The 70,732-nt window shown below is 39.2% G+C and overlaps 6 protein-coding genes across 7 annotated transcripts in view; 1 reads left to right on the top strand and 5 right to left on the bottom strand.

Moving 5' to 3' along the window:
• Positions 1–1,662: 1,662 nt before the first annotated feature.
• On the bottom strand, positions 1,663–4,649 carry LOC104416937 (ABC transporter G family member STR2). The gene is made up of 3 exons (XM_010028272.2): positions 4,170–4,649; positions 2,821–3,563; positions 1,663–2,638 (listed from the first exon to the last, which is right to left on the bottom strand). The coding sequence occupies exons 1-3, from the start codon at positions 4,647–4,649 to the stop codon at positions 1,663–1,665; spliced, it is 2,199 nt and encodes a 732-aa protein (XP_010026574.2).
• Positions 4,650–12,724: 8,075 nt separating this feature from the next.
• LOC104414092 lies at positions 12,725–13,657 on the bottom strand. The gene is made up of 3 exons (XM_010025113.3): positions 13,361–13,657; positions 13,039–13,126; positions 12,725–12,934 (listed from the first exon to the last, which is right to left on the bottom strand). The coding sequence occupies exons 1-3, from the start codon at positions 13,619–13,621 to the stop codon at positions 12,906–12,908; spliced, it is 378 nt and encodes a 125-aa protein (XP_010023415.2). The 5' UTR covers positions 13,622–13,657; the 3' UTR covers positions 12,725–12,905.
• An 8,094-nt stretch (positions 13,658–21,751) lies between these two features.
• On the bottom strand, positions 21,752–26,547 carry LOC104414091 (probable beta-D-xylosidase 6). The gene is made up of 7 exons (XM_010025112.3): positions 25,863–26,547; positions 25,616–25,738; positions 24,678–24,844; positions 24,500–24,597; positions 23,533–23,883; positions 22,968–23,384; positions 21,752–22,603 (listed from the first exon to the last, which is right to left on the bottom strand). Exons 1-7 carry the CDS (start codon positions 26,442–26,444, stop codon positions 22,002–22,004), a joined length of 2,340 nt encoding a protein of 779 aa, XP_010023414.2. The 5' UTR covers positions 26,445–26,547; the 3' UTR covers positions 21,752–22,001.
• A 20,924-nt stretch (positions 26,548–47,471) lies between these two features.
• LOC104414090 (auxin-responsive protein IAA9) lies at positions 47,472–53,929 on the top strand. Its single transcript, XM_010025109.3, has 6 exons — positions 47,472–47,666; positions 48,894–49,592; positions 49,710–49,936; positions 50,055–50,196; positions 52,659–52,720; positions 53,567–53,929. Exons 2-6 carry the CDS (start codon positions 48,928–48,930, stop codon positions 53,602–53,604), a joined length of 1,134 nt encoding a protein of 377 aa, XP_010023411.2. The 5' UTR covers positions 47,472–47,666; positions 48,894–48,927; the 3' UTR covers positions 53,605–53,929.
• Positions 53,930–56,001: 2,072 nt separating this feature from the next.
• Positions 56,002–61,035, bottom strand: LOC104414089 (protein RMD5 homolog). Of its 2 annotated transcripts, XM_010025107.3 has the most exons (3): positions 60,829–61,035; positions 60,412–60,452; positions 56,002–57,449 (listed from the first exon to the last, which is right to left on the bottom strand). In XM_010025107.3, the coding sequence occupies exon 3, from the start codon at positions 57,391–57,393 to the stop codon at positions 56,233–56,235; it is 1,161 nt and encodes a 386-aa protein (XP_010023409.2). In that variant the 5' UTR covers positions 57,394–57,449; positions 60,412–60,452; positions 60,829–61,035; the 3' UTR covers positions 56,002–56,232. The 2 variants fall into 2 exon arrangements, with proteins under 2 accessions (XP_010023409.2, XP_010023410.2); XM_010025108.3 differs by lacking the exons at positions 60,412–60,452; positions 60,829–61,035 and adding an exon at positions 58,607–60,325.
• A 9,188-nt stretch (positions 61,036–70,223) lies between these two features.
• Positions 70,224–70,732, bottom strand: part of LOC104414087 (tRNA-dihydrouridine(20) synthase [NAD(P)+]-like) — a 13,376-nt gene continuing 12,867 nt past the window's right edge. The window contains exon 9 of the mRNA XM_010025104.3: positions 70,224–70,634. Coding sequence (XP_010023406.2) covers positions 70,565–70,634 — 70 coding nt within the window. The 3' untranslated portion in view covers positions 70,224–70,564. The remainder of the gene's footprint in view (positions 70,635–70,732) is intronic.

Below are 70,732 nucleotides of genomic sequence, written 5' to 3'. Positions count from 1 at the left end.
ACAAAGGCAAAAACAGAGAGAATGTTAGCATGATGCAATGGTCTTGATATTGAATAGAAAAAGCTATAAATTCCTTTGTCTTCTTTTGGATTGATCTCATTGGCAACCCTATACTCCAATCCTAAGAGGCATTTGAACATTTTCCTCTAAAAAAAATTAAAAAATAAAAAGAAATTATCCTTCAAATCAGCTACCATCAATCTATACTCCAATCCCATTGATTGGTCGGGAACACCATGCCGAGCTGCGGGACTTAACGTTAATACTTTTGCTCTATACCAAGACGATAGACACCAAATGATCAGGAGGTGAAAGTTATGTTCTCTGTCGTTTGTCAAAGGCTATTAGCTTTGGTTATGGAGGATACAAAACAAGCAATGCCGTAATGGACTGCAATCCCTAATTTGGCACATTCAGGATGTTAATTTTCTCACTTATGATTCAACGACGTCAGTCGTCCGCTTTGTCTATTGTCTTCGAAAGCAAAGCATTGCAGCATAGTCTTGCTTGGGAATGAGAGATACCAACAAAGCAATCAAAAAGGCCTCCAGTTCCTATAACCGAAGGATATTAGTCATCAAATATTATCAGGAATAAGAAGTTTCCAAACTTCAATCGGCAGAGGACAGCACTTGTATGTGAAGGCGAGGAACGACGATAAAACCAGTAAACGAGCAAATGTCGGGTGACGCTTTATAGACCCTCTCCCGTGCCATGTGAAGTTGAAGAACGAAGTAAATAATATAAACAGAACTTAGCAAAAAATTGAAATACTGCATGTTAGATAAATTTCTCACGCAAAAGTTTTCAACATCATCCACCAATTTTTTAGGGTAAGTCTATTAAAAGTGTCAAATGTTGTGTACAACAATCACTTTAGTGCCAAAAGTTTTCACCGGCTCATTTAAACTAAATCAAAGAAAAAACGATCACTTAAAGGTCAACAGCAAAAAATTCCAACCAAATTGATTACTTTATTTATAATTAAAATCATGCAATTTTTTTTAAAAACTCCAGTCCACGTGGCATGCTTGACACTTAAATTATTGCTTTTTAACAACAATCGACACTGAAGTGATCACTTTGTATTCAAATAATCACTTCAAATAAAATTTGACACTTAAATTATCACTATTTACAACTTATGGACAACATCATTTAGGGATTATATGCTGGCTAAGCACGCTAGCAAGCCACGTAGAACTGAGAAATTAATAAAATGTCACGACGTCGGATTTCCGATGACCCAAATAGGAATTAGTACTTAAATGATCTTATTTTTAAAAGTGACACTTAAGTGATCCAAAAAAACTTTTTGACACTAAAGTGAGTGCCGTATATAACTTTTGGCACTTCTAGTGTCCTTGTTCCACCATTTTTTCATCTACAACTTATGAAATTTGTAATCAAATGGTGCTGAACCTTTCAGAACTGAAAAAAGGCACTACATGTCAGAAAATTCCCTTTGATTCTGCAGTCAGTCACTGGTGTATAAATAGCTAAACTTTGATTCACCGTTTTTTTCACGGGCATATCGAACCGTTGATATCATGAAAAATAATGAAGGCGTTGACTCAAAACGTAAGACCGAAGCAGGTGCATAGATTGAAAAATGATTCAAGTTCCAGTTCGTCCACTCCTGAGAATCGCTTATCGCCTTCATCATTTCCTCTGGTTTTTGGAAGCGAAGCGAAGTACTAGGTAAAACAAGACCCTATATAGAACCGCCCAACCCAACATTATCAGCACATTCTTCCACTTGTGAGATTCATGTGTCGAAATATGGAGTCCCGATAAAATATCATTCCCGGTGATGTTATATCCAAAGGTCGCGTCCGTCTGGTATTGGTTCATCAGTAGCCCCTCATACGGATAGGTCATTGTCGAGATCTTGTTCATCCACTTCCAGTACGCCGGAATGTCATGGCTATTCACGAAGTACCCGCAAAACAGGAAGAACAGCGCGGTAAAAGCGATGACAGCTGCGTAACCAAGTATGTAGTTGGGCACAACCGAGCTGACAAACACCACAAACGAATTCGTCGAGAGGAGCGACACATAGAGGACCAACAAGAAGTACAAGAATGGCCCGCGGAGCTTCAGGGCTTTCCAAACGATGGCAGCATAGACCCCAGCCTGAACCGCGAGGAAAGGCAGGTAAGTTACGAGGCCGGCAATTGTGTAGGAAGAGGCACGGTAGGCATTGTGGGAGGTCTCACGGACGAAGATGAAGCGCTCTTGAATGAAGGCCGGGACAGCATCATTGGAAGAGAAGAAGAAGAGGCAGACCGTGAAGATGAAGAAACTGAGCCGGTTCGTGATCCCTTGGTTGTCCGCCTTCGGCCTCATGAACATTGTCGCCATCATGATCCCCATGACAGTGAGCACCATCAGCCTCGAGAGGAAGAGTTCGGGGGTCCGCTGGATGTTCTTGAAATTGCGGCGCATGAGCATCCACGTCTCAGGGAAAAATGAGTTCGCGAACTTAGGGCCGAGATTTTGGTGAGATCGGAGGGCATTCAGGCCAATGTTCGGGGTCAAGTAGTCGTTCTCGTTCACTGTATAGTCGCTGCTGTGAGGCGTCGGCGTCTCATGGAGAATTTCACTCGAGTACGCGTAGTAACTTCCCGGTGATGCACTGCATAATCGATAAACGATGGCAAGATGAATGAGTGTTGCCAAACACTAGAAGCAGAAATTTAGTGAAGAATAATTTTCGTTTGTAGACTATAGCGAATTCAAGTACCCGAAATCATCGCCAAAGAATGTCTTTGAATTGCAAAAATAGCCACATCTTCATCTAATTATATGGTTTAATACCTCATTGCAGCTTGCATCTTTGGTTCAGCGTTCTGTCTTGAAGGAGTGAACCCAAGTGCCTGCATAACTCCACTGCGGCTTGGAGTCCATGTTGAAGATAAATTATTGTAAGGACTTCTCAAGCTGTGGTCAAACTCATCGTTCGCAGAGTGCACGCTCGCTTGCAAGTGCAATCGCCGGCCATTTCCGTGGTCGCGGCTCTGATCGTGCCCTTGATTCCTGTGATCGCGGGGACGAGAAGGTGGGGTGGGTGTGACCGTTGAGATCGACATCTCTTCATCAGACAGCGGTGGGGGTTTCATGCCCGTCCGGACGAACTCGGCCAGAGCTTCGACCCCAAACTCGGATTGATCGTACTCTTGGATGACGTCGATGAGGTGCTCTATTGAGTTCTCGCCCTTCGGGACTTTCCGGCCCATGCGGCCAAGGTGGAGGGTCACGTCTTTCGGCGATCCTTGGAACATAAGCTGGCCGCGGGCCAGGATGATGAGATGGTCGAGGAGGAGTTGGATTCTCGATGAAGGCTGGTGGATGGTGAGGATCACGGTGCTGCCGGACCGAGCTATGTCGTGCACCTTCTCAATCACGCTGTGGGCGCTGGTCGAATCGAGGCCCGAGGTTGGCTCATCGAGAAAGAGTAGGGATGGCCCGTGGATGATGTCGACGCCGATTGATACCCTCCGGCGCTCTCCTCCGGACACCCCACGTGTCCCCTCATCCCCGATGCGGGTGTTCCGGGATGACTGTGATCAAAGCAGTGATCGCACAAATTACTCGAGGAAAACAATGAACTTCTCCTTAGAAAATGCATGCTTCGATGCCATTCCAATCTTCATATGCAATTCTTTGCTTAAACATATTGCATAGACTGGTCCTTGAAAGGATCGCATAGGTGTTAATGTCTGTCAATAGAAGCTAACCCAAATTCAACTATCCTAACGCGTGATGATTTTGTAAAATGAATTTAGGTAGTATTTTCTCAATATCAAAGATTGTGTATCTTACATATTTATTCCTTGGCTTTTGTATTAATCAATAACTTTTTTGGTGAAAGCATTTTTGCATATAAACCTGGGAGATGGAAATAGTCAATGAGGATGTGCAAGAAACCTTCAACTGAAGACTCCGTGACCATTAACTTTGTCCCGACTCAATAAGGGAAATAAGACACGCAAATTGTGAAATTGATTATATAAGTTCTATGACATATTATAACTCAATGTTTAAAATAGTAGCCGTATTTAAGCTTTTAATAGAAATCCGGTGCATTGATTTATAGATAGAATTTACAATCAATCTCACCCTCTAATGCTAGTAGAAAAAGTCAAGTTTAAGTGCTCAAAACTCACCGAGAGTCCGAGCTGCTCGATCAACTTCTCCACTCTCTGGATCTTGTCCGCCATCGAGATCTGCCCCAGCCGGAAGTCAGCGGCGAACATGAGCGTCTCATAGACAGTGAGCATCGGGAACAACCTATCATCTTGCATTATGTAAGCAGAGGTCCTCTTGATCAAGCTAGGACTCATCTCCATGCCGTCCAAGGAGACCCGGCCCTTGAGGCTCCCGCTTGCAATCCTCCCCGCCAGGCCATCCAAGAATGTGGACTTCCCCGCCCCACTCGGGCCCATCACCGCCGTGATGCACCCTTTTGGGGCATAGCCAGTGATCCGGTGGAGCAGGTCCACGTCCTGCTTGAACCGGTGCCCGTCAATCTTCTTCTCCTTGGTCACGGTGTAGGTGAGGGCAGAGAACTCAAGCCCGCCGGTGAAGTTCATCGGCTTCGGGATCTCGATCACAGTTTCGTGATGATGGCCATTCTTATGAGCCATTGCTTGGTGCTCCAACCTATCGCTCCGGTGGTGGTTTGAACCCTTCTTCTTTGGTGAACTTACAGCATTGAGAGGGAGAGAGATTTAGAACTGGCTTCTGGTGTTTCTCCTTTTGGTCTCCCAAATTGTAGTTGTTGTGTACATGGTATATTAATAAATATTGGAGCGAGAGAGAGAGAGAGTTTCCACAGCTGGAGGGGCACTTCAAGGAGATAATTTCGAAGCACGGTGATCAGGATGTCTTCATTGAAGAATCCGGTTTCGGTCGTATTCTTCGAAAAATCACGGTATGCCTTCTTGTAAACTCCCAAGGCCTTTGGTTGGAGTCTAGTTCTAGAATTGGCCACCCCTTGGCCTAGCTCCATTGGATGTTTCTACGTGCCTGATTTGCTTAACTCTTCATGCCAGAAACCTGTGCATTGTGTTCTTGAGATTGATCATCAATTTGTCTGGTCCGCCCACAGCAGAAATGCTTACATAGATAATGTCCTCGTAAGCTCGCGCCACACGGGTCATGAGATCGACGTTGACAGATTTCTTTACCGTCAATATACCTAATTTAAATCTGTAGTGATACCATGAGATTTATGTGCGGACTTCTCAATGAACTTGTGAACCCACTAATTACATTTATATTAGGGGTGAGTATAGTTTCAAGGTAAAATTGAGAACCTGAGAACCAAACCCATAGAAACCAATCCAATTCCAAGTTCTAAGATATGCAAAGTATGTCCCAAATTTAAAAAATTGGGAAACCTATTCTGACAAGTGAGTTCATGGAAACTTGAAATAAGTCCTTGTATTTTTATTGTTATATATCTCTATGCAATTCTACGATATTCCATGACATCCAATAATAAGTGTGTAATCTGAAATCATCAATCTAAGCTTCTATTTCCAATGATATCTATGATTGAGACTTTTACTTTATTAATATTTCATAACCTTCATGTGTCCAAATATGAGTTATGAACAATAGATTGTAGCAAATGGTAATCATTAACTACAATCATTCAATTAAAAGTATAGGTGATACTTAAATAGACTTTGAAACAGATTCCACCCATGACAGAATAGGTTTCAAATTCTAGTATGTAAGATAGGTTTTAGGTTCCAAAAAACTAAAAACCTATTTCGCTGGCTAGGTGGCACTTGGACAAAACCCGAAACCAATCACCCCTAACTCATATAGCCATTGATTCAAAAGAGTAAACTATCGAGAATACTTGGCAAGACTACAAAATGAGCCTCGCTTGAGCGAGTATTGGAAGTTCATTAGCAGAGAAAAGGTAATGTAGCTGCATTTTATCAGTCATAACTCATAAGATGCTAATCGATGTTCATTGGTAGAGGAATAGAGTTTCAAATGATACTGCTGTCATCAGTTGTCACATGGAAAACTTGTGAATGCTAAAATAAGATGTCATCATCAGTATAGCTTTCAAGGAGCAACATTCAGATGTTACGTACCAACTGGATTATTGAAACATTGCGAGGATTCCAAGGTGAATTATACGATTACAGAAGAAAATACATGCATAACTGCCACATTTAGGTTGTCAACAATCCATTTGTTCGAAAGAAATAAGGATGAATTTGTTGGTTGCTTCTCCCAAGATGTGGATTGGCCTTGGCTGTCTCATATGGCGGAAAAGTTTTATCAGTTAAGTAGAAGACACAGCTAATGCAAACATAAGAGAAATATCAGAGAGCTAATGAAAATGTCTGACAAGATGCATAACATTATCATCATGCAAATACAGACAGATGCCCCAGAATTTTGTGAGTCACATCATGCTCCCTTTTTCTTTTTTTTTTTTTTTCTTTTTTGGGGGGGCGGGGAATAGTGCAAAAATTAAGCTCTCAGAGAATTTACATGGTTCGTCAACGGGTCTAAATCCACTTGAAGAGATCGATGAGATACTTCACTAATAATCAATAGTGTATGAATTACAATAGCTCAATCACACTTTCAATTGTTTGCCTAACCCAGCTGTAGCCGCATAGCCTCCCAAGAACAAAATTAAAGAGAAAAAACGAAAGTAACCAGTGCAAGTTCTCTTTGATAGCTCTTCCGAACTTCCTCTGAAGTTAGACTTAATGTAACGTACGAAATATGTCAAATCCCAAATTAATTGGCGAGACGTGTAAATAATCTCAACAAGTCAGGGAGCAGGTCGAACTTCTTCGGTTAGAATTAAAGTAATGTACGAAATAGGTCGACCGCAAAACTTAAAACATTGTTCCACACATGTTTCAGCGCTGCCCACTGTCAGCAAGACGTATGAATAAATCTCAAGCTAAAAAGTTAGGAAGCTGTCGAACGACGGAACTTATTGTTTGTCCGATGTCCAATCCTGCCGCAATTCGATCCCCCAAGCGTCAGGCTTGGTGTGGCCAGACATCCCGTCTTTCATTGCAGGACGCCCAATTCTAATTGGAACCCATGATCGGCCAATGTTGTAGGGTACATCAATATCATATTACGCATAAAATCATACTTAACATCAATATGCTTCCTTCGCTCGGGATACATAGGTAAAAACTAGACCTGATTATGGGTTTCACGAGGCCTGCCCAGGCCTGATGTTGGCAAGAGGGCCTGAAGACTAGAGGCTCAAGCAAGGGTGTTCTATCTTAGCTTGAAATTTTGTCGATAAGACTTTTCATTTGTCAAAAAACAAGACTTTAATGATTGGCGGCTTTGGCAGAAATTTATACCCGACCTTAAAGCCAAGTACGCATGGATCGACCCAATGGTCACCTCTAGTAATATGGCTAAGGGGTAAGCCTTCAAGACACGTGGGTTTCCAATATAACACTTTACACATCCATCCACTCTACTTTCTCTCCAAACTGAACAACTTATATAATAATAAAAAGGCTAAAACAACAAGAGGGGGTGAATTGATTTTCACAATAAATAAATAAAATCGTGAAATACAAGAGAAAATTCTCTTTTAGAAGGAAAATCAATTATGCTGATGCAGATGCTTCTATCTAGTAGATGATGAGACCCTTCAAAAGATGGAAGATATTGTAAAACAGATTTATAGTAGTTTGGTCTTCTACTTGACCTATGTCCACTTTTTCGAATTAACAACAATCAACAAGGTTAGAACCCTTTTTACCAAAAAAAAACAAGGTTAGAACCCACTAGTAGTTTTAGAGATGTTATAGTCCAAAAACATTAATGTTTTTACACGAAACTCAATAAATAACTCTACAAATACAAACACCTTTAAGAACATTGTAATCTCTCTCTCTCAAGACAACCCTCACAAAAAATAATAACCAGAAAACAAGCAGCTTTTACAAGTGTGACCACAAGAGTAAGAATGACAGAGAAAATAGAAGTTGTGAATTTCCACAAACTCCTCAGCCACCCTTGATCATCTTAGATAGCCTTCTAATCTCCAAACTCACCGTTGGAGGCCAATTCTTAGTCAAAGGAGTTGTTGGACCAACTTCTCTGCCAGCAGAGCTATTTTTGGCTAATCGAGTTTATTGTCTGCCGTCAAAGCAAACGTTTTTCGAAATTAGAGATTTATGCTTCTGCAGGCTATCTGATCCTCTAAACTACTTGAACAGAAGAAGAAAAAATGTTATGATATTCTCTAAGCTACTTTCTGTCGCGACCTCTTTTTTCTTGCGCCCGCTATCGGGTACGAGCGCCTAAGGAGGCTAATGGCTCGGCTGAATTTATTAAGCCCGGACTCTCCCAAGTCCACCAATTCACGACTTTAATAGCTTGAGTTTTTAACCTATAAATCAATTTTTAAAATGGAGTCGCCACTAATTGGTTTGGGGTGGGTCGATTAGAAACCCAAGCGAAGTATCGGGAGAAATACTTGCTCCCGCACAACCAGAGAAATTAAGATCGGGGACTTGATTACACTAATTAATCACTAATGCCCTTTCGGTATCTAATCTTGTTTAAACCCTAAGGCTTTTGGATTTTTGAGGGATTTTCCATGCATTTTTGGGAGGAAAAACATTTTTGAGTCATTTTCTAATTTTTGGACACAAAAGGGATTTTTTGGGGTTTTTTGGTATTTTTGGAAAAATACAAGTCTTTTTGGCTTTTTCTGAATTTTTGGCCTTTTTTGGAAAATATGAAATATTTTTATTTTTTTTTATTTTTCGAAAAATAAAATATTTTTTAATATTTCTTGATATTTTGGAAAATAAATTATTTTTTGATTTTTCTCGATTTTTTTAGAAAATAAAACATTTTTCAACAATTTTTAATATTTTTCGATTTTCTGAAATTAAAACATTTTTTTAATATTTTTTGAAAATAAAATACTTTTTGATTTTTTTTTTTTTGAAAATAAAATATTTATTATTTTATATTAAAATAATAAAATAAAACCGACCCGGTCGGATCCGCGGTTGGGTCCGACCCGGCCGGCGACCCAACGCGGGACGAGGCCGCGTTGCGGGCCCGACTCGGATTTTTCGGCTTTTTTTCTTTTTTTTTTTAATATTTTATTTAATAAAACGGCGTCGTGGTGGGCGTTTGGGGACACCGGCCCGACCCGACAACCCGGCCCGACAGCCCGCTCCGCGACCCGACTCCCGTAAACCCTTCCGGATCCGACCCAACACCCGACTCCCGCCGCCCACGGACCGCGAACCCTACCCGATTTTTTCGGGTCCGGATCGCCGCGACGGGAAAATCGCAAACCCTAGGGTTTGCGGACTGCATGGCGCCGAGGAGCTCCGGTGACGACGACGGCGGAGACGGCAGCGACGGCGGAGATGACTGGGCTATGCAGAGGGGGATGGCGGCAATGGCTGGGGGGGTGTGCCGCGATGCACCGCTTGGTAACGGCGCGACACGGGCGAAGATGGCGGCGACGGCGAGACCTTACGCGAACCCCTCTCTCGGCGTCCCCTCTCTCTCTACTCCGGCGAAGCCCGGATCCCCGCTGAGCCCTCGGCCCCCGAAGTCTCTCGGTGGGGTGTCCAAGGGTCGCGACCTCGATCACTCTCCCTTTCTCCTTCCTCCGCGCGTCTCTGCGCTCGCTTCTCCGGCCGACCTTGGATCTCGGCGTGCTCGTCCTCGGCCCCCCGTTCTGAAGTCTCTCAGTGGGAGGTTTAGAGGATCTGCGGCCTTCGATCCTTCTCGGCGTGCCCTTCGCTGTCGGAAACGGGGCCTATTTATAGGCGAGGGGGCAACCGGTCGACGAAGCTTCGACCACCGGTCCCCGCGCGCCAAGCGGTCCCCGCCGCCGAACCGGCGTCCCATCCGACGCTTGTTGCCCCTCCCACGTTCTTATCCGATGCCAACCGCCCTCTACTCCATGTGCGTCATTGCTGCTCCTCCCCTCCGCTCCGGTGTCGCGCCCTCGTGCGTGCGCTGCAACCTGCGCGAGGAAGAAGAAGACCCGGCTCGGGCCGGGTGACACGGAAATGGGCTTCGCGGGCCCATGCGAGGGCTTTCCTGCTTTCTTTTTGCTTTTGTTTTGTTTTTTATTTTTGTTTTGCTTTTATTTGTTTATTATTCCGAAAAAAGACAAGATAAATAAAAACTTAATTAATAAGATAGACTTAATTAAAATTGAGGTGTCAACACTTTCTGCGGATTTCAGACCTTAAAAGTGGTGGCTAGACACCAATTTAAATTCAAATCAATTTGGAAAGAGGCATAGGTCCTCCTATCCAGTATACTCCATCTCTAAGTTTGTTATTATATGCTAATCAAAGTTATCTTTTTCTATAATTTATGGACACAAATGCAAAGCCTGACCACTTGGAGGTTCATGAAATACCCCGCAATGTCTATGAACCCGAAAGTGCATCCCTTTAGCCTGTACGGCCTTACTATAAAGTAGCTTGCATGTAATATGTGAAATTTGAACCGGTGGCCTTCCTCTTATTCCCAACCATCTACGCTAGTAGTGGGGGATTAAATGCCGATGCCAACCTAACTTAATCTTTTTTTAATACGAACTGAATTTTAACTTTTACTTTTTATTTGATTTAGATCTTCCGGCCCATATACTTTGACTTGTTTAACTAGAAATATTAAAAACTGTCATAACATATAAATACCGATGCGTAAATGCATGTACTTTGAAATTTGCATATAATTACGGGAAAACAAAAGGTGCTTGTGTTCACTTATGATCGTGGGCCTAATGTTCAGTCATTTTAGAATTTCGGCAATGAATATTTGCTCTCTCGATTTGAACTTCTTTCTGGAAAATGAGAAGATATTTTCTAGTTAATAATATATGCCTACAAATAGCCCAAATATTAATATGCCTTTAAAGGTGTGTTTGTTTCACAAAAAATGAATAATCTAAAGAACATATAAAAAATAATAATCTCTTATATCGCTTACAAAAAGTAATAAATGAAAACTATTTTGATTATCAATAAAAATATTTAGATATAAATTGTTGTCGATAATGAAAATATTTTTCCTTGATCAATTATTTTAAGCTATACAAATGATTACTATTAAAAAAATATTTTTCCAATTATTTATTTTTCATCAACCGAACGGAGTCTAATTGTCTATTTATACACCATGAAATGTGTTCACTTGTTCAATGCGTCACATGGGCCCATCTAAACATTCTTTACTTGAATAGTAGGAATTCCAAAAGGATAAAGATGAAAGATCCACCTCTTGATGTTAAAATATACTTTGCGTTAAGCTAAGCCACATTCTTTCCTTCTTTTGGCTTAAAGATTGGATTCTTTGAGCACCAATACGACTGTCTACACACAGCACAAAAGTCGACTTTCGTGCCTCTAAACTTATAAGAATGAAAGTAATGAAAGGGAAAAGAGGGCCTTGTCTTTTTCTTTTTTTCTTTTTGGGTATTCTAAGCCAACTTGGGGCTGAGTAAGGCTCCGCCTTACTTCTGCAAATTAGAGATTTCAGATTCCGGGACTTGGTTACGTTTTTTCTTACTTATAGTAACATTAGAATATTTTTTTATCGTGAATCGAACCTCAGGAATTCCAATAACGATATTCGAATGATGGGGCGAGATATCTATATGTGAAAATTTAGATGTCATTAATTTTTGGACGCCTCAAATGCCAGTTTGAATTATAATGTCTCCCACCCAAAAAAACCTTGAAAGTTACACCTGCCATCATGAGCGAAGCACCACCCAATGCATATAGATGGCACATATTATTAATGTAGGCGTCCGTGGGATCGAGTCGGACCAAAATATTCGAAGCCTCGTGTTATCTCTTAAAGAAGTAGCCGAGTATAAGCGGAATTCCTTGGGCTTTTCATGCTCAAGAGTAGAGGCGAATTGAGTCAAGCTACTCCCGAGTAGTTCGGAGTCCAAATCAATGATTACTTGAGATTTACTCATCTAATTTCCAATCAAGCTCGAGCTACTCAAGAATCTTGTCAAATCGAACTCTAGTTAATACTCAACTCAACGATGTTGCAAGTCTAATTGAGCTTATTTTATTTTTCCAAAACTATTAAATGGTTGTGAAAACATATATGAATATCCTTAAGTTGAGACTTAATTTGAGCTTTCTAAACTCAAGCTATTCACATGATAACTGTAATTGAGTTGAGTTCAAGCACTGCGACTAAAGCCAGGCTCAAGCAATAAAGTTTATACTTGATCAAGATCAAAATCAAATTTCAAGCACTAGATATGCGAGTAGAGTGGAGCTCAAGTTTGATGGTGTATCGACATTCGATACATTCCTCCTAAAGAGTTGCTCTCGTCAGAAAACTTGACTTATGAATAATGCCTAAACCAAAGCTTCCAAGACTAATTTTGATATCGGCCCCATTTATTTTGTATGTGCTGTCACAGCCAAAAGATTATGCATTTACAGCGCAGTTATTAGATGAAAATTTGTAATTTAATTTCCATACCATGTGATCTCATACATACGCACATCATTCTAGCCTTTTTAATTACGAGTGACGATCATACATTCTGAAAATAAGTTTCCTTTCTCATGTAATTACTAATTATGAGTGCGGAAGGCAATTTTGCATATTCCCCACGCAATATTTGTTCTTGATTCGAAACGTTATATACTTCAGATATCTTTACCAAGATATTGCAAACAAATCACAAAGACGAGGCAATTAAAATAGATATAATCAGAAGCAAAAGACGGTTAATATATTCACTCCCAGAAAAACACGACACTTCCAAACTTATTCAAGTCGAACTGTGCAAGCAAATGCTCAACAATATCCATCAGCTTAGCTAACGAATATGACCGAAGGGTCGCAGCAACACTCGTCGATCAGGCAACAGCAACAGAGAGCCGCAAGACTGCAAATTAAATCAAGGAAAGAATATTCTTGATTAGAGAGAACAATGAGATCGCATGATAACCTTAATTAACAAAGAAGTGAATAGACGAAAACAAGGACTACCATCCTTCGAGAAACCCTGTCTCTCGCCGGGGCGGTGGAGCAGGTGCATACTGCGGAGGAGCCATGACCGGAGGACCTTGGTAGTATCCTTGAACCACACCCCCAACAAACCAATGATCAGAATAACCAAATCCTCGAGGCTTAAGTTGATGATATACATGTCAATGCAGGCTCATCGACCAATCGTGTGAAAATAGGTCCCGATCGCACAGAATACCGAGAAGGGCACCTCGTCGATGGCCTCAAAGACGAAACTTCTCAGGAAATTAATCAGGAGCATGCATGAAAAAGTACATAACAGAGAGAGAGAGAGAGAGAGTACCTTGAGCAGGGTAAGGGTAACCGTACTTGGGGTCCATCTCTCTTGAAAGAGAAAGTACCTTGAGGAGGAGGAAGAGTTGCTTGGAGCTCGAGATTTGCGGAGAACAGCAACGGAAGATGCGATGATTTTGCTTCTTCTTTGAGAGAGAGAGGAGAGATCGTATATATAAGTGAGCGTGGACAGAGCGGTCGTGTCGGAGGAGTTAGTTTCACACTGACGATGCGGACGGACCGAGCCCACCGAATTACATCGCGCGTGCATCGATCGATTCCCCCCCTACATAATGGCGATATTGCCCTTCCCGGCTTTATTTGGTAGGCATATATTTGCTGCCGTTTTTCGATTAGGTCGACGGAGATGTGGGCACAAATTGAAAAGTGGAGAAAAAAGGGATCGTAAGCGAAAAGAATCTTTAGTATACTAGTGAAGAATATTGTAATTTTATAATGTATTGATTACTCAAGAGGAGATATCAAGTTAAAAACTGCAAAATCTCATTTTTCTTTTTCTGTTTTTCTTTTTTCATTTCTTTTTTCCCCTCCTCCCCCATTCCTCTTGCTCTAGCGACCAACCAAAGGGGAAGGATAGTCGCAGGACTAACACGGCCGGCCATTGGTGGTCTCACCTTGCCACTTGCTCCAGCAATCGACCAAAGGGGAGGGACGGTTGCCGAACTAACACAGCCAGCTGGTGGTGATCTCACCTTGCCATCACTAGGCAATGGCAAGCTCGCCCTTGCCATCACTAGGCAAGGGTGAGGCAAGCGTCACTAGATGTGGGCAAGGCTGACCTCGCCCAACAATGGAGAGGTGAGCCCTCACTCAATCTGGGTGAGGCTAAGCTCACCGATCTAGTAGTGAGGCTCACCCTCGCTAGATCCAATGGGGCTCACCTCGCCAATGGCTAGGCAAGCTTGCCCTTACCCAACAACGGCGCGGCGAGCTTGCCACTGCCTACTACATTAGTCCAGCCATCAACCCTCCCCTTTGGTTGGTTGCTGAAGCAAGAGGAAGGGAGAGAGAGAGAGAGAGAGAGAGAGAGAGAGGCCAAGCTCAGCGATCCACTAGGGAGGCTCACCTCGCTAGTGGCTGGGCAAGCTCCCCCTTATCCAACAACGGCCACTGCCTACTGCGTTAGTCTAGCCATCGGTCCTCCCCTGTTGGAGAGAGAGAGAGAGAGAGAGAGTATAAAATTTTGAAAAGATAAATTCTTATTAAAAAGCTGCCAAATAGATTGAATTAGCACAATTGCATAAAGCTTATGACTAAATTAGCCACACAAAAAAGGTTTAGCACTGATTAATAGATTGAGGACTTTTTTTGTAATTTTTCCGTTTAAAGCTGACCGGAAAATTGAATTGTTTCAAAATTAAGGACGTGCAGACCCCTTGAGTGTTATAACTTGGTACAAAGAGACATTTAAGTGCCATAACTTATGAAAGCAATACTTAAGTATCAAAATCGAGCAAAATGGATCACTTAGATGCCAATGGTCAAAATGCCTGACATGGCGATTTTTCAGCGAAGCAAGTGCAAAACGGCATCGTTTTGAGTGTACGACATGGTAAAAAAAATATATACAAATTAATTAAATTTAAAATTAAATTAAATTTATTTAAAATATTTAAAACTAAAATTTTAATGTAAAAAAATTTAAAAAAAAAGGGGGGTGGGGGGAGGTGGCTAAGAGAGCCAAAGAACGAGAGGGGGAGGGTCGGCCGGGATCGCGAGCCACGGCCGGGGGCCAGCAACCCCGACCGGAGATGAGGGCTCGCGAGCCTCGCCCAAATCCGACGAGGGTCGGCGGCCCTTGGCCCGACCGGCGAGGGTTCACGAGCCCTCGCCGCCCGATCCGCCGGGTCGCCGGCCCACGGCCAAGGCCCGGCGACCTTGGCGACCCTCCCTCCTCCGTCGCCAACCCTTCCCGATGGCGGGGAGGCGACGGCGGTGGGCTGAGGCTAAGCCCTCAGCCACCTCCCCCTTTTCTTTTCTTTTCTTTTTAAATTTTTTTTAATTATTTTTAATTTTTTAATATTAAAAAATTTTATTTTTAAACATTTTAAATAATTTAAATTTAGATTTAATTCATTTTTATATTTTTTTACCACGTCGGCACCAAAACAACGCCGTTTTGTATTATTTGGTCATGTTGGCATGCAAAACGATGTCGTTTTGTACTTATTTACGTCGGAAATTGCGCACGTCAACATTTTGGCTGAATTTTGACCGGAGTGGCACTTAAGCAATCCATTTCTTTTCGAATGTGGCACTTTCGTAAGTTATGGCACTTGAAGTAATTCTTTGCCCAAAATTAAGCATGCATGACAATGTTCTGAGTTACTAATTAATATTGCCTGTATCACTAACTTAGGCACGTGCTACATGTGTACGTGTAATGGGCTGGTTATGCATTGAAAGAAAGTATGTAATCAAAGCATTTATACAAAAAAGAAAGTGCTCATTCAATGTGTATCAAATATTATACAGGTAATTTTGAAAAGTTCAAAGTAAGATAAATGACTTTTTTAGCTTCATAAAATAAATATAGGTGCAGAGTATTGTTAATAAGTGTTTATAGAGAACTCGTTAATAAAACATTTCAGTTTCTCAAAACAGTAATTACACAGTTCAAAAGAAGAGTTAATAAGCGTTTGAAAACTGTAATATTCTTTATAAGTATTTTAATAAGCGTTTGTTAACAACTCCATATTATACGTGGGCCATCGCTGAAAAGATTGTCCTCATTACGGGTCCCGTTGGCAATTATAGACGTGACTTTTTCTTTGTATGGAAGAAGGTATAAAGCGTAATCAACATACCCGGAAACATACGCTCTCATCCAAATAGCTTACTGAGTCATTCTGAGTGTCTTGATCCGGGCTTTTTCTTTAATGACGACATCGATTCGACGTGAAAGAATTAGGTTTTTCTTTTCTTTTAGTCAAGACAACATAGATCCACTCATTTTATCGACAGCATTTCAGCGATTAAGACTAGGGTGAGCATCGGTCCAGGGTCAACCTTAGACCAACCCTGGACTGGCCCAACCCTACCGGTCCTAGTCCGGTTCCTAGGGAGATTGAGTCGGTCCTTGATCCTAGAAATTTTAGACCAGCACTGTACGGGTCAATCCTTGATCTTGAGAGTCCCAGGTCGATCCAATTCAAACCAACCCTGAATATATATAGTCATCCAATTGGCCTCAGCCAAACATTCCTGCTAACAACAACAATACAGACTGGGCACAAGAGCTAGCATTTGCAACATTTGCATCCACATCACATCAGTTGAACCAGATCCTCTCACTAAAAGACCTTGAAACACTTGAACAAAAGTATGACGAACATGTTCTAACAACAGTACACAGTTTAGATGACTCAGACTATGACTACAATACTCGTGACGGACGAGACTACTGAACAAGAACATTGTTCGTACAAGTTTACTGTAGCAAGTTAATGTTCATTTTTACTGTAACAATAGACTAGAGAAATCACTGTTCACTGTCAATGTTCATACCGTGCAAATAATTCCTTACCGAGATTTTCGAGAGCCTCTGTTTGTTTCAAGAGCCGTGAGCTTGGTCCTTGTTTGTGTGTAACCTCTTATTGCCTATAAAAGGCAAGGAGGATGTCTTTAAAATAAACGGCGTCAATAGTCATAATTTACGAATGAGGAAAATGTTTTTATAAGGAATGTCCAAAAATGTATAAACAACTCATTATGGCATTCTAGTATTCGTTCTCTTCTATCTTATTTGTCATCTTAGTCTTCCATTTGTCAAAATCGAAGAAAACAACTTCTCTGCTCACCACTCGACACTTGCCTCGCTTGCTTTGGGTCGCTCGTCGCTCGTCGCTCGATACTCACTTGGCTTGTTACTTCCCGCTCAACATTGGATGCTTATTCTGTTCGATGCTCACCCCATTTAACCATCATCGCTTGCCTTGCTTAACTAACCTCGCTCATCATCGAACCCATTGGGTCGGTACTGTCCTCGATTACCCTTTCAAGGAATACAAAAAATGAAATAAAAAATTATTGATTAGTCTTAGATTGACCTTGAAACTAGATCGAACTCATTGAGTCAGTCCGGTCCTCAATCTTTTTTTTTTAAGGAGTACAAAAAATGAAATAAAAAATTATTGATTGGTCCCAGGTTGACCCTGGAACCGAACCGAACCCATTGGGTCAATTCGGTCCTCGGTCCCAAGCTCAATAGGATCGATTCTCAGTCCAAAAAATTGAGAACCAGAACTGTGCAGGTTGGTCCTAGGGTTAGGGGGTGGACCAACCCAACCCGGACCATGCTCACCCCTAATTGAGACCAGTACATTGAGACCGGTACAGACCCTAATTTGCAGCATCTAATATAACCTTAGCCCTTCTCTCATAGTGCATGAAAATCTTATGGTCTAACTTGAAACTCCAATCGATACCAAAGAACTATCAAAATATCCTTCAAAATTGGCAAAAGTACCAAAAAAAGTTATAAAAATATTATACTGATACCAATACAATTCATACTTTTTAGATCAAAAGAGCTATTAATGTGGGATAGCATACCTCCCACAAATTCTGCTTTCATTGATTCCATTTCTACCTCAAGGGTCAGCCATAGAGATAGCAGGCTTATAGGACACTAGTGTTTCTAGCCCAAAGGTTAAAGTATTTTCACAAAAAAGTTGAAATTTTCGTATATTTTTTAATAATTTTTTTCCTTTTCTTTTTCTTTCTGCTAGTCACGTGGCATGGCAAGTGGGGTTTGGCCTCGCTTGCCTAGTCTACCACAAGCCAAGCCGTACCTAGACAAGGACAAGTGCCAACAATGCCCCCCTCATAAGATCTAGCGAGGCCAACCATTGCCCAAGTTAGGATAGCCTCGCCAAGTGTCGCCTGATTGAGGGTGAGGCCCGACAAGCCTCACCTTGGCCTGGGCAAGTGCGAGGCCTGGCCAAACGCGAGGTTGTTCGGCTTTCAAGCAAAATCGGTTGAGAGAAGGCTTTTGGGGTAGTGGGTATTGGTTTAATCGGTGTTTTGCTACAGAGGAAAGAGAAATGGTCATTTGGATATAAGTAAGTCCTTAAAAGACTCTGACCACTAGGAAAGTCTGGGTAGAGGCCCGGGTCCGGGGTCTCGATAAAAATATACCGGCCCCATTGGTTCTCCCATCCACACCCCCTTTATAGGGGTAGGAGAACCAGCCTGGATCCCCGTGAAGCCTTCCTGACTGAAACACACCGGCGTGGTTCAGGGAAACGTGTGGTTGTTCGACTTTCAAGCAAAATCGGTTGAGAGAAGGCTTTTGGGGTAGTGGGTATTGGTTTAATTGGTGTTTTGCTACAGAGGAAAGAGAAATGGTCATTCAAGCGCACTTGTACCCTGGGAATAACACTGGCGTTGGATTGTCAACGTGGGGCTCTTCTCAAGGTTCTGCTGTTTGGGCCATCAATAAAGGTTGTGGATAGGACGATGGCTTTTCTAGGATGAAACAGAGAGCAGCAGTAGCAATTGCAACTGGAGTTCTTACAGCAGCAGCTGCAGAATCATGATCAGACTAGCTTTGGAACAAGGCTGACACTCGCCCAGGTCTAGGCACGGCTCAGGGCCGCCCAGGCGGAGGGGCCGTGCCCGCCCAGGCAAGGCCTGGCAAGGCCACCCCTTGCCCAAGCAAGGGGGACCTCGCTAGCCAGTGACCAGCACCAGCCAGAGGCAAAAAGAGAAGACAAAGAGAAAAAAAAAAGAAAAAAATATTAAAAAAATTACTACAGACCTGTTGTGCCACATGTAGGATGGCCGGCCAAATGAATTGAATTGATGCTGATATGAAAAAATTTATGACTAAATTGATCAAGTTAAGACTTAGAACTAAATTGATACTAATGTAATAAATATTGAACATTTTTTAGTACTTTTCCCTTTAAAATATGATTAACAGCTTGGGTAATTATGAAGCTTCTCCTTCCTCATCCGGGTAACGAAACCCTAATCGATCTTTTGGCTCCCGAATAGAGAGTGATTGCAGAGGCACGCCGTGGACAGATCTTTTGGGAAGGACGGCTGTTGGATTTCATGGTAGGAAAAGGGTTTAAGAAAAGCCTTCAAAAGGGATGACCAAAGTGATAAAAAGTTCGAGGATAAAGGCGAGGACTTTCGTTTACGTTCGCAGGTCATGGGCATGGACAGATGTAATCCTAATAATCCCAAGAATATATGCCTTTTTTGTATACCTTTAGTTAAAGGGATAAGTATGCGCAATTATTTATTATAGGCAAGTCATAATTGTACAGTCAATTTGCGGCAAAAAAGCAAGAATAATATTTGCAAAAAATAATTTCTGAAATGTGAATGGAACTTTTTTTTTTTTTGGACAGAAAAATGTGAATGGAACTTCAAAACGAGTTATTCTTCTCCTTTCCGAAAGAAAAAGAAATATTCTCCTCTTAGAAAATGCAAGTAGTTTCTCGCCAAATTCTCCACAAAAAATATTCCCGAAAGTAGGTTGATTCCTTATGTTTTCCTAAGAATGATAAACTAGGAACATATCCTAGAGATTCGGTAAGACTATCTTCAGAGATAGGTGCTAAGTGCATATAAAATGTCTAATTAATCTCACCTTTTGTCGAACTAGACATCTGTACGGCATTACACACGTCCAAGCAATCTAAAATTCCATTACAAAGGTTTTTTTTTTTTTTTTTTTTTTATGGCAGCGTCACTACCACGATTTGGGGACGAGGGGCTGCGAGAAGAAAGTTTGGTCGGAAAAATGGCTTAAAAAAATATTAAGAATTTTTCCATTCTTGCCTCTTCTCAAGATTCTCAAATTGTCAAAAAAAATAATAATAATAATAAGTAGGATTAATTACAATTTTTGACCAAAAAAAAAAATTACAATTTTATGTCAGATTATTTGTCATCCATAATTGATTTTTTTTTTTTTATCTGCTTCCTTTTTCCATCTTTGTCTATTTCTATTTTCGATTCCTTTTATTTGCATTTTTCAGAGATTGCCTACCCAAGCGTTGGTCAGGTGCTCCAATTTCAATAACATGGTAAGTCCCTATGTGGCAGGAGAGTATAAAATTTGAAGATTACAGCGAGTCCAGGTGTTGTTTATCGTCTCTATAAGGGTAAGGTGAACAAATTCTCAACTTGAAATTGGGAATCATAATGGATAGAGCCGATTCCCAATTTATGGAAATAGGAATCAATCCTATCCACCTGACAATTCGACCGGACTAGAGACAACAGTGCAGAATTTTTATTTTTGTTTCCTCTACTAAAATTCCTGAAAATATGTGGGCAGTCATTTGTTCATTTTTCGTCTGAAAGCGGAAAGAAAAGCAATACGCTATTATACTGATGCGGATGCGCTACTGCCCAGTTGCAGGATGAGTTAACTGGCTCAGCAGTTCATCATAGTTCATAGCCAAAACAAAAACCATCTCAGCATCGAGCAGAGAAGTTCTTCGGTGGTAATTGTCATGCCACCATTTGCATTGCTTCAAAATTCCCTATCCGCGCCTCCGGACCGCAAGGTTGGTCGGTTCGAAAGCATGCCCTCGCCCACGAAGTAGATTAAATCTAACCCGTGCAAGGATGGATGCAAGAGAGTTTACTTCCAGAATATACACAAAGGCTGTGTTTGGTGAACCAGAAAAAACTCTGGATGGATAACTTTATCCTATCCGGTGTTTGGAACGACATGAAATCCGGATACGACCGGATATAGCCGGATAAAAAAAATTCCACCTAAGGGGTGGAATAGATCCAGATAGGATATGTAAAATTTAGAAAAAAAATAAAAAAAAAAAAATAAATTTTAGAACATTGACAGGAAAGCTTGTGCTATCCTGCAACTTTTGCCCTCTCTTCCCGTCATCTCTCTCCCTCTTCTTCTTCGACTTGTTTCTGCTCTGTTCACCTTCACCACTCACCCACCACCACATGAAGACAAGAAAGCTTCTACTATTCTGCTCTGTTTCTACTTCACTCTGAATGGTGATCAAGGTTTTGATTTTGGTCTGGATTTTTCACCCCTACCAAAAAGAAGTTGGGGAGAATCCACTATACATGGGAGACCCTTCTTGTTAGTGTCTTTAATTCCACTTTTTTTTATTTTTCTCTCTGTCTTATTTTCACTATTCTTATCACGCCCTTCAAAATTTTGGTTGCAAATTGACATATTGACTTGCTAAAGATGTAATTACCATCAATGAAGATCGGCATCAATGGATTTAGAGATGAAGAGACCTCCTCTCATGGTAGCCCCCACATGAGGTGATTTTGCTCGCTGAATGGGCTACGGGAGAGAGGAGCTTCCTCCTGTCATTAGCGAAACAGTGAAGGCCCGAAGATTGGAGAAGGAACAAGAGAGTTATCTGGAAGATTTTTAAAGATTTTCAAAAATATTCCATCCAATTACACCAAATACAGGATAGGATTTTTAATCCTACAATCCACAGGATATTGAAAGGATTTCAAATCCTACCTTATCCTATCCTATCCCAATTCAAATCCAGACAACCAAAAGCAACTAAAGAATTCGCCTAAGCAACAAGCGCATGAGGCAATATGCACCATCTGCCCAAGAAAAATGATTATTTGTACATGTTGTACAAAAATGAATTCCACAATCGCTAGTTCAATTCAACCGACACGATATGCTCCAGATCCCCCAGCATCAAGACATGCCCGCCCCCGACCAACGTCCTTCTGCCACTCTCATTTACAACGCTAAAATGGTCACAAGGATCTACCAAAATGCTTGTCTCAATAGATCTATTTGGAAAAGTATGCACGCGGTCGAATCCAATAAGTTGTTTCTGTGGGGTGCCTCGAATTAGTCTTGGTGCTCTAGAGAATAGCATCACCACGTGGCTACCCTTCATATCACCGACGTTCGTCACGGATATCTGCACCCGGAATTTCAGCGAATCGCAGGATTCTTCGATCTCAGCAATGTCCAAGGAAGCCAGTCCTTCAGCCTCTCGGAGTACTCGGTTCCTGTAAGGATTAGCTCTGGAAGATTTTAGCAGAGTTAGCTTCACTGGTGCTGATTGGAACTTGTAATGGAAATCTGTGTAGCTTAAGCCATGTCCGTATCCGTAGACTCTATCGCCGGTGTAAAACCGGTATGTTCTTCCAGGATAACCTTGAGAAGGATCAGCCCGCATGTTCATATTATTCATCGGAACTTTGGTGAATGACTCCGTATACCATGTCACAGGCAGTCGACCACCTGAACAAAGTTTGTTGCATCAAAAATTCAAGCCCATATGTCCAAGATGCTAACACTAACAAGGGATCAAATGCAAATTCACTTCTATATATAAATCTATAGAAGAAACCGAGCCAGTAACACTTTGCTTCTACATGATTTTAGGTAGAAGAAAGAGATTCACTGGGGAAAAGAGGAGATCCAAAACTGGACTCAGCCATTGATGATGTTTATGTCCAATTAATTGCTATGCACATGAGGGGCCTCCTTGCTTTCAAGGGATCATGCAAAATAAAGGGAAAATGGATTGTACGATGCTCAAGCTATTCATCTTCAGAAAAGCACAGAGCTTCTCTCTAATTAGTTGTTATACAAAACAACAAACCTGGATTGACATCACCAAAAATGATTTCTGCAAGCGCTTTCCCACCAGCTTCGCCAGGGTATCCAATCCAAAGGATGCTCGCAATTCGTGGGTCATTTTGAGCGAATGAAACATCAAGGGGCCCGCCACCAGTCAGAACAAGGACTATAGGGTTTTTACTTGTGGCAGCAATTGAAGACACAAGATCCATCTGTTGTCCAGGTAAGAGAAGACTGACTCGATCTAGGTCTTCTGTCTCTTGGGTCAAGTCCAAGCCCACAACAACAATAACATAGTCGGCCTTCTTTGCAGCCAGAACTGCTTCATGAAATGCATCGCTTGCATTACATGGGATGTCTTGGCAACCAGCTGCATGAGATGTCATCTGTACATAGGCTTGAAGTTCCTCGAACAGGCTTTTTTGCCTGCAAGGGATTCCTGCGAAAGGAATAAGATGTAACAATTCAGACAGTCATAGATGTAGTGGTAGGAAATACAACAATCTAGAGGAGAAGTACAGAGAACAACTATCAAGGACATAGGGTAGAATCAGACAAGCAACTTAAGTAAGTGCACATCAACAAACCTGTGTAAGAGCCCAGCATATTGCTTATGTTCCTAGCATGTGGACCAATAACGGCCAAGGAAGAAACAACATCCTCGCGGAAAGGCAGGAATTTGTTTTCATTCTTTAGGAGAACTATTCCCTGCCTCGCAGCTTCTAATGCTAGCATCCTATGCTCAGATTTACAAACATCTTTAGGTCCCAATCTTCCAAATTGTCCTTTCCTGGGGTCCCCATCAAAAATGCCAAGACGCAATTGGACTGAAAAGAGATTGAGAAGAGCTCTATCTATGTCTTCTTCCCCCACCTTCCCTTGCTCAACTGCAGACTCAGTATTTCGAACCAAAAATGATCCGCAATTTATATCCATGCCTGCAAACACAATTCCATTGCCATGGCTTAGATAACATGGAATATCTAACACATTAATTCAAAAATCAAAAATCTATGCTGATATTTTAGCTATTAGGTTCTTAAGAGTAGTGGAAGGAGGCATAATAATGCCCTTTCAATTTTGCACACAAGGAGCTTCCCTCCCTTTTTCTTTCTTATTATATATCAAAGGAAGGTCTTGACATTTGGTTTTCACTCCCTTTTCATTCTTACATTATTTCTCTCTGTAACAACGGAAAAAAAAGATTCCCATATCAATCTGTCACTGATTCCATCCCAATATTCTTTATATATTGAACAGCATGTCATGAGAGTCTGTAACTGTATGTCATGAGCACTTCATGAAGTAGCAAATGGTTTCGTGTGGATAATTTCATAGACCCTGAGCCTTGGTTCATCATGTATAACACAATCATACATACATATATATATATATACTTCATCTTGTGACTTGGGCTTTGGTTTCACATGTGGATCACACACATGATTTATTAATAATCAAGGGAGGTAATGCAAGCATACAAAACTGTGTGGATATGTAATGAAAAGAAGCAGAAACAAACAGAAGACAAAATAAATAAATAAAATAAATAACCTGCTTTGAGAGCATCAGCAACAGCGTCTTCACGCGTCTTCACAAAATGTTGGTACTCAAAAATAGTGGCGACCGCATCACAGTCTGAGGTGATGTATCTGAACTTAATACGAGCAAAGGGTTTACATAATAAGCCCAAAGCATCAGTAATCGACCTGAAAGAGCTGAATGATCTTACCCTTTAAAGCCCCAATCAACTCTAGCTTTCTGTAAGAGATCTTGCATAGCACATGCAGGCACCCCATTGACTTCGTTGTAGGCGCACATTAAGCAGCTTGCTTTCCCTTGTTGAATGCAACTCTGAAATGGAGGCTGAAATGTGTCTTGCAGGTCCTGCTGTGTGACCTACAAAGGGAAATGGATTAAGCTAGACATCCACATTGACACAGACAAAGTGAGGTAATACATTCTTACAATACAACTAAGTTTTCTGGATTAAGAGCTAACTCCTTCATAGTAGACAAGCCTAGTGAAGGATTCATTTGGTCTCATTCATTTGACCGTAATTATTCATTTTGTCTTCCAAGTGAAGAGAAACCACATTAGTGAAAAGTAACTGTGTGCTTGAGGACACATGACCTCTTCCCGCATCGTTTGGCATGAGGCACCTATGGAAGCTCACTAGAGCACAGTAGAATAGGCCAACAGACAATGGTTAAGATAAGAAAACAAGGAGGACTAAAATTATTTTAATACTTTGGTAACTTCTTTTAATAGAATAAGATTTATTTAAAACGTTTACAACAATCAATCCCAGTCACCAATGAATGTATGTCATCATCTCAATATAAAGTTTTCATGATAAGAGTGACAATTAGAAGCCCAAAGCTAAAGCTAGCATTATATTCAGAAGGTCCCCGTTAATGAGAGATCTTCAAATGCAACCCAAGCAATAACGAAACATCCAAGTGTTATGAACTTCCTTATTTCACTACTGTATGTAACCACGAAGAAAGCAGAGCGAGCAAGCACAAAGAACGATTCCCCACTGTTTCGCTCAAGAGCCATTGCATTCATCACGAAGATCAATTTCTATATATAGCATTTCATTGCCCTCTGATCATTTGAAAAGGTTAACAAAACAAGAAAAGAAAAGAACAAAGATGGGAGATTCACCACAGCATTGAAGTTGTATCGGGTCAAATCGTGCCACTTCTCCAAGTCGTATGCAGTGAAATGCTTGCAGCACGCCGAGAGCATCAACCCATCATCCTCTTCCTCGCTCCCTCCACGACCGCCCTGAATTCACCAAGTTCGTCACGCAATTTACGGCAAACATTCATGCTAAACATGCTCAAAGATCGATTTGTTTTCAATTAAGTAGAGCTAATCTGCGAAGAAAATCGGCATCCCAACCCCCCACCTGAAACCCCTCGACGAACTCGACCGCGAAGGCCGAGGCGACCATCGGGTCCTCCCCGGGCGTCTCCTGGCCCCTGCCCCACCTGGGGTCCCTGAAGATGTTGATGTTGGGCGCCCAGAAGGTCAACCCGCTCTGCCCCACGTTGTACATGGCCCGCGCCTCCGTCGCGATGGCCGACCCGACGGCGGACCAGAGCGTGCGGTTGAAGGCGGCCGCCATGAGGAGGACCTGGGGGAAGGTCGTGGCGGACCCGACGGGGCCGGCGGCGAAGGAGACGCCGGGGCCGTTGGTGGCGATGCCGTGGAGGGACTCGGACCACCACTCGTAGGCGGGGATGCCGAGGCGGGGGACGGCGGAGGCATTGTCGGAGAGCAGGCGGATCTTCTCCCGGAGGGTGAGGAGGGAGACGAGGGAGCGGGCGCGGGCGGGGGCGGGGAAGGAGGCGTTGCAGAACGGGTGGCGATGGAAGCGCGGCGGCTTGCAGGGGAACTCCGGCTGCGGGGGTGATGCTGGAGTGACGGGTTTGGTGAAGATGGAGAAGATGACGGTGAGGATGAAGAGGGAGAATTGGAGGGGAGGCATTGCCTTTGGGGATGTGGAAGGTTGAGCTTGAGCTTGAGCTTGAGCTTGCTTTTTTTTTTGGTTCTTTTGGATTCAGTCGATGATGAGAATCTTTTGGGTGTTGTTCATTATTTTATCTTGAGCAATGATGGTAGATATAGACTATAGTAAGATTAATTCCTGCAGTTTGTGCAGGAGTGATGTAAGAAGTTGCAAGTGGGTATTTGAATAATTGATTCCTCGTGGATATTTATTTATTGATGGGGAATATCGGGAAGTGATCCCGAACTTTAAATATATTTAACGTGGTTATTAAATTTTAATTTGATGTGTATTTTTAATTAATTTAATATAATTCCTAGATTTTTTTTATACATTCTCAAGTTAATTCATAAAATGTATTAAATGTAGCAAAAAAATAGATTGAACCAGTACCAAAAAGTCTAAAAGTAATATAAAATAAGTAAAGTTCTGATATAATGATGCACATTAGGGTAAAGTTCAATCATTATAAATTTCAGGATTATATTGCAAATTTGACTAGAGTTTGAAATCATTTGTTGTTGTTCACCCTTTACAGTCCGTCGAATGCGTGAGGGTTCAACGTTTTAGAAAATTATTTATTTATGTTGTCCCTTCTAAGCCATGTAGTTGGTGTTTTGTTTGGGGCCATTCCGAGATGGGAGACCGGTTGGTGAGTTGTATTAATCATTGATTGTTGGTTAAGCATGTGATTGGAGGGATGGAAAATTATTTTGGACGGTTTTTTGGACGTACCTTGGGCTTTTGTTGCTTCATATGTATATGCTTTTGTGACTAAAAAATGGAGGTTTGGGCTTTTGTTGCTTTTTATGTGTGTGCTATTGTGATTAAAAATGAATAATTTTAGAGGAAGCAAATCATGGGATTGGTGTTATACTAGAAGTATTTAAAGTGAATTGACCATCTATATGAGATTTACAAAATATGGTGACAACCGACTTTTTTAAAGTACCCTATTGTCATTTATATATTTTTAAGTCATCGTTATCAATCTCGCAACATGCATGGGCTTTCAATTGAAATTTTTTTTCATAAAAGATTTTTATTGATACTTGTTTTGGGTTTATTTAATAATCTAGATATATTTTTAGGTTTCCCTAATTTTTACATTGGTTATGTAGAGCGATGTCAGATGGACAGTTAGCAAAATACCGAGAGATTGCATGTTTTTTCTTCAATATTCAGCAATCAGATAAGTACATCCATGTTGGTATCAAGGCATGAAAATTCCATCAAATTCAAACGGATAATTTTTAATTTCATTTAGACATAAACTTAAGACAAGTTGTTAACAATATTTTATGAGTGACAATGGTAATGAGAAGAGATTTTCTCTTGTCATGCGGAAGGCAATTGTCTCTATAAAATTGACAATATGAGTATTATTTCTCATTTTCGCGTTGAAATCCATCACATGAGATTCCATGAAAGTAATTAGCCATATACGGTGCACAGGCATTGAAGTCTTGAATTAGATTTGTTACATATAGGAGGCGACTAACCATCAACAAAATGACAACAAACAATTTCAACAAGAAAAAGAAGAAAGTGGGCAAATTAAATAGTGTGCAGTGACAATATGGACAAGGCTTTTTAATTCTAATCATCTAATTGCTCCCCTATTATCTTTGTCAATTGTCCTCCAAGCCATCCTCACCCATTGATGAGAGCTTCAAATACATCTCATCATTCCAAGGGTTGTGTTGGGATTGCACTTCTGCTAAAAATATTTGCTTAAAGCAAATAGCCTTTTTTTTTTTTTATCATAATTCAACAATATTTTATTATTAGCCCAAAACTAATAGATTACACAAGGATTCAATGTCCAAACATAAAATCAACAAGAGAGAATGAATGGGATTAACAATCTAGTTTGTCGAGAGAGAACCAACTCGGCATGCCTTAGCTACCCAATTGGCAGCCTAATTATATTCTCTCAGTTCAAAGCAAAGGTTAATTTCTTTAAGCTAGCCCAGCAAAGCAATGCAATCATTGATGATAGAGCATGCGGCCCATGGTGCTTCGACCTAACCCAAGATGCGGTCCACCACCGATAAGCTATCAGAAGATAGGACTATGCACAGATCAGTTGATACGTTCATGCATAGATTAAATGAAAGACCTCATTCACTTCGTGCATCCCTCTTTTCTTTCAACAAGTTCAACGCCTCCCGAATAGTTAGGGTTTTGGCCTTTGGCCATAAGCGTGGATGGGGCAGAGATTCATTTCGCGAATCCATTGAGGAGGACTCCATCTTGGTTTTGCTTACTCCTGCTGCCAATTCCTTTAAACCCAATATGCTCCATGTGATGTTCACACTGATTTTGCAAAAAAAAAAAAATAGTTTGGCAAGCTACCTTGCATTGCTGCTAAGGACTTCTCATCTGCTTGTGCTCCTACCAAGGATCTCTCATCTGCTCAATTTGTGTTGTCTCTCCCCTATTTCACATGTAGTTGTGTCGAAAATATGGTTTCTTCAAATATTAAGCTTGAGTTTGGGTCTTTTGCTCTTAAGATCCAGTTGTTCTAAGCTTTCCATACCCTCCAAATAGCTTCAACAAACTTTGCTTTGGCTTGTAAGCTTTTCCTTGTAGTAAAATTCTCCCGTACCTATTTATCCATCCAATTACTGATATTTGGAGATGTGTCGGCTACGATTCTATGATTTGACTATACCGCCTTTGTCTAGGGATAGAGGATAAATATGTTCTCAATAGATTCCGAAGCTTGACCGCAGAATGAGCACTCTTATTCAGGTAAAATTTTCCACTTGTGTAGGTTTTCTTTCATAGGTAAAGCATTGTTGCACGCACTCCATATGAAAAATCTAACTTTAAGGTAGGTTTTGAGTTTTCAGATTTCAGTCCATAGTTTATTAGGAGGTTGATATGATGAGGATGGTTGATTTACCATTTGAAGTCTTTCAAAATCTCAAAGCTTGTTGTACCCACTCCTTACCGTGTAAGCGCTTAAATGGTTTGTTGTCCATATCATCTCATCCGACCCACGTGTTAGGCTTAGAGGCACAGCTGAGATTTCCTTAGCAATTCTTTCATTGAAAGTCCCCTGTAGTAGTTGGATTTTCCATTCCTTATTAGTTTGATTAATTTCTTAGTAATTTTTGTTTGCTAGACCACCTATCTTACCTAAAATTAGCCATCTATCCTCTTTAATTCTGATCTGCCACCCCCAACCTCTTATTTTATCTCTTGCTCAATTATTTTTCTTCCTATTAGTAAGCTTTGCCACCCCTATGAGGGTTGAGGGCCTTTGTTGGCTATCAAAAAATCACTTCTAAGAAAATAAATTCCTATCAACATACTACTCCCTATGGTATTTTGGTCTTGTATAATTCTCCAAGTTTGCTTCCCCAATGTTGCTTTATTAAAATCAACTAAGTCTCTAAAGTCTAGCCTCCCGCAATCTTTCCTTATTTTTAAGATATCCCATCTTTTCCAATGGATACCCTTGCCCACGGCATTTGCTTCCACCTGAAAAATGATATTCTCTTTTTAATAGCCTTGCAAATTGATATAAAACTTTGAAGATCAACATGGCAAATTGGGGTAATACTTGAACTACTGTCTTGATCAGGATTTCTTTACCCGCCTTAAACATCGGCTTCTCTTTCCACCCTTCTAATCTCCTCTCAACTCTTGCTAAAATCCAGGAAAACATTGTTTCTTTATTTGTCCCGGTCTAAAGGTACTCCTAGATATTTACCTATTTTTTCAAAGATTGGCACTCGTAATTTAGTTGTTATATTCTATTTTAAGCCCTGAGGGCAATTCTTCTTAAAGAAAATTCCTAACTTGTTGAAATTGATGAACTGTCCCGATGCAAGCAATACTAGTTTAAGATGTTTCCTAAGTTCTAAGCCTCAATAATTGTACCATCCAGAAAAAAAAATATAGCATCGTCTACGAATAGAAAATGTGATAGTGTTGGATAATGTGGGTTCAATCGGATGCCCTTTAGGCTTTCATCTCTTATAGCTTTCAACAACAAGGAGGATAAGACATTTGCCATGAAAATGAATGAACAAGGAGAAAGTGGATTGCATTGTCTAATCCCTCTAGTTGGTTTGAAATAATCACACGACTCCCCATTTACTCAAACACTAAAGAATACCAAGGAAATACAAGTTCTAACCAAAGCAACCCATTTTTCACAAAATCTCATTTTCAACATGCAATCACATAGAAAGTCCAATTCAACCCTATTATAGGCCTTTTGCATATCCAATTTTAGGATCGTCTAAAATTTCTGCTTTCTTTTCCTCACTTTAAGCTAATGTAGCACTTCCTAGACAATAAAAATATTATCCTGAATTTGTCGCCCCCCAATGAAGGCTTTTTGTTCCCGAGATATAATTTCTAGAAGCTAAGGTTTCGATCTATTGGTCATAACCTTTGCAACGATTCTGTAATTAAAATTGCATAGACTAATAGGCCTATATTGAGTGATGCTTTTTGGATTTGAAACTTTTGGGATGAGAGTAATATGAGTCCTATTAAGTTTAGGATCAAGCATACCTTGGTTGAAGAAGTTATCTACCATGCTAAATATATCTTCATGAATTTCTGATAAGTTACTTTGGTAGAATGATCCATTAAGTCCGTCCGATGCCAGTGCCTTTGTTGTGCCCATTTGAAAAACTACAATTTTCACTTCTTCCCTTGTAACAGGCCCTATTGAAGCTTCATTCATCACCATAGTGATCACTTTTTAACATTAGTCTAACATCGGCTGATATTCTCTACTTTCCCACCATAATATACAGAGCTTGGTAGAAGCTTGATATATGTTGCTTAAAAATCAGGGATTCTTGACTCCAATTGTGATTGTCAATTTGAAGCATAGAAATTTCATTCCACTGTCTTCTCTATACTTTAGTTACATGGAAGTATTTCATGTTTTTGTCTCCCTATTTTATCAAGTTAATCTCGGATCTCATGCCCAATGCATTTTTTGTTGTCCCAATAAGCTTTGAATATGCTGGACTATTTGGCGATATTCCTCCAAGTTTTGACTTCCTTCAACCCCATCGATCAACTTGTGAGTCGTCTATGTAAAGATTGGATTTTATGAGGTGCGTCTCAAATTTTTTGCTACTCCATCACCTTAGTTCTTAAACTACCTTCTTTGTTTTGTCCATAATATCTAGTTGGCAATGTTCCTTAGCCCTCCAAGCTCTTTGAATCATTTTTTTACATTCTGGAATTTTTTGTCCATAAAGCTTCAAATCTAAACATCTTCTTTTTTCTCACCCCAACTGAATCAATTCGTAGAAAAATCGGACAATTATCTAAACCAATTGCTCGAAATGCACATGCCTCCGCATTAGGGAATGATACTCTCCAATTTAAGTTACAAAGTGCCCTATCAAGTCTTTTTTTTAACAAGCTCTACGCCTTCTCAATTATTAGTCCATATGTAAACACATCTCTTACTTTCTATATCCATCAATGAATAAGATTCAAAAAATCCCAGAATGCAACCATTCTATACCAATCCACTTCACATTTTCCAACTTTTTCCTACTAATATAAAACTTCATTGAAATCTTCGGTGCATAGCCATGGTAGACAATTTGAGACATGAATAGGCCATAAAGTTTTCCATAATTTTAACATTTCTTGGTAATTAGTAGATGCATGAAGAAAATAGATCTTCATGATGACTCCACTGTTAAGATCATTGCACCTAACATCAATGAGCTCTTTAGTACTTGTTTCCAAATCCACCTAAACCTCCTCATCCCATATCAGAGCCAATCCACCTCCAATCCCAACTGGATTAATTATAATTACATCTTTAAACTGAAGATGTTTTCTAGATCATTCTACGACATTTTCCTTATTCTTGATTTCCATAAGGAATATCAAGTTAGGCCTCTCTCGAGCCACGAAGGCTCAAAGATGCTAGACTGTTAAGGGATTGCCCAACCCTTGACAGTTTTAGCTCAAAAACTTTATGTATACCTTAGTGGCTCATTAGGGCTAGCCACTAAAGCCCGTTTGATAACCCCTTCCCACACATGGACTAAGGTATCTAGTAGGTTCTCTTCATCCAACAAGCTCACCGATATGCATCTCTTCTCATATGGAGTGAACCGTTTTTTTTTTTTTTTTTTTTTTTTTTTTTTGCTGCTAGTGTTTAAAGCCTTGTCTTTTCCTTCTTTGATTTATGTGCACTTTCATAACTTTCTGGTCAAAGGATGAGATAGTACCTGAGTTTGATGTGTTCTTTTTCCTTTCTTCAGGGCTACACACGCCTTCATTTTTTCATCATATACTATCATATTTGCTGCCAAATTGTAAACCACCATTGCCTTATTTAGCCTTGTTTGATCCTTTTGCTGGTCCATATCTTCCGAATGGATATGTGTTTTGGGTACAACTTACTCTTCCTCAAGGTTTGGATCTATTTTCCCATAAAAAGTCTTCCAAAATAGATTATTCTCTTTCACTTCAGCCTTCAACCATGAACCATATCTATCAGGTTTGTCTTGAGCTAATCATATCTCCTCATAAGGATATTTTGGACAAAAGTTGGTATAATGTCTGATACAACTGCATGAATAGCACAATTGAGGTAACCTCTCATATTTGAAATCAATCCACCACTTTCTACATCCCAGTTCAATTATCGTTCCTATTTTTGGTGGGCAATTTAAGTCTAGCTGAACTTTAACTCTCCCATTTTGGCGCGAACTGTTGTTCCTTGCTTCTATTCTAACCTCCTCTACTTTGCCTAGCTTTGTGGGAATATGTCGTATAGTATTTTTCTATAACCCAAGCTTGTGGAAGATCAAGAATATGCACCTAAAAAGCATATTGTTTAAATTCATAATAATGTTCAAGGACATTGGGATCACCTTCCTGTAGTACAAGAAGATTACTTGCAAAAGACCAAGAACCAATTTCCAGCACGCATTTCTTCTCCTCGACCGAATCAAATATGAATAAAAAATAGCCATGTTCAATAATCTTACATTTTACCAATTCTATTTTCCACACCTTCTTCATAGTAGCCAAAAATGCTTGAAAATTGACATTTGGTTTTGAGAAAAGTTTCCCATAGAGAATAAGTTCACTTTCCTTTTTTTCTTGAGATAAGTGCACTAGAAGTCTTAAAACTTATCACGAAAATGAATTTGAGTCCTAAAACTTGCAAAAAGTGCAAATAAGTCCTAAAACTTATCAAAATGTTTCATTTGAGTCATAAAATTGACGCCGTTAGCCTTTTCCGTTAAAAATGCTGACGTGGCATTTAAAATTAATTTTTATTTCCCACGTGGCTTTTTAATGATTTTTTATTAATTTAAAAAATAGATTTAAAAATAAAAAAAAAAATAGATTTATTGATTTTATCTTATTTTCAACAACAAAAAAAAAAAAAGAAAATTTATTTAAAAAGAAAATAGTTTAAAAAAAAATGGCAGCATGTTTGGAGGGGGCCAACAATCGTCGAGAGGGTCCGGCGACTAGTTGCGGGTGGCCGGCTCTCGCCCGGCCAGTGGCGAGACCTCACCAGCCCCAAGCGAGGGCCGAGAACCCTCGCCAAGCTCGGGCGAGGGTGCCCAGATCTAGGCATGCCGGCCCTTGCGAGGGGCCGATGGCTGTCACCTAGCCCGGGCGAGGTGTCGTTGGCCCTCGCAGGGGCCGGTGACCATCGCTCGGCCCAGGCGTCACCTCGTCGACCCTCACCGGCCTCAAGTGAGGGCCGACGCGCAGTCACCCAGCTGGGCAAGGCGTTGCCGGCCTTCACGGGGGTCGGCGACCGTCGCTCAGCTTGGGCGACGCCTCGTCGGCCCTTGCTCGGGCCGGGCGACGGCACCCTCACCCGAGCTTGGCGAGGGTCGCCGGCCTCGCCGGGGCCCGAGAGCCGCCAGGGGGGGCGACCCGCGGCGGCCCCTCCAAAGCGACAGTTGCCAACCCCTCCGGCGAGGCCGCCATTTTTTTTTCTTTTTTAAATAAATTTTCTTTTTTTTGTTGAAAATAAGATAAAATCAATAAATCTAATTTTTTTAGTTTTTAAATCTATTTTTAAAAAAATAATAATAAATCATTTTTAAAAAGCCACGTGGAAAATAAAAATTAATTTTAAATGCCACGTCAACATTATTAACAAAAAATGCTAACGGCATCGATTTTAGGACTCAAATGAAACATTTTGACAAGATTTAGGACTTATTTGCACTTTTTGCAAGTTTTAGGACTTCTGGTGCACTTATCCCTTTTTTCTTTGTGATATCCTCCTTCAACCACAATTCACCATGCTCTTGCAAAGAGCCATCATTCTAAAATGATTATCATGTGGGCCTTCCATTCTATGATAGATTTGCTATATTTACAATGTCGAAAGGAGTGCTGCTTCTAGAAAGTAAATCTGGTCAGCTTCCATATTTAGGAGTGAAGGGAGCCTTAACTAGGTTGTAGCCGCCTTGGACTGATTGTGCTATTGAGTGTCATCATGGTGTATTACAATGGGTTATGCCTAGATAGGTGAAATTGGTGAAAAGAAGGGGTAATCAACCTAGAAGATTATAAGTGGAGCTTGCATTCTGAAGTGCCCGTCCTCCTTAGAGTTGCACCCGTTGCAGACTTCACAGATTAATTGGCGGCTCTCGACAGAGAGGAGATACGAAAAAGGATAAACTAATTTGGGTGTGAAGTAATGAAGGGATTTATGGAAGATCTTAGCAAGAAGATTGAGATTTATAGTTTCAAAAGGGAAAGCTATCACAAGGGATAGAGAATGACTTACACTAGTTGGGAGAATTGGACATTGACTTTTTGTATATTTTATAAAGTAATTTTGAAGTGAAAAAATAAAAGAACAAGAAAAAAAGAGAGGACGGGGTTGGATCTAGCGAGCATGACCAAGGCAAGTGAACTTGACCAATGCATAACCCAAGGCCGACGAGCGCGACCAAAGCACAACCCCCATGTCATGATATGGTTCCCTCTCTTTTGTTTCTTTCATTTTTTTTTCACTTCAAAATTGTTTTACAAAATATACCAAAAGTTAATTATTCAAATACACCTTAAGTAAATAAAAAACTATGGAGAAAAATGCCTTTATATTTTCCTGTTTTATTGAAATTTCTTCCTTGACAGAATATTTTTCACTAGAAGTCATTTATTGACTTTTAATGAGAGAAGATAAATTATGTGGTGACTTTGAAAAGGAAATATTCTGGCAAATAAGAAATAACTACAAACTTTTACTTCGAGCTGAATTGTGTTTACATATTGTACTGCAATTTAATCGACGACAAAGCTTGAAAGTACAACAAATTTCATATCAACACACATATACAAAGTGTACCAAAATTTAATCAATGACAAAACTTGAGAACATGCAAAGATTTAACATTGGAATTTAATTAGAAAATTATAGCTTAGGAAAAATAAAGTGTTGTGCAAGAAAGTAAAGATGATGAAAAAATAGCATTTTGATTGATTTATCAGAAGACCTCCGAAGAGTACAATTTGGCTATGTAAAACCTAAGATCGACAATTATCAAAAGAGGTTACAAACAATTACCATAGAGAAATAACTTCCTAGTAGTTATAAGAAGTTACAAAGAGAAGTTAGAAAAAGAGATTATGTACAATTACCAAATAGTTACCGATGATTACGCAAACTCCACTACATGAACAATTTCTTCAACTCAATTATCTTGACAATTGCATTTGAGATTGTTGACTCTACTTTTGTCGATTTCATCACATGGTCGATTCTTCGAGTTGTCAATTATCACATGTCAATAATAATAAAAAATAATAATAATGGACCTTTTTTTTTTGTGCAAACATATGCCTCTTTAAAAGAATAAATGATTCATCATTCATTCGATTCTTTTAAAGTAGGAAATCAAGAGTCATCATATGGCCTTTTGTCATAGACAAATTTGATTTTTTCTTGCCAAATTTTGTCATGGTCAATTTCATAATATGGAACCACCGGGGTTTGCCCCAATGCTCACCCTTTCCATGGGAAGGGGAATGTGAGGAATTCGAATCACCACATTCTCAAGGGGATTAGGGTGGAGATGATTTGGCTTCAAATATGGACTTTAACTCATACATTACTAGGAGGCAGAGCAAAAGTCTGAGAATACAAGTTCATTAGGGGTGCGTATGACAAAATTTCTAGAACAGAAATTGATTTCTAGCCAGAAATTGATTTCTCAATTTTCTATTTCAGAAACTAAGAAGTTAAAAATTTTAGCTTCTGATTTATTCTTCAAATCTATTTCTGGAATAGAAATATGTTTCAGACATAGAAAAATCAAATTGCATTACCAAACGGATTTCTGTTCCAAACCTGTTTCGAGGAACAAAGAAATGGATAATAAAGAAGTAAAAATTTTATCATGCGCGCCCTAAGAGTAGAGTAGAACCAAAAAAAAATTCATAATATGGCTCATATCTTTCTCCAACGGCACATGATGTGTAATGTTTTCATGTGGCCCTCTATCTCTATCCTTAAGTAATTGCTCATACTTAGACACCCTCATTGCTAATTGGAATAAATTGGCAAAAGTTTGGTCATTTCCAACATCATGGCCCAGTTTTTGCAATGTTTAATCCTCGAACATCTAGACATGTCGAGGATTTTGTTAAGGGACTACAAGAATAGCTTCCCTCCCCCCTCCCCCTCGGGCGACAAATGTGGCAATCTAGCCTCATTATCAACTATAACATTTGGCCTTTCGTAAACATATATCGTGGGTATGAGCACTGCTTCTGCTAAGGATCTTTGACCATCCTGCCCCTAGATGAAGCCCACTATGTTGAGTTGAGGCATTGTCCCAATTGATCTTACATTGTCGACATGAGGTATTAGCCCAATTGATTGCATGTTTTCTACATTTAGCAATGGCACATTCTATTGAGCATTTTGATTTGGTAAATTGCTATAATTGTTACCACTAGAGTTAACTTGAACAGGATTCAGCAAATTGCTCCCACTAATTGGTACAGCCTCATAAGTCTAAATTGCACCAATAGTTTCAACCTTTTGTAAAATCCTCATCAGCGGTGGGAGTAGTACAAATGTCTTGCACTACAATTAAATGACTCGATGTTCCTAGCCCGTTCATAACTTCATCAAAGATATTGACAATAATTGGTTTGATCACATCGCCGAGATATTTAATCATGTGGTTAGTTGATTCATTGTTATGCTCCTCCAATAACTATCGCATGATGGCCAACATTATAAGGCTTGACTCCAACTACCGTCTTTGCTCATCGGTGAGTTATCTTAGAATATTGACATCCCACCTTGTTCTTGATTTGCCACCAATAGTGTGGTCAACATCTCAAAATGTCCTATCTTATTATTACCAAGTTGTGATGACGAGTTGTCACCACCAGCATTATTATGATCAAGTTGATTGCTTATTCTCATCATTGCATCTCCTCATCAACAACAATAGTCCCATTAGGTGTGCCAAATGCTTCACTACAATATCTTCTCGACGAATTATCTTTCACCGAAAGTCGTTCCTCGACTTTTAATGAGAGGAGACAGATTTTGTAGTGATTTTGAACAAGAAATATCCAAGTATATAAGAACTAACTACAAACTTTTACTTCAAACCGAACTATATGTACAAACTATCTGGAATTTAATCAATGATAAAGCTTGAGAACATACAAAGATGTAATGTCAGAATTTATTCGACAACATGAATTGAAAAGCTACAGTAAAGGAAAAATAAAGTGCAGTGCAGGAAATAAAGAATAAAAAATTACATTTTGATTGATTTGTCAAGGGTCTCTGAAGAGTATGATGTAATTATTTAAAGCCTATAATTAGTTGTTATCAACAGAGATTACAAATAGTTATTAAGAAAAAATAACTTGCTAATGGTTGTGAGAAGTTACAAAGAAAAGTTAAAAATTGTCAATTCTTTGAGTTGTCGAATCTTCAAGTTATCACATGTCAATTAAAAATCAGATATTATTTTGTTCAAACATTCCCCAAAAGCAAAAGATGCTCGATGATAGAGATGGGGATGTGGATGGGGAATGCAATTCCTCGAGAACAAATTTTGGAAAAATGCCTTTACATTTTCCAAAATTGGGGGACATGCCTAGCCGAAGACCCATTGCTAAAGGCGATCAAAATGCCAGCTTTAAGTCTTGGAGAGACGATGCTTGATGATGCACCAACTTGTCTCAAAATGCCTATGTCAACGAGAATATTTCTTTCTTGGTCACAAAAAGGTTTTGAAAAAAAGTTGATTGTACGGAAGAAAGAGAAGGGATAAAAAAACTTGCCTGAACTAGAAGTTTGTGAACAAAAGTCACTTTTGAAATCAAAGCAATGACATGATTGGAGTGAACTTATTTGCCTTCAAGAAGAAAAGGAATAATGACACAAATGGTACCTCAATTTTGACAATATATGCATGTAGTTTATGAATTTTAATCCAATGTGCAATATCATCTCTAAGCTTTTAAATTATTATGTATAGTCCTGAGATTTTTTATGCATATTCAATTTAATTTCTAAATTATATAAAAATATTCAATTTTGACCTTCCATTAATTCACGTTTAGGGATACTATTAAACATTTTCATATAGTTTAGAGACTAAATTGAGCGTGTATCGAAAATTCAATGATAATATATATAAATATAAATTCACGTCTATGGATAATATTAAATATTTTCATACAATTTAGAGACTAAATTGAACATGTATCAAAAATCCCAATGATAATATATATATATATATATATATATATATATAAATTCACATCCATGGATAATATTAAATATTTTCATACAGTTTAGAGATTAAATTAAACATGTATAAAAAAATCCAATGATAATATATAGATACTAATATGTGTGTAAATGTGTGTGTGTGTGTGTATAACACTAGAGTTAAGCCAACTCCATTATAAATCAATACGAATTGCCTTATTCAAGGTTATTGAAAAAAAAAAAAAAATCAATTCACAATCAATGATGAAGGATTCCTCAACAAGTTAAGGATGAGTAATCATTGTATTGGATTCCATTCACCCCAAGTCCGATTTATGTCTGATCAAGGAAACCTTTACACGCTTCCATTACCTTTTGGGATGCTTGCGACCAATAGAAATTGTAGCAAAACTAATTGTAAAGGAGTGAAAATCAACTAAAGTGTATTTTTAATTGTAACTATATCTTCCAGTTTTTTCCAATAGGAAAGTTTAATAAATGATTCGCTACAAAAGGATTTCTTTAAGTGAGCATCATGATTAATTACTTCTATTTTGCCAATTGAGTTCATCTGACTAATTTTGATCAGAAACTGCTTACATGGATGTCGACTAATTTATGTGACACAACTAATGTTGACATAACATTTTCAATAAATTTTGTTTAGTGTTTTTTTTTGTTTTCTTTTTTTTTTTTTATTTTCATTTTGGCCGCCCACTAGGGCGAGGGCTTTGGCGAGGGTGTTTACACCCTTGCTTGTGGTTGGCAGGACTGTGGTGACCTTACCTAGAGCCATCATGGCCTCGCTAGCCGCGAGACAAGGTGCAAAGGCCCTCATTGACCAAAATGAAGGGGAAAAGAAAGAAAAAGTTATTAAAAACTCAATTTAAAAAAAAAAAAATGCAAGAACAGTCCATGTCAACATCAATTATTTCACATTGGACAGTCAATGTCTACGTCAGCGATTTCTATCCACAATTAGCCAAAATGAATCACTTGACAAATTTGAAAACGTTTGGAACTAAATTGGCATGATTAAAAGATTTTTGATAAAATTAGTACAAGTACAACAGAATTATGACATTTTTAGTACTTTTCCCATATACTGAGTGCACGTCATTATGTGAGACTTGCAATTATATCTATCACTATAGTTTTATGTCAAATTTCTAATTCGAATAAACCAGTTTTGTCAATAAATGAACCGCATACAATATATGTTCATTAAATGGATTACACAACCGAACGAAATTAAGAACGTGGTGGAAGTATGTGAACCTAGGGGATATCACGAGTAAATGGGTCGAAAAGATTAAGTGACGTGTGCGCACACGTCATCTAAACTAACCGTGACGAATTTTTAGTTTTATATTCACTTCATGCAATACGCATACAAACAGTTTAAGTACCCTTAGTATTATAAAATCTTTATAAAATTAACAACTAAAAGAAATCGTAATCGGTCGTTAATGAATTGTCCATACTCTCGATGACTTGATCCCTCGAAAAATGCAAAATACGCATCGATCTAGCTTCTCACAGTGTTTTGGGCCAAGAAACTCTGGTGAACCCGCTGATACAATACTCAGCTAGGGCCTTAGCCCACTGAGCCCATTGAATTTCATTTTCAAAGCCCAAATTGGCATCATATGATGCCCGATCACTAGTCTAGGTTCAAAGTTGGATTGTTGAAACTTAATTGCAAATTCACCTAGAGATTTAGTTCCTTGGACTTTAGGGAGATTAGATGGGCATTTTATATGTCGTGGAAAAATCAGATTTAGCACCTCAGACATTAGGAGATCATACCACATTTTGCACCACAAAGGTCGTTTCCACACAATTCATGTCAATAACAATTCAAAAATTGCTCCAATTTTGAAACCTCGGCATTGTGTCTACAAAAGAGCTTAAAAGAGGCGAAATGCTCATCATATTGACCACGCCTATCAAGGGAGTTCAATGTTTAGTCACTTATTGTACTCATGCTTTCATGAGAGAGGATATTAATTCGCCTTTTTGTCGTTTCCACACGATTCACATCGATAATAGGTACCAGTGATACTAAAATTACTTCGATATCAAAATCTCAGCATTGCATCTACAAAGGAACTTAAAATAGGCGAAATGCTCATCTCGACCGAACCCGTCGAGAGAGGCAAATGTTTAGTCGTCTATCGTGCTCATGATTTCATGAGAGAGGATAAAATTTCACATTTGTAAGAAGGGTAATTGCAATACTTTTCAATTTTTTCCCGCGTTTTGCAAATTCATTTAACCTATTCACTTTTATATTTTATTTATCTTTCATAGCGGTGAGTTAAGGAGTAGAGGACAAAATTAGAGATATTCCAAGTGCGAGCGAAACTCCCCTCCCCGCACGTGAACTCGGCACTCTCTCCCAATCCATCAAGCTCACCAAAAAGCGTCGCTCATGCCTCAGGTGGGTCCCCTCTCGGCACACTCGATCCCTGTCAGTCACGGGTCCACGTGCCATTATTGGCTGTCACCCTAGCCCTCCCCCGCTCGGCCCCCCGCCCACTCCGGCCACGTGTCGCGTCCCCATTGGGATCCCACTCTGGCCCCCACCGGGCCCCTCGCCCGCACCGGAACCGTACCGCCACGCCCCCGACGGGCCGCCGGGGATTAAATTAAAGTTAACTGCGGTTAGCGTCGCGGTTAACCGGGGTTAGTCGCGGGGTTTGCGTTTTTAAAGGAAAAGGTCCACCGGCAAAGGCGGAGGGGTTCCGGCACTGGGCCCCGCTGTCGTGGCACAGGCCCGCAATTTCTGTGGCTGTCAAGCAAAGTAATCTTAATTTTCCTTAATTAATTAATTCAATCCCCCAGATTTGTATTTTATATTTTATTTTTATTTTTATCATTTTGATTTTTGATTTTACATTTTTGCCCCCACCAGCACCACCACCGGCTCGTGCGCATTCCCACGTTGGAAAATTCGATTTTTTCTCCCCATATGTCTTCACGTGCGATCATCGAATTTTCATGGTCGTTTCGCCAAAACCTATTCTTCTTCTTTTTATTTTTATTTTCGTTTTTATTTTTTAGGGACGCAACTCGACTTCGACTTGCTTTTGGTTGAATTTTTAATTTTATCCGATTTCATTGCGTACACTTCTCTTGCTACGTCAAAGCTCATGATGTGATTACGTCACTTGTTAAATTCTCCGATCACGAAAAAGGTAATAATTTTAAGTTAAAATTGACTTTCTTATTTTTTCCATATAAATAAATGCGAAAATACAAATTGCATTGCTCTGAACAAGGGATGATGACATAAATAGTCATTAATGTTTAACATGATCCCTAAACTTTGAATTTGTTTAAAATAGTTCATAAACTTTATTTCAATGTGTAAAATGATCCATAATTTTTTTTTAATTCATATAATATGACCTATAATTTTTTTGTTTATGTGCGATCAAGTCTTCGAACCACGAGGAAATGTTCGATATTGCCTTAACTTAAATTAATAGAAGGATGTATATAGTATATGAATTAAATTGAACATGTTTTAAAATTTTCATGAACAAATTTAGTTAAAAAACAATGTTGCACATTGGGGTGAACTTTAAAAGCTATTTGTGTCTTTTTTTCCTTTCGGATGGTTTGCATTGAACAGATGATCCTTACCACACTACAAAATTTTAGCCTTGATTAGAGAGATCTTCCACATGTCTAGTTTAGCATCAATTAGCCACAGTCAAAGTATGTCTAGGTGCTGATTCTTTCGATGACTATTCATGTCATCTTCTCTTAACTAGTCCTAAGCGCATTACAAAATTTCAGCCCTTATTCGACCGATTTTCCATGTGTCTAGTTCAATATCGATTGACTATGATTAAAGTAATCTAGGTGCTGATTCTTTCGATGACTATTTGTGTCATTTTTCTCTTCGAACCTATCCTAAATTCACTGCAAAATTTCAGCCTCGATTTGGGCAATCTTACTTGTGTCTAGTTTAGCATCGATTAGTAGGTCTAGGTGCCGATTCTTTCGATGACTATTTGTGTCATATTCTCTTAACCGGTCCTGAACGCATTGCAAAATTTCAGCCTTTATTCGAGCGATCTCCACTTTCGGCATCGATTAGCTGTGATTAATGCATGTCTAGGTACCGATTCCTTCGATAACTATTTGTGTCATTTTTTTTTTTCATCAGACCGGTCCTAAATGCTCTGCAAAATTTCAGCCTCAATTTTTGGGCAATCTTCCACGTGTCCTGTTCAGCATCGATTAGCCTCGATTAAAGTATGTTCAGATGATGCTAATCGATTCGATGGCAAGATCCGAAATTACGATGTCTGTTCGTGTTTTTTTTTTTTTTTTAAATGGGGGTGCTGCTGGCTGGCTGGCTATGAAGTGACGTAGGGAGTGAGGGCATGGTGATGGCCAGCGCACGTCGCATGAGTGGATGCTGCCCCCGGGCGTGCGAGACCATTCGCATTCGCAGCAGCAGCACTTGATCATGCTTTTTGCTCCGACGATCCAACCAACCCATTTCATTATTCTCGCTTTTTTCTGGCCATCTGGCTACCGGCGCGGCCCCCGCGGATCCAGCTAATTTAGAGACTTCGTGAAGCGCTATGCAAGTCTCATGACCCGGCGATTCGTATGCTGTTGGCGGGGCCCGAATGTGTGATCTCCTCATTCGAATGTCGCTTGACATCCCGAGTCATTGATCGACACTAGAGCTTGTACTTTTTTTTTCTTAAGTCTGTCTTAGCCTATATCTCTAACTCGCTTTGGAACTTTTTCTCTATCTATTTACATAACGTGAAAGTTGGATTTCATATCCGAAGCTAAACGTCCCCATTCTCTAGCTCTCTAAAAAGATGGGGAATCAACTTCTTCTTCTTATGTAAAAAAGTAACCGCTCAAGCAATCTCAACTGACTTTGGAACTTTTTCTTGAATTTCATATCTGAAATTAAACGTCCCCGTCCCTTAGCTCTTTAAAAAGACGGGAAATTGATCTCTCCATTCTCATGTGAGAAAGTAACGACCCAGGCAATCCTAACGTTTTGGGCAAGTATTTTATTAAGCATGCTTAGTGAGGAGATCCATGACTTTCTAAGTATTGGCGGTGCTGATCGCAGGATCGGGGTAGTTCATTTTTAGTAGGAACGACATTTTCTTATTGGATTGTTGAGCAAGTGCTCCGAAAGCATTTATCATTAGATTTTTTACGTAGGATTTTGTAAACAAAGTGGTCTCAGTACAATCGTTAAGCACTTATAAAAGGATAATCCATCGCTTTCAAAAATGTTTTCTTTTTTGTGTTAAGTATAATCAAAAGCGTGAGAAAAGTAAAAATACTGTTTACCAGGATGATTAGGGAGCATTATCATCATGGCACTATTTTAACAAAAACCAACTTATATATATATATATAATATATATATATAAATATATATATGAAAGATGCATGATGAGGAGAGAGAGTAGAGAGCGAGAGAGAGAAAGAGAGATGTCGTGATCACTGCCCGGCAAAGCATCTCAAAATGCCGCTTTCTTGTCCCCCCATTCGATTGCACAATTCAACTCCCCTGTTTTCCTCTGTCTAATCCCCACACCTTTTATTATTATTGTTATTATTATTTTATCCTTCTTACCCACTTTTGTCTTTTCCTTTCCCCTCTCTCTCTCTCTCTCTCTCTCCAACCATTAAATGCTTCTTTTGGTTTTAAGACTTTCCCCTTCTTTTTTTCCATTATTTTTAATGGTAGGTTCCAAACTTCCGCTTTCCCCCTTTTGCCCCTATAGCTGTTTGGGGGGCATGGAAGGTGAATTTTTCTTTTTTTAATTTCCGAAATTTATTTACTTTTTCCAAGTTACTCTCTTGATGTAAAATAATTTGAGAAGATAATTTGCTCCACAGTTTCTTTTAAAAAGTTCTCTTTTTGTATTTATAAGATTTTGTATGATTATTATCAACCATACGAAAATTTCAAGTAATGAGACAAAAATATGACTTAATAATTATTATGACATTTTTACTTACACGTAGGTTAGATTTTGATTTGAGACATTTGAATTTAAGATCTCCTGCCTAACATTATGTAAAATATTGTGGGATAACTATTGATTATTTTAAAAGATTTAAAATTTTAAATAAATTTGTAAATCAAATATTTAAAATATTTTCAATTTATGCAAACGGTGTAATATATCAAGCTTTTTTTTTTTTTATTAATGTTAAATAAAAACATTGTGAGTAAAACAATGACATTATGGTTTTTAAATTTGTATTAAGATAATGTTGAACTGGAGTGTTAGGACTGAATCACACGAGAAAATGATTTAAAACTCAACAGTCGAGCTACCATAAAATTTTAGTTTCATAGTGCCATTATCCCATAAAAAATCAAGCTTGTTTAGACGTAAATGTGCACTCATAATTGCATCTCCATCTAGGCCCGACAATCCATGTTTTTCATGTCAAATCGCAACAACCGTCCTGTATAATTCAGGCTATGCTCAATTGCTGGTCATACATATTAATCATTTCATAACTCGAAATTTAAATGCCTTATTTGAACATACAAACTTTTATATAATGATCGTGCTCGAATGTGCATCAACGTGTCTGAGCCCGTCGTTCCGACACGTGGACGTGATTACATATGGGTGGATGAGAAAATGTTTGAAAAAAAGAAAATGTGGATCCGACAGTCAAAGTTAAAGTCAAAAAAGGCACGATTAGTGAAAAAAGAGGGGTAATTTGGTGAGGATAACAGGAAATTCTTCGGGGTGTGGAAAGAGTAATGAGTGGAGCTGTTGAATTTTGATGCGTTCGGGGGAGACACAGAAATCCGGTTTCCGATCGGGTCTTAGTTTATTCTTAATAATATAATATAATATAATATAATATATTATATTATATTATATTATATTATATTATATTATTATTATTTTGCTCTGGTTGCTGCAGCTGCTGCTGGTTTTTATGGTTTCCTGTCAACCCGAAACAGCTTCCCTGCCATTTTGCAGAGCAGTGGTTAGAGCCCCTTTTTATTTACGGCTCGTGCCACTGTGGTTAGAGCCCCAAGGTCATTATTGTCATTTGAGCACCCCATGGGAGATAAATAAAAAAAGAGAGGAGATGAATTGATAGAACGCCGACACCGGAAATTCTTAATTTTTGCGGGAGAGTTTGCAAGATATTTATTTTTCCGTTTTTTAAAGTGATTATTTGGACCATCCATGGAGGACCAATTCCATTACGGTGGGAGTCGCCTTCCGTGCTGAAATGACTATTACCTATTCTGAAAATACTGATGGTGTTATCTCAATTACTGAATTTGATAAATGAAATATTCAAATGTTTAATAATAATCTCGACCCCGATTCCAAATTCAAATTAAAAGTTGTTTACTTGCAATATTATTAAGTTTTCTAAAAAAATCGGCCTACAATCAAATCAGTCAATCGGTTTTTAAATTGGACTTAAATCGTTGCTCATCTCTTGACAAGTCTCTCCTTACTAAAAGGAATACTGGACCATCATTGACTTGATGGTGAATCCGACATTTAACTAACAAAGTCAAATCAACAAGAAGGCAGAACTAAGCCATGGTCCTCAATTTTTTACCTTTAAGGTCAAAATCTTCTTCCTTTCACATAACTTTATTAGAATGAAAACCCCTTTAATTATATCACTCATTTGAAAGGACAAAAAGATCGCGATCGTAGCTCTTTTACCTTTCACACAAGGACAAATGCTTAAACATTCTTCTTAAGTCTAAAATTTTGACCGCTTTAAATTACCGAACACTTAGAAGTACGATATTTTTACACGGTCCGAAAAATCAAATGCATTAAAATTACGATGTATGGTCAAACAATTACATGATAATTTCAATAGCTTAGCATTTTTTCTTATTTATATTGCATGGAAAAGAAAGTAAGATAAAAAAAACTCCCACCACTTTCATGAATATTGCCTTTCTCAATGCGTGTGGAAGCGTTTTAATAAAGGGAAGGAACACGTGTGAAAGCACGAACGGAAATTCTAGAGGAGAGTCAAAGCAAAATATCCATTTTTTCTTTTTGACTGCGGGCGGGGGGCGTGAATGGTCCGAATTACCCCTCTGCCTCCCCCGCTTCCTCTCTCTCCGGTCGAAAATATATCACTACCTTGTCGCATCCGAATTTACCGTTTTGCCCCCCCCGCGGCACCCCACTGCCGCGCGTGTCCGCCTGGTGGTACCTTTTTCCGTTCTTTTTTTTTTTTTTCAAGCCGAGTTTTCGAGTGCTCCGGTGAAAGAAAACTTGCCCATCTTGCTCTTGTTGCTTTCTGCTTAATGGAAGGCCCTTAATCCCTCTCTCTCTCTCTCTCTCTCTCTATCTCTCTCTTCGTTTCTCTCTGTCTGCAATTCGTGCATTTCTGCGTCTTGGGTCGAGAAGGGTACTTCGTGTCCGGCCGGTTGGGGAGGTGTTCTCCAGGTATTTCGCCACCTTCTTTTTCTTGTCTCTCTGTTCTTCTCGGGGGGGTTCTTCTTCTGGGTTGGTGCTTTTTGGTGGAAAGTTGGTGTTTTGACCGAACCCAGTTGGAGATCTCGTGTGTTCTTTCGAATATGTTGTGTGTGGATTTGAGAATCTCCCGTCGATTTCTTGGCTTGTGCAGGTTTCATGGGTCGAGCCTCTGTTTTTTTTTTTTTTTCCCTTCCTTTTTGGGTTTCTGCTCTTGCTGAGGTTTGGTGTTTAAAGTGAAAAAATTCTCAGTGTCTTTTGGCAATCGGGTGGTGGTCTGTCGTGGTGCTAGATCTGAGGAAATGCTGTAGCATGTTGTTTTGTAAGGCTTGTGTGTATGTCCGAAGGCGTTCTGTGTCACCGAATCACAGGGTATATGGAGTTCTATAGTTGCTTTAATTTGGTGGAAATTAGTATGATCTTTTTAAGCTAAGTTGACTTGTTGGGTTTCACTCCTGCAGCGAGGAAATTGTATCTCCATTTCATTCTACCATATCTGTAGTATTGCGGGCTTCTTGTGCTTCTTCCTGTTTTCTTTAGGTTTCGTTGCTTTAGGAATATTATGCTTCATAACTTCTTTCCTTTCTTGGTGTAATATTCTTTTAGTGGGAATTTTCTTCTTTTGTCCAGGAGGCGTTTCTTTCCCGTGATTCTACTCTAATTTGGTCTCTCCTGTGAGTCGTCTTCTGCGTAATTGTCCAAATTTTTAATAAAACTGCCCTCTCCATCTGCATCTATTTGTGCTTCTGCTGCTTTCCCGTCTTCACGGTGGCTAGAGTTTATCCTCGTATGGGGGAAGACTTTGGCTTTGCATATTGAGATTGATACTTGTGGCGATGATGCAAAAAGCTTCTTTTTCTCCTGTAGATGCAGTGTTGCTTTGCGCCATTGTAGCTTCCGTGATCTTTAAGTGTAAAGCCACTGAAGCATTAGTACTGTCTAAATTCTTCGCAAAATGCCGGTTTATGTCGTTATTCTTCAGCTTTGATTGTTGTCTATCATCATCTCGTGAAGTTCTTAAACTGTTCACATAATGCTCATCTTATTGTTGCCAGTTGTAGCGTTGAAATCGTGATAACTGTTGATCTCTCCCCATATTCTGCTCTTCCGTTTCCACTGATCACAATTTAGCTCAAGAGCCTTCAATTCAAAGAAATACAATCTCTTGGTTGTACTTATATCCTCATTGCTGATGTGCAGTTCAAGAGAATAGATTGATTGTCTTTCAAGTCTGATGTCTCCACCACTTCTGGGTGTGGAGGAAGGGGGTGGCAATACCTCTACAGTAGCCACCTCACCCTCTATAGATGGCGCCTCTCATGACTGCTTGGGGTTGAAGGAGCGAAACTATCTGGGTTTGTCTGACTGTTCTTCAGTTGATAGTTCTGCAGTTTCAAGCTTGTCTGATGAGAATAAAAGTAATCTGAATCTAAAGGCTACTGAGTTGACGCTTGGTCTCCCTGGATCTCAATCTCCTGAAAGAGAACCAAAACTGTGCTTGCTGAGCTCTGGAAAGCTCGATGAGAAGCCATTGTTTCCTTTGCTTCCTTTGAAGGATGGGATCTGCTCATCGTCACTTCAGAAGAATATTGCTTCAGGAAACAAAAGAGGATTCTCTGACACCATAGATGAGTTCTCAGAGCTGAAGAGCTCTAAATACCCTGATGGAAATTGGATGTTTCATGCAACTGGACCTGCTCCTGAAACTGCGCAGTGTGGAGGCCAAGGAAAGTTTCCTGGTAATGCAGGGATGAAGGCAATGCTCCCATCAAGGACTTCTGGGGCCCAGGCGACTGTGCCGAAGGAGGCACTCCCAAAACCAGCACCAGAATGCCCTCGTGCCCTTAATGGAGCTGGAGTTAGTCAGACGAGAGCTTCAAACAATGCTCCTGCTGCGAAGTAAGTTTAATTTACTGTTCAAATGGCTTTATGTCCAAAAGCAAGACAACAGCTGGTCATGAACAACAAACAAGGTTTCGGCTTTCTAATGGCTGTTGATGCTATCTTTAATGACAGGGCTCAGGTCGTTGGTTGGCCTCCTATTAGATCATACAGGAAGAATACATTGGCTACAACTTCAAAGGACAATGATGAAGTTGATGGCAAACCAGGTCCTGGTGCTCTTTATGTGAAGGTCAGCATGGATGGTGCTCCTTATCTGAGGAAGGTAGATCTGAGGAATTACTCTACATATCAGGAGTTATCTTCTTCTCTGGAGAAGATGTTCAGCGGATTCACCATAGGTGTGTTATTGTGTCTGCCATTCTGGGTCATCCTTGTTTTGATTTTGATGGATCTTCATCAGTGAATATTGATTACCTTAGCACACTTCCAGTGAATTACATTTTTTTATGCTTTCAGGTCAATGTGGATCTAATGGTACTCCAGGAAGAGAGATGTTGAACGAGAGTAAGCTGCGAGATTTCCTGCATGGATCGGAGTATGTTCTTACTTATGAGGACAAGGATGGTGACTGGATGCTTGTCGGGGATGTGCCCTGGGAGTAAGTTTTTAGTTTCCTTCAGGATGCGTGCTGCATGTTACATGTCTCATAACTGAGGCGTAGTACTCTTTTGGAGTGTTGAGCTTCTAAAAGGAGTGTGGAGGAATTAGGAAAAGGAAGACAAACGGAATTAACAATTGCTAGTAATTGGAAATTGAAATTTTCTTTTATTCTTAATTTCTTTTTTAATAGATTTGGAGAATCCTCCTGTTTTATAGTATACCATGAGGCTTTTGCTTATAGAATTCTTAGCCTATTAATAATCGCGTGGAGAAATGTAGGATCTACTTGATATGTACTGTGGTATGCTGGAGTGCTTACATAAATATCTGCTAAATCTTTAAAAGTTACAAAAAACTCTTATGCCAACAAAGTTAAGGCCTTTCAAAATAGACTTTTGAATATCGACTATTGTTTTTCTTGCTCAAAGACTGAACCGAAGAAGTAAGGGGAGAGATGAGTTATTATGCCCAGCAAAAGAAGCAAGTGTTTTTAACATCTAGCGATTAGATCTCTCAAAGAGAATGTACTGAGGCAAATGCTTCCATGTGAAGTGCCCGTACACTTTGACCAAAGAAAAAAAGTTCCCATACACAACTCAGGATAAGCCATTTAACATGTATTTTGTTGGATTAACTAAGCTTTACCCTATTTTAGATATTCAGGCACATGTCAAGATAGTGCAGTGGTATATTGAACAATTATGAGATTAAATTAATGATCGCCAGAATCTAATAGGGTCACAACTTACAAAAGTCATGACAGCAGTGGTGAAGAAAAAGAACGCTACTGCTTTGTTTGTGAGATACTGTCATCTGCAAATAAAAATAAAAAGTAAGAACTGTGGATACCTGAGTGGTAATAGCTTAATGTGATTGTATTAGTTATTTCAAGAAAAGGGTCAAGTTGAGCATTGTGTTTCTTTCAATATATAAGAAGGCTGAATCTTACAGAGTTTAGTTTGCTAGACGGGCTGTTTTTTAGCTTATTTGATGTTACTCATTCCTTTATATACTTATTAAGTTATTTCTCTTTTTCATTTTTATGCTGGTTGTCAAAGATTAAGAGAGGAAAAATAGAAGCTTGATAGTTAACTTAATAAGTTGTTCCCTCATTATGAATTTTAAGTTTCAAATCTGAAAAAAGAACTGGACATGGGCTTCGTACCTTTATTTATTTCTCTTGAGCTTGTTTTGGTCTTGACTTTGCACGCTTAACAGAAGCTGCATATATTATGAATCTGTGTGTTTTTGTGAGGAGCACTTTTAGGTAGATTAACTCAAGGAACTGAAAAACTCCTCACACAACTTAAGTTACAATTTTTGCCAACATGAAGGGCATTTATTGTTTGTGGAAGAAATAGTCCTTTTCAGTGTGCTTAGCTGGACGATATGGCAATTTCCCTTGAAGATAATAAGTCAAATGTAAATTGATCATCACTGGGAAGTTTGTTGAAATATTCAACATAAGGCTCTCTATTGTTTTTCTGTTTCAAAAAATATCCATAAGGAATGACTAAAAAGCCATGCAGAGAGAACATTTAGGGGAAAGTCTTTACCAATGTACTCAAACATTTGGAGATTCTCCTATATAAAAGCAGTGACAATGGACAGAGTTGTCTTGTTTTAATCAGTAGTTAGGTTGCATCTACAGATTTACAACACTGAGGTTTTACTACTGCTAATATGGTCACACCGGTCCCTCTTCTGGTAGTTTCTGCTTGTCTGTCTTTGGATGGTTTCCACTTTCTTGTTCCTGCTCAGAATATTTGACTAGAATTTAATCACTCTTTCATAAATTGGAGAATCTTTCGAGTGCTTTTACCATTTCCTAGAATGATAATTTGACTTATGGAAGGATAAAGTCATTTAAAAATTTGCTGACCTGTCTGTCTAGTCATAAGTATAACAATCAAGCTATAAGCATTTCGCTTTTCAGATGCATGAAATGAATGAGTGTTAGTGAGAACTGACATAACTTGATTTTTAAACTGTCCTCAGATGACTACATCTGGGCCTGTTAGTCTGGCTCCTATGACCAGGACATAATTCTTTAGTGCTCCAGTGGTATTAGAGTATATCGAAAGGAAACTGAGAGCATGGTATCTTGAGAATGCTAACCATAAAGATATTTTCTTCCATTTGAAATAAAATCACTCACATTTGTCTCTATCACCCTTCCAACTCTACTCTTCCTGTTTGTGCTCTCTTTGATTGGCTTACATTGCCTCATCTAAAACTGCTACTGCTAATAAGATATGCAGCAAATAAATAGAGTAAGAGCTAGTGTAATCTTGTTATGATTGATGAGATGTCATATGGATTGAGTCTGTTTGACTCTTTGTGCCTTTTTCTGTTCACTTAGTCTCTGAAAGATAGAATAAAACTTTCCTTTTTATGCAAAATTTGAACCTTTATTCTCAAGTTTCCCCTTATTTATCCTGATTTAATTTGCTATGGTAGGATGTTTATTGATTCATGCAAGCGGCTCAAGATTATGAAGGGTGCTGATGCAATTGGACTAGGTTTGTACCACTAATTAAACTTTTATCTGTGTTCATACTGGCTCTTTCATCTTTCATGTTCCCACCGATGACACTTTTTCCAGGCGAGTCTATCCAAGCCTAGTCTTATTATGTGATTTAATCAGTAGAATCAGTTTATTTTTAATCTTAACTTTTACAAAAAGACGCTTTACATTCATCTTCTGTTTACTTGCACAACACCCTCTATGCTTTATAGAATGCATAGAGGGTGTTGTAGGATGGAGAAAACTTACAGATGAGTGGCTCTTGGTGATGTTCTTGAATGGGTTCTGTCACTTTATTGTTGTTGCAGTGAACAAATAGAAGAGTAGCGATGAGAGAACTGTGCTGTCGTGTTCAGGAGGTTAAAGTTATTGCATCCTCTGTTCTTGCTTGAATTGGTGTAGTGGTACACTAAATCAGTGAAGTCAATTATGAGTTGGTTCCTCAATTGTTGGAATGGACATTTTGATTTATTTGAGTTGGAGAACCTGCTGAGGTTGATGTTGTGTTGTTCAACCCTCGTTTTCTTTTGCTCTAAACATTATGCATGATGAAGAGTTCAGTTAGAGTAGCATATTTAGTGATGCTCCAGTTAAGTGTTGCTTGTATTAAAAATTGATGGCATGATGTAGCATTATTTGTACATCTGCTTCATTGTTGTTCTGGAAAGCTAAATGGCATATGCTAACACCACTGCTCAAGCAAACTATTTATTCTCTCCTTATGTTGTCATTCTTTGTGATATATATCCTGCCTTGGGGTTGTGTTTATTAATTTCCCTATCTTTACTTATCTGCTCGTTATTTTCAGTAATTGTTCGCTTATTGTGATTCTGCATTGCAGCACCTAGAGCGTTGGAAAAGTCAAAGGCGAGAAACTAGTGCAGGTTGCTATGCTTGCCTAGTTACATCTGTCTGTCTACTGGAGTGGTATATGTGGAGATATTTGTTTGTTAATGGGAAAGAGTACTACTCAGCCCGGTGCTAATGTCCATCATGAGTCTTTGTTTATTGCCTGAAAATGTCGCTGTTGTTAGTCTGAAGTCTGTCTCAACCCTATGATTGTTGTAAGTACTTTCATAAGTCGCTAGAAGAAGTTGTGCTTGTTTGAATTTTAGTGACCCAGTAGAATTCTTGGTTCACTGTGTGTATGTCACGAGATTGTTCCTGTCCGAAAGAGATCTGTTGGATGCATGTGTTCTGTTAATTTTCCTTTTATCATCAGAAATGTGTTGCGTGACTAATCGATATCTGCATCACAGTTCACCTAATAGTGGCTAGTTTCTGTAACCAAAGAGCATGCATGCCAACAATTGGGGTACTGGGCATTGCCTGTTAGTAAAAAAAATTCAGGTACCTGGGAAATCATTGCTCTCTAGGTATAAACCAAGTCCAATATTATTGATGAAGTCTTATTAGGATCAAGTGCTCTAGGCTTACATAGATGGAGTCCCCAGAGGATCAAAATTTAGTCCTGATTTTCTTATTGCCTACTTAGTCTTCTGACCTGCAATTTATCTTTTCCGAGTTTGTCATCCTTTGACTTCTTCCAATATTTCATGCATGAATTTGCGTTTTGTTTGCTCTTGTCCAAGGTTGTGCTGGTAGTTAATGTTGCATTTTGTTTGCCTGCTCCAAGTTTGTGCTAGTAGTTAAAAGAGTTGCACGCAGGAGCACTTTTCTTTTCCCTTTACTTGTCCTCGTCCATAATGTCTTTGTTCGATTTTCCATGTACAAAAAATTGACTTGAAAACCATCGGTTTTTTATCCCAAATTGGAAACAGAAGGCTTCCTCAAGATTTTGTAGCTCGTAGAACTTAAATTACCATTTCATTGCAAAGCTCTTCTTCTGTCTTTGCTTTGCAGACTTCATTTTCTCCCAATTGTAAATTTGTAATGCATCATGTAAGCATGGTGTCGAGGTTGTCAATAACTCTATGATCAGACTTAGAAGACTAAAACATTTCTTTCAATTATTCCTTCTGAGACGGAGCTACACATCTATGCTATAATAGTCCATAATGGGAGAGGGTGGTATCTATCCATCAATCAATAATCTTGTTGACTCATTTCCTTCTCCTACCAACTTTTCAAGCCCTTTAACCTGAATTTTAGTGGAACTCTCAATGCTCATCCAACCAGGCTAACTACAGAGAAACGGCGGACGGGTCATTGACTCAGCGTCGCTTAGGATCCGGCTGCTCCATCGCCATTGTTGCTCCCCATCTTTCCCCACGCTTGGTTTCATGATGGGGAGTTTTACTTCACCGTAAATTGGATCCCTCAAAAAACAATCAAACATTATGGCCCACGTGGCGGTGAAACTATGGTCGCACTAGTCGAAATTCTGGTCCGCTATTTCGAGCAAAAGTGCTCCCAGGCAACCAGCGGACTTCCCAGACTCGGCGTTTTGTCTCAAATCACTCCCTCCTGCGAAAGCTTCACTTCACATGCTACAGAACTTCGGAGGAAGCCCTGCTTGTGCTTGCTGAATCTAATTTTCACATGGCGTTTTTCTTCTATAGGGCACAGTGAGGTGCAAAATCCATGAAAGAGCTCAACACACCAAAGACGCATAAGGTAAATCAATGCGTTTTCACGTCCATGTGGTTCCACCATGCCAAGAAGCGCAACACTTCGAAACATATTTTCACATTAAACTTCGAAAGGACCTCACTGGAATTTGCTTCCCGAAAAAGAAAAGTGGGGAAGCAAGACATGAAACGGAAAGAGCATTTGATGAAGCCAACTTCACCAACAAAGACATGAAAGGGGGAAGAGTAATTGATGAAAACTAGGAATGCTGTTAGTATTCGACTCTCAATAAGAGGAGCAGTGCATGCAGCTCATAGTCTAGAATCCCAGTCCATACTGTTGATGCTGTCTGTTTCTGTCTTAATTCTAAATAAGAATTTCATGCAAGTCTCCGATTTAAACATCATGTTTCCAAGAATTACAACAATGAAATAACTATTTCAAATTGAAATTTGTATGTTCAAAATGTACCGAATGATAATCTCTTTTGCCTTTCCCTTAACGGTCAAGATCTTAAATGATCTCCATCTACGACTAAGATCACTTGGTAGGAACTGAGAAGTAATTTTGACTTAATAATGTCGAGATGCCGGAGAATATAAACTAGGAGAGGGTCAATAGAACATCTAACACTTGTCATCACCCTACATGACTTTCAGACTCCGCTAACTGGGCAGACCTGGCAAAGCTTAGATGCGAAAAGCTCTGAATACTGTGTAGCTTACAAAAGATATGCCTACCATACCATCTAATGTCAAGACACCAGCTTGCATTTCCATTCCCACATGAATACATCAAAAGAATGTCTATTTACATATGCTGCCAACAGTAAGGAACAATTGATCACGATTGTCACCCTTTCGTGGGTACACAACTAGTTTATGCACATGCAATTTGGTCCAACTGTGAGAGAGAGAGAGAGAGACAGAGAGAGAGAGAGATACTTGTACATCTATGTAATACAAGTGGCACAAGTCAGAAATACAGTGACTTGCAGAAATTTGAGTCGATATCAGTTGGACAATAGGGGCACTTAAAGGTCTTGGAGAGGTTCTTTGACATCCTCACTATTGACTGCTTGCAGAGAACATGTCCACAGGGCATTAGCATTGGCGGATTATCATCTGTAGCTTGCTCCTTGGACACCGGACACACAAATATGGAGTGAAACTGAAACTCATCATCCAACTCAACTGGAACCGGCAATTGCTTCATTGACTGCCACTCTTGCTTCTTTCCCCAAAACACGTTCATATACTTTAAAAGTGGTGGCAAAGCCTGGACACCAGCAGCTACAGTCACGCCCAGAGGGCTCTCAAAGGATTGTCCCAAAAAACTGCAAAACTGCCTTGTTAGTTCTTCAGCCAACTTGTCCCAGTTAGCAGGGGATAGTAAATCAGGGTATGGGGACTGTTCAAGCTTTCCAGCCCACAAGAGACAACCCATAAGCTTCTGAATTTCAATGAAGTGGTCAGATGCAAAATTTGCCAAGTGGTTCCTTGCATACTTAAGGGCCTCGTCTCTGTTTCCACTTTGTAATATCTCCACATACTGCATTCGATGAAGTTTTACTTCAAGGTCGGACCCATTTGCTTTAAGTTTACTACAGTTGGAAGTAGCCCATTTCAGTGCTGGTTCTAGATTTCGACTCTTCATTGCTTCAAGTATCTGGTACATCTCTACATATGGAGACCTTATTGAAGCAATGGATTCTGGCTCCATCGCCTCAGTAACAAAGCAATCGCCGACATCAAAAAGACCCTGTCGGTAGAAATGGCTTGCAATTACGTAGTTAACTGTGGCTGTATCAAGGTCAACATTTCTGTAAGCCTTAGATATATCTGGATTAAAGGACTTTTCTAGAAGCTTCGGATACTTGCTAAGTGCAACATTCAATTCCTTCTGCGTGCCTTCTAAGAGGGTCCCTGGAGCTATCTCTTTTATCTTGGTCTTGAGATCAGCAAGTAAAGCTTTGTAGTCTGAGCAAGAGTCAGAATTATGAGCATTCCGAATTTTCTCTATTGAGTCCGAAATTTCTCGAGTAATTTGATCAATCACTTCTTGGGTCTTGGAATATGAAAGCTTCTGTTTTTTAGTGACTCTATCAAATGCATCTCTAATAGAGTTCACATCCATTTTCTGTCTTGCTCACAGTATGGCAAACTTTGATCAGCAAACAATGAAACAAGCACCTGCCGGACAAGGAAGAAAGGGCACACTTAATTTCCATTGAGAGACTGAATCTCATAAACAACAGTCACAACAGAACCATCAATGGAACGATGAGACACTTTGTTCCCTTATCACTAACAGAATCTTAAATTTCATAAATTATGAGCTTATAAATCAACAAAGACTACAGAGTGACTACTTAAACAAAGTTCACTCAATGATATCTATAACGAGACAAGTGCTATGCCAGAACATATAGAATCACCCTATGCAAGCAGCTCAAGCAAAAAGCAACAGGATTAACCTGGAGGCTTATAGCACCTCCTAAGAATACAAAGCCAAAATATAACAAAGTGAAATCATAAAGATAGGGAGTTGTCCTACTTTTTGCATTATAATGCTCATATAAGTACCAGTTAGTTAGATTGAAAGATTCCTGTTCTGGTTCTAGGGAAGGAAGCAGAGGCGATACTACTGGTCTTTCTTTTCTTCTTTCTTAAAGAATATAAGCGAAGCAGGGATCTTGCTGACCTAGAATTCCTTCTCTCTATTGTTAAGCATCAAATTATTAGTGGCATAACTCAATTTTGTCAACCATATCAGATGCCAAAAGCTCATGTTATACGTCAAAGACAACTTGAATAACACAGCCATGGGCAACAGGATTATCGAATCACCAGTTGCAGAGGCTCCTCAACCCATAAATAAGATTCTATCTGAAGAAATGCACTATTCATTGCCTCAATAGAGGAAGATAAGAGATGAACTCTTGATGAAGGGAAGGTTCATTAATGTTCAAAAAGTAGGACACACACACACACACACAACACAAACACACATGAAACTCTAGTAAAAAAAACTGCAATCTGCAAACAATCGTATTAAACCTTATTTCAAGACAAGCAACAGAAAACCCATAAATAATTTAAACTGACACTTAAGTCTGATCCCCAGAGCCATCTCGAGAAACACACACTGATTAATTGTGACAGAAAACCTTCTATGGTAGCACACCAGATAGAAGGCAAACAGCTATTGCCTGCTAGCCAGCAATTCATCACCAGCTCTAGAAAATAATCAATGATAAACCCCATATGTCAAGAAGGCAAGATTAGAATTAAAGAACTACAGCGAGACTTAAGAAAAGAACATCATAACCTGGAAAAAGCTCACTCACATGAACAAATTTATGGCACCTGACTGTCAGTTTCCTTTATCCATCTTTCTTCCTTTTTTTTTTTTTCCTGGCTAGGTGTGGGGGGAAGGTGAACATATAATGACTATAGCGCACCAAGGGGGTGCAAAGCCATATGCAAAAAGAGGTTGGCTACAGGGCAAATCATCTACCATGCAATCAGTGCATTTACATGCATGCGCTTCCAGCATACCAAAAGTGTACAATTTCAAACCAATTTTCAGAAAATATAAACAGCAAACTACTTTTAAAGGCTCTTATGTTGCTCTTTCCATGTCAAACAAAAACAGAGAGGAATTGAAAAATCCTCCTTTTACAAATAAAGAACTATGAAGAAACCATATGAACCAAGTTTCTATAACTAATGCTATACACAAGCTAAACCACAATTAAAAGCTCAAGACATCCATGCAAGAATCATAGAAGGAAAAGTCTGAAATGTTGCATTTAAATATAGTGAACAAGAAATGAGTACAAGAAAAAGGCATTAAATCAAAAGACACCAAAAGGAATCCAGGTCCCTATGGACAACTTGAACCTACAGAACCTTCGACTCAATTAACTTACAGAACATACCCCTACCATCATGGAGCCATCAGCCCAGAAAATTCTGATCAGTGTGAACTATCCTAATAATCCCTATTTAAGCTGTCAAATCACCATTTTGCCATTTTCTTGATCTTGATGAATACAAATCCATTGTATTTTAATTCATTAGAAAGCTCTAGATAAAAGAGATTTCAGTTCTAAAGGATTCTTTTATGTTTTGGTATATTTTTTTAAAGCTTGAAGATATAAGTGCAAGATCACCCTATCAAAGGAATAATGGTCATCCCCATATCATCTTTAGACATCATCACATAAGGTTATTCCCAATGTAATCCTTGCAATTTAAATTTTCCAATTCAACTATGCCCTTTGTTTGCATGTAACTGAATCAGAGTTCAGACCTGAGGTAATAAATAAAAAGGCTAACAAAGAGGAACCTAGGACAATCATACCTTATTTTATGACGTTTTCGTACCAATCATACCCCTACTCAACATGCTGCCGATAGACCAATTATAGAATTTAAATAGGCAATTCATCAATTATAGGATTGTGCAGATCTCAAGAGGCTGTGTTGGATAAGAGAGAGAAGGAAAATTAGGAAAAAAGTAGCTAAAAAGTGTAAATTTGTCTCCTTCCCTTCTCATAAAGTCTCAAAGTTTTCTTCACTTTCCATCCCACCTTTCATCCTCCCCACTTTCTCTTATTTCCTGAACGACACTGACCATTTGGAAAAGGAATTGGCTATTAGAAGGTTGGTTCCTCTATTGTAGATCTATACTGACACTGATTCTCTTTAGGGAATTGAATGCTTTCTGCCTAAGACCATCTATCCATCTGAGATTGCAAGTGATGAGGATCGGTCTTTTCCTCTCCTCCTTGCAAAGGTTTCAAAGTCAAATTAGGATTCCTTTCTTATGAGGAGAAACAAAAAGGAAAAGAAGATATTATCACTAAAATTATCCCAAACATGACAAATCAAATGTCATGAAAAAAAGTGTCGTAATTGGGCATCAAGAAATTAATAAAACCTCACGTAGACAAGATGGCAGGGCTCTCTTTCAAACCCAAATGAAACCGAGCCTCTCAAAACTAATGTCAAAACTAATGTCATGAGAAGTCATACATCCTCATAAACTACATAACCGCTATGCATAGAAAATTACATTAAAAAAAGAAAAAGAAAATGCAACCAATCAACTCTAGTAATTGATGAGGAAGAAAAAAGAGGTCTTTACCAGATTCGAATGCCGCTTACACAGTGAAGAGACGCATTCACCTGAAAGTTAACACAAAGAAGTCATCAAACACCATTTCAACTGCGACCCGCGACCCATCACACTCCATCTTTCGAATTAAATGAATCAAGACACGAATTTTCCGAGACGGAGCGGGGCAACAGTTGCCCAGCGTGGAGCCACCCTCCTCGGCGATCCGATAACCACACACACGCGCACACCCACACAGAGAAACACAGAGGCCGGTGAACAGACTCAAGGTAAAAAAACGATGGCACGTCTCGATTCACATGGGAACCGAACAGAGAGAAGAGGTTCTCTCTACCCAGGAAGGAAGATTCCACACGCAAGCAAACGAAGAAAACCAAATACGAACACAGCACAAGACGACGACAAAAGGCGAAACAAGGGTCAGACCCAGAAATGATTGCGCCCATGGGAAGGCAGCACGAACCGACGGCGGAGCTCACGAATCTGCCACAGCGCGCGAACATCGATGCGCGAAGAGACGGAGAGAACACGAAACCTCGCGAAGAAGCAGAACCGCCTGGGGGGCTTACTCGAGAGAGAGAGAGGAAGGAGATGGAGTCTGGAGATGGGCGACAGATCTGGTGGCAGTTTTACCGAAATGCCCCTGCCTTATAGGTTCCCCGTCTATACATCCTCCTTGCCCTACCGGGTCTATTTTATGGGATAATTGCAGATTCGCCCCCTCAAGTTTCGGCTCTTTTACAAATCCCCCCCTACCTGCTTTCCTCAAGTCCTTCATTTCGGTCCATTCGCTTCACCGAAAATGACTTTCAAGAAAAGGTTTTCCGGATTTTTCAACGTTCGTTTACGAGAAAATGTTTAACAATCTTTAAAAATAAGTAAAATGTTTTCCACTTCTAAAAAGTGGAAAACATTTTCCATAACTTCTTCTATCTTGCTTCTTTTTATTAATACATTTTCGTTTTATTTTTATGCTTTCTTTTTCTTTTTAAAATCGAGTTTTTAATTTTTTTTTTTTTTTCTTTCCTTTTCATCTTCTTCTTTGGTGGTGGTGGTGACCGGTCACCGTGGCGTTCGGCGACTAGGCTGCGGTCGGCAAATAGTCGCAAGCCAACTCGAGCCTCACCCTAGGCCGACGAGGCCCTGCCTAGCTCGATCTGGCGAAGCCGAGCTCGAGCCTCACCAGATGGGGCGAGGCGAAGCTCTCGCCGGCCTAGGACGGAGCTCACGGCTTGCCAGAGGTTTGCCAAGCTCTGGCGAACCATGAGCTCGCCGGATCCGGTGGCGGAGCTTGGGCTTCGATCTAGGCGAGCCGAGCTCCACCGCCCAGATTCGGCGAGCTCGCGACTCGCCGAGCCCGATGAAACTCGGCGAGCTTGGGCGAGATTGGTTCGGCCTTGAGCTCATCGGATCCGGCAACTAGGTCTTGGTTGGTTCCGGGTAGCTAGCCATCGTTGGCATGCGGCGGTGGAGGAAGGAGGAGGAAGGAGGAAGGAAAAGAAAAAGGAAAAAAAGAAAAGAAAGAAAAAAGAAAAGAAAAATTCCGATTTTTAAAAAATACAAATAATTAAAAATTCATTTAAAAATATAAAAAATAAAAATAAAAATTTCGACTTTTTAAAAATACAAATAATTTAAAATTCATTATTTTAAAAAAATATAAAAAATAAAACTAATTTTTTGGTCAATTAAAAATATTAAAATTCAATTTTTAGTAATTTTTCTCAAACAATTAAATTAGCTAACGAACGATGGAAAATATTTTCCATTCAAAGTTTAGGTTTCAACAAATACGAAAAAATAGAGTCATTTTCCTGGAAAATGACTTCCAGGAAAATGTTTTCCAGAAACATTGATATTTTCCACGAAACGAATGGATCCTTTATGTTTGGTAAAACGGTTCGATACAGCGGCATCACATCCGTTTGATGGATCTGTGTCCATAAGATCCCGCGGCGGCCCGATTGAATGTTCTGCAAGACTGCATTCGCTTTGGGAGGGTGAGATCTAGAGGACAAATCGGTAAAATCTGGTCTCCGTACTCTAGCGCTTTAGCAACTGTTAGGAAGTTGGTTATCTAGAATGACAGGAGTAGTTAAGCATCTTCACAGCATGAGCACAAGCTAGAGCTTTCGGACATGAAGCGGCGACGATCTAAGCGCCAAGTTCATGAGCCTCGGCGATCCTGTCGCTGAAGATTGTTGGGTTTATTGCTGGAGTTGGGAATGTGGTTGAACAAAATGCATTCTTTGCTAAGAATGTCATTGAAAGAATCCCATGCTATTTTTGTTGAAATAATAGTTGTTTCTTTCTGCAGGTTTTACTAATTTGGTTTTTCAGTTATTCTAGTTTTTAGGAGTTAGAGTCATGTTTAGCTAATTTGTGTGTTACTTGTCCTAGTTTTTAGGAGTTAGTGGAGTAAGTGTTTTATGCAGAACATGAGTAGTTATGGGTCCTATTTTAGTGGTGTTTTTATGTTATGTATTTGTCTTTGTAAAAGACTTTGAGATTCTGAACGAAAGATGAAGTTTCAGCCTCATCTCTCCTCTCCTTTTAACTATACTACAATGATATCAGAGTTTGTAAGAAGAGTGAGAGTTTTTAAAAAGATAAAGAAGGTTTGGAGGTGTGAGATACCTACGTGAGATGATTACAGCAGCAATATTTCCAATGACGACCAAAATTTTTATTCAACCAGCAATTCCACGCTTTGATAATCACTATGACTATTGGAGCATGCTGATGGATAATTTTTTACGATCAAGTGAGTATTGGTTAGTTGTCGAATTTGGAATTCAAGAGCCACTGGCAGGCACAACTTTGACAGATCAAGCAGAATTGGAAGTTAGAAAGCTAATAGACCTTAAGGCAAAAAATTATCTCTTTTAGACTATTGATCGTCTCATCATGGAGACTATTTTTTGCAAAGAAACTTGCAAGGATATTTGAGATTCTATGAAGAAGAAATACCAAGGCCCTGTTAGGGTGAAGCGTGCATAGCTTCAAGCCTTGAAATGAGATTTTGAGACACTAGCGATGAAGGATGGAGAATTTGTCACTAGCTATTGTGCCATAACAATGGAGATTAGCAACAAGATGCGATTCCATGGCGAGAAGATAAACGACGTTACTATTGTGGAGAAGATTTTGCGTTCCCTAACACCAAAGTTTAATTGTATTGTCTGCTCAATTGAAGAGTTGAAAGATATAAATGTGTTCTCTCTTGATGAATTTCAAAACTCCTTATTGGTCCATGAACAGAAGATGAACATAAATTCAATAGTAGAGGAGCAAGATGAACAGAAGATGAACATAAATTCAATAGTAGAGGAGCAAGCGTTGAAGGCTTTTACCAATACTCATTCCAACAATTTTAGAGGAAAAGGTAGAGGTAGAAGGCTTCTATCAATACTCATTCCAACAATTTTAGAGGAAAAGGTAGAGGTAGAGGTAAAGGAAGGGGAGACCAAGGAAATAGAGATGTTAGCAGGAACTTCAAAGCCAATAATGATCAATTTCAAGGCAAAGGTAGAGGATAGGATCCTACCAAATCCAAGGTAGAGTGCTTTAGATGTCATAAATTTGGTCATTATGCATTTGAATGTTATACTAGGCTGCCTAATAATAAAGAAAATGCAAAGAGTTCAAATTTTGTTGAAGAAAAGGAAAACGTTGTTGATGGCTGTTCAAAATGAAAAGAAGTCCAAGTTAGATATTTGGTATGTGAATATAGGTTGTAGTAACCACATGAGTGGAAGTAAGTCTTCTTTTTCTTATCTAAATGAAGATTTTCACTTCATTATAAGTTTTGGGGATCATTCTACTGTGAAAATGATGGAAAAATGTGATATTAAAATAAGAACCAATAATGGTTTTGTGGAAATGATTTCTAATGTGTTGTATGTTCCTGACCTGAAAAGTAACATATTGAGTGCTAGTTAATTACAAGAAAATGGTTATATTATCACCATTAAGAGGGGTGCTTGTGAAATTTATGATTCCGTTAGAGAAGCTATTGCAGTTGTTCCTATGAGTTCAAACAAATTGTTTCCATTTAAGATTGAAAATATTCAATCTTGTTTGATGGCTAAAAAGAAAGATCCCTCATGGTTGTAACATTTTTGCTATGGTCACATGAGTTTTGGTGGATCGAAGACCCTCAAACAGAAAAGCATGGTGACAGGTCTTCCTCAAATTACTATTCATTCCCAAGTTTGCAAAGAATGTATTGTTAGTAAATAACATCGTTCTCAATTTTCGAAAGAGAAGTCATGAAGAGCAAAAGGTGTTTTGCAACTGGTGTATTCGAACATTTGTGTATTATAAACTCATTTTCTAATGGAGGTAAAAGATACTTAATTACATTCATTGATGATTTTTCCAAAAAAACCTGGTTTTATTTTTTGTAGGAAAAATTAGAAACTTTCTCTACATTTAAAAGCTTCAAAGTTCATGTGGAAAATGAAGTAGGAAACACTATTAAGACCCTTCAAACAGATTGTGGTAGTGAATATCACTTAAAGGAATTTGAAGTTTTTTTGTGCAAGGCATAGCATTTGAGGAGAGCTTAAAGCCGTATATATACCACAACAAAATGGGGTATCTGAGAGAAAAATGGAACCATTCTCAACATGGTGAGAAGCTTATTGGTAAGAGGAAGAGTTACAAAGACTTTCTAGCCAGAAGTAGTAAATTGGAGTATTCATGTTTTGAACAGAAGTCCAACTTTTGCTGTTCAAAATATGATAAAAGAAGAGGCGTGGAGTGAGAGAAGACCTGCTGTAGATCATTTCAGAATCTTTGGATGCATCGCATATGCCTATGTCTCGGATGAGAAAAGAAAGAAATTTGATGACAAAGCTGAAAAATGTGTCTTTCTTAGTATAAGTGAAGCATCAAAAGCATATAAATTATTCAATTCACTAATAAAGAAGATTGTGATTAGCAGGGATGTTTTTTTTTATGAAACGAACACTTGGGATTGGAATAGGTAGCAGCCTACCCAAGTCCTTTATGATAATGATGCTAAAAAGGACCGGATTTCAATACCTTGTATGCTCAAAAGTTCATCAAATACGACTTCTACAGTTGCTGGAATTTCATCAACAGTTGCTGAACTCAATGAAGAAGAAGCTCAATCTCTTTGCTGCGTTATAAGAAGGTCTGCTTGGATGGAAGATTATGAGGTAACTAGAATTGGAGATTCAATTACTCACTTTGCCTTATTTTCAGATTATGATCCTACAACTTCTGAGAGTGATGCCAAAAAAGAAAAATGGCGAAAAGAGATGGATAATGAAATTAATGCCATTGAAAGAAATGATACTTGGGAGCTATTTGGTCTTTCGAATGGACACAAAACCATTGGTGTAAATTGGGTCATCTTTAAAACAAAACTGAAGGAAAATTGTGAAATTGACAAATATAAAGCACGTTTAGTAGCCAAGGGATACGAGAAGCAATATGTGATCGACTATACATAAGTTTTTTGTCCAGTTGCGAGACATGACAAGATCAGATTAGTGGTTGCATTGGTAGCACATAATTCCTAGCCTATTTTCCAGTTAGATTTCAAATCGACATTCTTACATGGGTACTTGGAGGAATAGGTATTTGTCGAGCAATCTCGTAGTTATGTCAAGATTGGAAATGAGCACAAAGTTTATAAATTGAAGAAAGCTCTTTATGAGCTAAAACAAACCCCTCGAGTTGGTATAGTTGTATTGTAACTTATTTTCTCAAAGTTGGTTTTTCAAAATATTCTTATGAGCATACACTTTTTGTCAAGATTAGAGATAAAGGGAAAATGCTCATTGTTTACTTGTATGTTGACGATCTTATATTTGTTGGAAATTGTGATGCCATGTTTGAAGAATTCAAGAAATCTATGATGGATGAGTTTGAAATGTCTAATCTTGGATGATGCATAATTTTCTTGGCATAGAAGTATACAATCGGGTGATGGGATCTTTATTTCTCAAAAGAAATACATGGGAGAAATTTTGGACAGGTTTCAAATGAAGAATTGTAATCTTATAAACACTCCAGTTGAGTTTAGCTTAAAGCTATACAAAGACCATGAAGAGAGGAAGGTTGATAGCATACTTTACAAACAAATTGTGGGCAGTTTGATGTATATAACTGCAACAAAACCAGACATAATGTATTCTATGCGTTTAATCAGTAGATATAAGGAGAATCCTATAAAAATACATTTGTTAGCTGCCAAGAGAATCCTTCGTTACTTGTAAGGAACTAGAGACTTTGGGCTATTTTACAAGAATGATGAAAAGTTCAATTTGTTGGAATTTATTGATAGCGATTATGCAGGAGATCAAGATGATAGGAGGAGCATTTCGAATTATGCTTTTATGTTTGGGATAGGTGCTATTTCATGGTCATCTAAGAAGTAATCAATTGTCACCTTGATAGTACATAAGCTGAATTTGTTACTACAACAGCTAGTGCTTGTCAAGCTATTTGACTAAGAAGAATTCTTGAGAAGCTGCAATTCAAACAACCAAGAGCTAATAAATTTTTTTGTGACAATAACATAACAATCAAACTCTCCAAGAATCCCATGCTACATGGAAGAAGCGAGCATATTGATGTAAAGTTTTATTTCTTGAGAGATCTTAGCAAGGATGAAACAATTGATTTAATCTACCGCGGGAGTGAAGATCCGATTGCTGATATATTCACTAAGGCCCTCAAGATGGAGTCATTTGTGAAGCTTAGAAGGTTACTAGGTGTTTGCACGTTGAAAACGGTCAAGGCTTTAAATTGAATGTTGGTAAACATCAGTTTAAGGGAGGGATTGTTGAAATAATACTTGTTTCTTTATGCACATTTTGCTGATTTGGTTTTTTCAGTTATTCTAATCTTTAGGAGTTAGTGGAGTCACGTTTAGCTAATCTATGTGTTAGTTGCCCTAATGTTTAGGAGTTAATGGAGTAAGTGCTTTATGCATCACATATATAATTATGGGTCTTATTTTAGTGATGTTTTTATGTTATGTATTTATCTTTGTAAAAGACTTCAAGGTTCTGAACGTAAGATAAAGTTTCAGCCTCATCTCTCCTCTCCTTTAGCTATTCTACAATTTTGTTGTAGGCAGAACGACAGCTTGTGATGATGCTGTAGCAATCTGGGAGTTCTCTCCGGGGAAAGGAGGAGCTTGACCAATGGGAGTGCATATGATCCGGCACGCCATGTCGGTCCCGACGTTCCCTGGCCGAACCGCGTCTAAATTGGAAACCTGAACGTGTTCTGAGTACTCAAACATTGCCATGGCTTGCTCGGAATCGCGATGCATCGGTTTCTCTTCGGGTGCGGCATGGTTCAACTCCTCTAACGTCCCGCCGCCAAGTGGGTATACGCGAGAAACACTTGCAAGCCTCGAAGCAGTCAATTGAAACATTTTGAATACGCTTTACATTGTCAATTAGACTAATGTGTTGAGGTTGCGTGGTCATTCAAGTTAATGGGATTTAACAATGCCACGATTAGCTCGCGAACGAGATTGGTTGACCTGCTTTTATACGCATAAATGCATTGAATAAGAGCATTCGAGACGCAACTGTACGTCATTTTGCTTGATTGGAACATCAAAATGAAGTCCAATGATTTATTTTTCGAATAAGAGTTGGACGCGAGCGAAAGTTTTGTTTTGTCGGAATGTAGAGTTTGGCTGGAAACGCATTATCCTATGTGGGATTTTTGTCGCATGTTTCGAAACAGAGTCACCTGGATAAATCCGAACGTAGCATTAATATGATAACGGAACAAGTACACGTGGTAAAGGTGCATAGTAGAAGCAGACGAAAAAGCTCATAAACTAAGGATGCGTTCGTTTACATTTATGTTATTTAGGGATAAATTCTTTTAGAAATAGCTTTTTTTCTATTTCTATTTCCTATAAAAATTTTGAGTAAAAGAATGTACTTGATAATTATACAAAATTTCTTTTCTCAAAAAAGAAAAAAATAAGAATGCATTTGATATGATTTGCAATTTTTTTTTTTGTAATGTGACATTTCTTTTAATTTTTTAATAATTTTTTACGAATTTTTTTTCTTTTTTCTTTTCTTCGTTGTCTGCTGGCCGTCACTCATTATCTGCTCTCCACCACTTGTGGTTGACCACAGAGGGGGCCGGTGGGCGACAACTAGGGGGAGGCGGCAACAGGGGCGGTAAGCGGCAAGGAAGAAGAAATGAAAAAAGAAAAGAAAAGAACAAATTAACTTATTTCTAGAAATTACTCGGAAATAAGAAGTTATTTTTTTACTATTTATTTATGTTTCAAAACTATTCCCAGTCTCTTTTCTATTTCAAGAAATATAAAAATTAATTTATATTATCAAATGAATTTATGTTCTTTTTTATTCTAGAGAGCAAAAGAATAAAAAACAAAGAAATAGAAATGTTAACAAACAAATCCTAAAAGATCAAAGGCGCCTGACGAAGAAATGATTCAGTAGCAAACCACATAAAACAAAAGGCTAAAATGGGCATAGCGCACGTCCGGCGGGGTGGGACGATAGACAAACTCGCAAGATTTTCTGGATAATAATTGATGGAGGGTTGGAGAAACCCTTGCCTCGCCAATCCTAATTGCTTCCTCGGCAGCGCAAGCTCCGGCAAGCGAAAATGCCGAGGATCACAGCACCAAAAAGCTTGAGCTAGGCTTCTGGCCACGAGGTCCGCCGCAAAGCCATCAACAGTGATCTAACTCCTTCGTTTTGCACCGAAAGTCATGGAGGACAACGACGACATCGACACAGCAGTGGTCGAGACAAGAAACTCACAGTTACGGGGTTGGCAAGTAGAGCTTGCGATCTCATGGTGCAAAGGGTGCTCGTTAGGGCTGGCAGCGTCGTTCCTCCCTTCAAATGTGCCTCGCATTGCATTCTCATGATTCAACATTCTGTAGTCATCCACGACAAAATAGACACGATATCTAACGTGGAGTTGTTTGTACCAGAAGTGTAGTTGCCAAATGTTACCAATCACACGAATTGATCCGTAAAATTAACAAATTCTAGGCTCAGTTTGGGACAGTTCATGAAAGGATCTCCAACGAAACTAACTAGCCCGCAGGGTTACTCGACAGTATCAAAATGCTTCTGCATTGAACCTGCCAATCCATTTTGCATGTGGGGGGTTGGAGGTGCTTCCTTTGCTGAAGAAGTACCTTTCCTGATACCGCCTATCTTTCAATGCTGCTACTAAATAAAAAGAACACACACCAAACTGCAGATGCTGCCGATTACATAAAACAAGATTTGCAGCGCTAAAAATTCGTGACCGTTTCTAAGCGCTAAAAATTCGTGACCGTTTCTAAGCACTCGCCTTCTTCAAGCTCCCGTTTATCAAAACACTAGAAACTTTAGCTGCTGCATAAATGGTCAAACCAAAAAAATCTCATCATAGTTAGGGAGAAATGTGCAACCAGCAAACTGTCGATTTACTTTAGTTTATGTTCCATTGGTGTTAATAAACAATATCTACAAGAATCAATTGGGGCTTCCATAAGGCCGCTATTGGCTGATCCTTCATCGACTAACTAAATGCTGGCTTTCGGAACAGCAATCAGGCCATGCTCATACAGATTGCAAATGAAATGATCTTGTTTACCAGCATCAATAAATGCCATGAATCAATATACCACAAATGGTGTTGAGCCAGCACTTAGCAGTTTGATCCAGAAAAATGCCTATGGTTGCCTGGCATCCCAAAGGCTGCTACACAGATGGGATATCGGCTACGCAGAATTCCACGAAACTTGTTCAGACAGGAAAAAACGAACGATACACGAGTGGTCAGAAAAAAAGGACGCTTTTACAGTATGATACTAAACATACACAATTAATTGTCAACAATTGGACATTACTGAACAACCAATTCCATTTGGCAAGCTATAGCAGATGCCTTACATCGTATATTGCTGGGACCTCAGTGCTGTTCTCGCACCAATCCTCTTTAAGGTTTTTCAGATAAAATCAGCCGATACATTTTTTGGGGTCAAAGCACTAACCCAAGTTACTCTCGGTATCTTGAAGCATTTGAAGGTAGGTATGCCTAATGGGCAGATAGTTGGGAAAACTTGTCCTCACATTAAACTAGGGCAAAAGAGCAAGACCACATGTCAGATATGCAAGAACTAGTCAACTTCAACCTGGAACCTGGTTTTGTTAACGTGTTGGTAGTACTCCTCCTCCCCATAGAGTTGCCTGAAAATTATGAAAATACTAATTAGTAAAAGATCATAGCAGATTAGACATTAAGAGAGTTAATTTAACAGGGATTGGACAAGGACTTTCATTTTTCT

The sequence above is a fragment of the Eucalyptus grandis genome, chromosome 8 (genome assembly GCF_016545825.1).
Source record: "Eucalyptus grandis isolate ANBG69807.140 chromosome 8, ASM1654582v1, whole genome shotgun sequence".
Lineage (NCBI taxonomy): Eukaryota > Viridiplantae > Streptophyta > Magnoliopsida > Myrtales > Myrtaceae > Eucalyptus > Eucalyptus grandis.
The sequence above is the reverse complement of the archived record's forward strand: the minus strand, read 5'-3'. Positions and strand labels throughout refer to the sequence as shown.

Excerpts from the sequence above, each read along its gene's own strand:
- LOC104414091 (XM_010025112.3), bottom strand. The coding sequence starts at position 26,444 with ATGCCTCCCCTCCAATTCTCCCTCTTCATCCTCACCGTCATCTTCTCC. Across the intron at positions 25,739-25,862 it reads AGTTCGTCGAGGGGTTTCAG|GGCGGTCGTGGAGGGAGCGA; the intron begins GTGGGGGGTTGG and ends TGGTGAATTCAG. Across the intron at positions 23,385-23,532 it reads TATGCTGGGCTCTTACACAG|GAATCCCTTGCAGGCAAAAA; the intron begins GTTTGTTGATGT and ends TTCCTTTCGCAG.
- LOC104416937 (XM_010028272.2), bottom strand. The coding sequence starts at position 4,649 with ATGGCTCATAAGAATGGCCATCATCACGAAACTGTGATCGAGATCCCG. Across the intron at positions 3,564-4,169 it reads TCGAGCAGCTCGGACTCTCG|TCATCCCGGAACACCCGCAT; the intron begins GTGAGTTTTGAG and ends CTTTGATCACAG. Across the intron at positions 2,639-2,820 it reads AAGATGCAAGCTGCAATGAG|TGCATCACCGGGAAGTTACT; the intron begins GTATTAAACCAT and ends TCGATTATGCAG.
- LOC104414092 (XM_010025113.3), bottom strand. The coding sequence starts at position 13,621 with ATGCACGCGCGATGTAATTCGGTGGGCTCGGTCCGTCCGCATCGTCAG. Across the intron at positions 13,127-13,360 it reads TTACCCTTACCCTGCTCAAG|GATACTACCAAGGTCCTCCG; the intron begins GTACTCTCTCTC and ends GTGTGGTTCAAG. Across the intron at positions 12,935-13,038 it reads ACAGGGTTTCTCGAAGGATG|TCTTGCGGCTCTCTGTTGCT; the intron begins GTAGTCCTTGTT and ends TTTAATTTGCAG.
- LOC104414089 (XM_010025107.3), bottom strand. The coding sequence starts at position 57,393 with ATGGATGTGAACTCTATTAGAGATGCATTTGATAGAGTCACTAAAAAA.
- LOC104414090 (XM_010025109.3), top strand. The coding sequence starts at position 48,928 with ATGTCTCCACCACTTCTGGGTGTGGAGGAAGGGGGTGGCAATACCTCT. Across the intron at positions 49,593-49,709 it reads AACAATGCTCCTGCTGCGAA|GGCTCAGGTCGTTGGTTGGC; the intron begins GTAAGTTTAATT and ends CTTTAATGACAG. Across the intron at positions 49,937-50,054 it reads GTTCAGCGGATTCACCATAG|GTCAATGTGGATCTAATGGT; the intron begins GTGTGTTATTGT and ends TTATGCTTTCAG.